The sequence below is a fragment of the Falco rusticolus genome, chromosome 12, assembly GCF_015220075.1.
Source record: "Falco rusticolus isolate bFalRus1 chromosome 12, bFalRus1.pri, whole genome shotgun sequence".
Taxonomy (NCBI): domain Eukaryota; kingdom Metazoa; phylum Chordata; class Aves; order Falconiformes; family Falconidae; genus Falco; species Falco rusticolus.
Genome location: NC_051198.1, coordinates 27,087,034 through 27,159,122, shown reverse-complemented (window position 1 = coordinate 27,159,122; position 72,089 = coordinate 27,087,034). Strand labels below are relative to the sequence as shown.

Sequence of the window (72,089 nt, the reverse complement as noted above, 5' to 3'; positions counted from 1 at the left end):
ATGAAAGTCTTTTAGTGGAAAATATAATATATACATACATGTACATCATGGCCACAGTAGCTGGCCCTTGGATCCTCTTGGCTCCGGTTGCCTCATACACAAACAGGCAAACCGGCCTCAGTCAGCCCGCGACCACATGGTCTCACCATTAGGTGGCTTGAACCAGCTGGTCCCTCCACAGCCACCTTGTGATGCTGATCTCTCCAGCATCAGACCCAGACTTACTTGATACTTGGCTCCCAAAAGCCTCTTGTCCTGCTTGCCACTGGTCCTGTTCAACAGTCACTAATGGTCACACCCTGACACATGCACCCAGACGATGGGCACAGACCCCTGTCCCTCCCATTGTGGACACAAAGACATGTGCCTGTGCTGTGACCCATGGTCCCCGCCTCAGTCGCTGGCACTCACACCTACACACACATACATGCAGAACAGAGTCCCTTCACTCAGGACAACCGTCAGAAATTAAGTTTAGTACGAAAATGGTGCAGACTGCACTGAGGTGGTGCAGGGGGCAGTCAGATGAGTGTACCGACCAGCCCTGCTTACATGTAGCTGTCTCCTTTTATCCCCTTATCCTTCTATTTTCTCATACTTGTCCCTCCTCAAACCACTTCAATGCTTCCCTTTCCCCACCTTTGGTTCCTCTTCTAAACATCCCATCATAGGTCTTGTACAATCCCAAATGCTCTTCCCCCACATTCCCGTAACGTGTCTCAGACCCCCAGCAATAACCCACTGATGGAGTTACTGGGGCTGCCCCCCATCTGCCACAGTGCTTCTATGCTTCTCTGTGCCACAGAGATGAGCCTTTAATCACGTAACCCTAACATAACCTGTTTAAGAAAACCCCCAAACTTAAATTATCATTAATGTATTGAGAAAATTGTTATTAGAGGGTTAATGATTTACAGGTGCTTCCTCTAGAAGGTTCAGTAAGTATATACAGGGGTCACTGCCTGAGATGCAGTTATTTCCATGCAGAAAGCTGATGTATGTGCTCACTAATATTACAGGTATATTGTTAGAGGATTTCACTATTTGAAACCATACAGAGGACAAGGAAAGGGGGGTTTAATAGCAAGAAGTAATCCTTGAATTAGCATGACAGACCAGTTCTGCATAAAATTACACAGTGAGAGTGTGATCAGGGACTCACTTTTCTCATCTCACAGGAATACTGAGTGTTTATTTAATTTCTTTTGCTGAGAATTTTTTAGTTAAATCATGTCTGGGTCATCTCTTTTCCATTCTTAATAATTACTATGGGCATTTCTAATATAAATTGCATCCTGCGTTGTTGAATGCAATTTCAAATTGTTAGTCTAATTAAGGAGTCTCAGACTCACAAAACATTAATTAATCATGAAGTATCTAGGCAGCACATGTGTATATACTTGCTCAAAATAAACCAGCTAGAACATTTTTCCTTGGTAGTTGTGCTTCTTAGGCAATTCAGGATACCAAATACTAGCTTATCAGTGCAAAAGTCATTGCTTTCCTGTCAAATTTTCCAAACAGACAAAAAAACATACACCCAAGTACTCTGCAGCATCATCTTCCCAACAGTCAGCTGGAGAGCAGCTTCATTAGGTGGAATTGCTTTGTTTCTCACCTACTGACTGTTTTCACTGCATGGCTTCAAATACCTGATGTCAACACAGTGGGAAGTGCTGTACCTGCCCTTTACCTCTTACACAGCTTGCTCTGACATGCTGTAAGTTATTCTCATACTTTGGAAACAAACCACGAGGTACTCTATCTCAAGATGCAAGGAAACCATTGCTGATGTGCTACAGAATTCCTTGCTCCTGTGCAGTGGTTGTTTGTCTGGAATTGCCATACCAGTGGTCTGCCCCAGCCCCCCCCCGTTATTCAGACTGTATCTGGACAGCAAAAAGGAAATGCTCTGCTTAATTTCGAGATACTATGGGGCTAGTTCCATGCAAAGTTAGCCCTCATTTTGCCTCAGTAATTAAATTCCTTCCATTTTAATTTATTAAGGTCACCTGACTTGTGTAACTGCTATATAGCTATTTTTCAGCTGTTGCTATCTTGAATTATTAATAGCTGACAGTTTAGCAGAATAACAATGTTCATCTCCCTACAACTGTATGTGAATTCTTAGCTCTGCATTACATGCACCTGCAATAAAAATTTCGCTGGTGTCTGAGACTATTACTTAAGCCTCCAATAACAAATCAGAAAGAGCAAAGTTTACATGAAAGGTCATGAACTGTAATGCTGGAAAGAAAAAAGAAAAAAAAGATTGAAAAAAATGCTTCTAAGCTAGGCTAAGCAAAAAAGGATAGGTGTCTTACTGGCATTAGAAACAGAAGAGTAAGTTTTCTAGACTTGACCAGGACAAATTTTAGCAAAGCCACAACGCCAATTCAATAAGAATATAGAATATAGGTCTCCCATCCAAAATCTCATCCGTTTTTGAATTCAGTTATTTAATAAATATATTTAAGTCCCTCTATCTGTTTTATTCACCTCTTTAAAGAAGGACCTTTGTGCTCACAAAGAGAACATTGTATTACTACAGCCATGCAACTGAACTTCATCAAAGAAGGTTAAAGTGGTGCAGTATCATACTTTTCTTTAAAACCAAATGCAAGACAGAACAAATTATTTCTTTTAGGAAGGCTAGGTATGTTAATATCACAATTAATTAAAATAGTGCAGATTTTTGACCTAACATCTCATATATAAATTGGTTTTAGTCAACTGTAATTGATATTTCAGTGCCAATTAAAATAAGAACATGAACATGCAGAGAAGTAGCAGAAGTATGTAATGCTCTTCAGAGCTACTGCATTGTCATCTATCAATGAATGCTAAGACTAAAGGTCATTTCTGCATTAAGGAGCCTTTGTATTTAAGATCAGAATGTATCATATGAAATCCATAAAATATGCTAGGCCACGGTGAACCTGCTATGTTTCTCACAGACCATCAAAAATTCTTATCAGCTCTCTTCTCATTAAACTGCCTTTGATAGAAAACAGCACCAAATGCAGAGTAAGGAATTGCAGAGCTGGTCTTAGTATCAGGAAACAGTTTTTACAACACATGACCCATATACGAAACCAATACTCAATTAGTTGGTGTGTCAGGATATATTTTTATGGTAAAGGAGAAAAAGTTGAGTTTTATTAAGCCATATAAAAAACATAAACTGTTCATTTGCATTTTGTATTAGGAATAAAGGAACCACAACTATAAGAAGAATAAAACTCCAAGTCAATCCAGGGAAAGAAAAAATAATACGCAAAAAGTACATGAATTCTTCTGAAGAAAAAAATGTTGGCTCAACACTAGCACTAAGAACATAATTCAGGATTTTTAACAAAAGGGAAATCTGGGATGTTAAGGCTTCTCCTCAAGAAACTAAGAAATGGTAGCATCAAATAACCACAGCTGCATAGAAGCACAAAACCCCCATAGAGGTGGTCACTTCCACTGCTCAATCCCTTCAATTCTCTAAGTAAAATTCAGGCTAGGTTGAAGTTAATGGCAAAAAAAGTATTGAGGTGGGGGAAGAAAAAAAGATCTGTGCAGATTAGTGGCAAAACTAAGCCTCATTTGATTTTCTGAAATGTTCTTTTGTCCAAAGTTTCCACCTACATATTTTTCCATAGCAGGGAAAGAACCTGTGAGATGCTTGTACACACATATTTTCTGTATAGCCTCTGAGCTGTTAAATCTGAAATCAGAAATAAAGCCCCCAAAGGCAGGAAAACTTGTGTGGTAATTTTTGTACTATTGCAGGTATTCAGATGCTATGCAACAGCAGCCGTATGATTAAATCCGTAAATAGCTAATCAGACCTGTTAAGCTTAATAAAAACAAGTCAAAGTTTAACTCACCATGAAATACTCAGCCCTTTGCTTCAGTGCATGAATGAGTTTGAAAGGTGCAGGCTGTTAAAATAAAAATAACAGATTAAAGTACTGGCTGCTTTTCAGGGAAGAAAGCACAATGGAGCAGATCGGGCTTAGAAACTTCAATGGATTAAAAGGTGAAAAGAAACCAAAAGAACAATAATTTTGGATCTTATCTTTAATGTCACATAATGTGGAATTTATAAGCAAGTTTCATTAAATAACAGATACAGAATGATCAGACTTCAATCGTGACAGCAACAAGCTCCTGCAGTGCTTATAGTTATCATTTGTTCTGTGCCATGAGACAGGTCTGATCAGAAATTGAAATCAGCAAGCTCAAGTTCAGGTTTGTACTCATCATGATTATTTCACTCCTGTGCTCTAATTGCAAGCTTCCCAGTCTCCACACTTACTTTGTGGAACTCAGATGACCAGCACGAAACATATATGCAAAGAGAGAACAAATTTATTTAGCATTTAAAATTTCCCTTCCTACTCATCTGCTCTCCCTTGTTAAGTGGACTTTCGCCTCTATTCCATCATTTAATTTAGCTTGATTACCTGTCTGCTTCTCTTGCCACTTTTATTCTTTTCTCCTCCTTGCAGAGCACAGGCCCTGAATTTATACCTTTATCACCAGGTCCTTCTAGTTCAGTGGGACAATATGAAAACCCAACAAATATTTATGAGTTATGCTCATATATTGTGTTAATACACAAGTATGACAGCAGCTCTTGGAACCAGTAACTGCTGACCCTTGCCAGGCAACTCTAAAATCCACTTACGCAATTTTACATGCCAAGAAATAAATCACAGTCTGTTGCACATTTTAGTTTGCGTACGGATTTTGCCATCACACAACTGCTCAATCTAGCTCCTCTTTATGCAACAGTTAACTCACTCTCTGTATACATCACATTTACAGAAACTGTACAGTTGCATTTAGACATATAGTATTAATATAGACCATAAACTACAATTACATTTCCTATGTAGCATTTCCTAACTAATTAAAAAAAACAAAACACGTAATGAACTCAAGTTGCATTGAACATGTTTCCTTTGATTTGATTTATACTGTAATAAAGCTGTCAATGTTCACGCAGCACTTAAAAGGTTTTCTGATTCTTCCTTCTACTGGAAGTCTCATCACTCAGGCCAGAATATGAAGCACAGCATTTGCATTAGTATTCACTGCGTGCATGGCAACATTGACCTTGTGTCTCAAGTGGTTTTAATATTTTAGAGACATTGGAATTAAACTCCATGGGAACACAGAACGTAATAGTGGCAGGGCAGTAAGTGATGAAATAAAGAATATTAAAAAAATACCACATCCTATGTGACCACACATCTACATTAAAAATAAATTACTGTAAAAGCAAGCAGTTAACTATGCAACAAGTAATTAGGCAAAGATCATTATTATTCTTTAAGCCTCTTGGAGAACGTTTGCTACGCTTAGTGGATAGCTGAGAGTGATAGCAATAGAAATAGTGATAACTTAGACAACAGCTGTTGACTTTGCTTAGTTCCTCCATTACCTGCTGTTTAATCCATGGAATGTCAAGTGTTATCACTTCATGGGATGAATGACCTGGATGGCAAGTATCCACAGTCCTTGAGCAGACAGTAAATATCTAATCAGTAAGACGGAATTTTTAAAATAGTTAGAGAGACCTATCTTAAAGTTTAGACTGTTTGATGTTCACCTCCCTGTCTTCTTGAATCTTCAGCTGTGAAACTGGGCTAACAGCTGATGTAAGATAGCTGCTGGAGAAAGCTACAGGGATGCAGCATTTCCTGGGCCAGTTCATCTGGTGTAGCAGAGGCCAGCACTCCTCCTGTGTCACATCTTCATTATAACACTAAGAGAAGTTGAAAGTCCCCTAGATTCTTAGATGTATAGTGTATGAACAAAATGTTATTAGTAAAAGGTATCTATGTTAACTGCTCTAGCCCATAAAAATAAAAAAGTGGCTCTAGTACAGAGAAATGGGTATTACTCATGAAATAATCTTCCAGACTGATGAATGATTTAGATGTTTCAGAGTAGGGACTAAATTGTCCCTTCAAACTCATTTCTTGTATCTTTAGCTTACTTGCGTTTTTAGCATTTTTTAACTCTTAGGAATTTTGCAGTTTTACCATTTTCTCCTCTAACTTTAGCATTTGTGTGGTTCTTATGGTTTTTTTTCCTATTTTGGTGGGTTTTGTGCGATTTTCATGCTTTATATGATTTAGCATGTTGTAACATGTCATACAGTTTTCTGTATTTTTTGCTTTTGAGTGTGTGGCATTTTTTGTGGGTTTATTGTGGGTCTGTATTTTGTGTTTTGTGTGCTTTAGCAGGCTTAGCGTGTTTTAAGCCATTTCTGTATGTTTTAGCATGTTTTGTCAGATTTATCAGAGCATCTATAGGTTTTTTGTGGATTTCATAGGGTTTTTTTAATCATTTTGCCGTTTTCCAAGCCACAGGGTACTTCTTAGCAGCAATAAAAACAGCAGGGAAGCAAGTCAGGCCCCTGGCTACATCAGCCTAATCATCAATTAACTCATTTCTGAAGATGAACCAGCAGATCTTCCCCAAGTTACTATGAAAGAAACGGAGAAAAGTAGAGAAAACATTTTCAAGAACAGTACGTTTGTAAAATTTGTAAACAGAAATTAACATTTTTTTCTTATTTCTCACCTCTTGACTCTAGCAAGTATTTATTAGCCTTTCCCTCTTCAAATGACTGGAAGGAATTTAGAAACCAGAAAGCCAAATCAGGGTTTAAGCAGAATATTCTCAAATTACAAATAACCCAGTGAGGAGTTCAGTCTCATTCTGAAACCAAAACTGTTTTCTGAGAACATAAATATGAGATTGAATTGTTTGGTAACTATCACAGCTTAGGCTCAGATGGTAAATTTAATGCATAAAATTAACAGCAATTCTACTCTTACCATAATGTCATATCACAACATAAGTAATATTAAAAGCTTTTGCTTTTAATATGTTTTCTGGTATGGAGATAGGAAAGGACTTGCAATTCCTACAACAAATGACAGGCTTTTACAACAACCAAATCCAAACCAAATCAACTGTAAATCAGTTGTGTTCTTTAGCCAGGATTTTAAAGAGCCCTAGAAATTCTGGCTTTGGCACATGCACAGGTGTGAATGGCCCAGTCCCACCTTGGGAGCCACAGTTCAGAATTTGAAGAACAGAACCGTAACATCTCCTTAAGGACTTGATAAGATTTCAGCCAAACTTTCTGGTAGCATAATAAATAGCTAGCATGTCATGTGATTTGCTTTTAACTGCCATTTTTTGAGCTGGAAATGTAACGGACTTGCTATACCACTGTGCGACCCCAACTTGCCTAATAAATTAAATATTCCAAATAAAAACGAATGCATTTTTTATCCACTATTAAAAATTATTTCTATAAGTCAGAACTGAACCTGCTGTGCTGCTGAGAGCAAAAATTGCTCTTCAGTAACTGAAATGTGTAATCTGTTGTCAGGCACCAACATTAGTTATGTAAGTTTTCATTCTCAAACAAATTCTCAAGTGAATTAATTTCACTGTCCTTAATCAGAGGATTACAGGAGCACTATTTTACAGACTACCTTAACCATTCACTTGCTGAATGTAAATAAAACCAGGTAATTCTAACAACTGTTAGTCAACTAGTATACTCCTGAGAGCTATCATGCAGTCAGACCTGAAAAACTTCCGTGCCACATGTCACAACCCACAGGCCTATAAACTCCTAAGAGCGCTAACAAAACACATCAGATTTACAAACAGGAGCTGAGCTGATGAACTTGTTGGGCTATTATACAAATAAGGACTTACAATTTCTTAAAAATAAAGTCATTGAACAATATCATTTTAAAGGCTTCTGCTGCCAAGGCAGCTTTCATAACAGGACATTCAATTCATTAACAATTCAAAATCCCTTGATTTCAAGGTACACAGCATTTGTGAGCTGTGATATCAGCAATGTTCTTTCTGATATTTTCCATCTGGAAATTTCCTTATTCATTACAAAAGCGGGTATTTCAACATTCACCCAATTTTAGAGAGAGGGGAAAATCAATGTTCTTGAAAATGAAGTGATGCCTCATTGACAATAAGTCATTAGAATAATCAGAAATAAACCTAGGCTTCCCTGTCAAGTATTTAAAATATTAAAATATGCTGTCTCTCTTCATTAGCAAACTATTTCTTTTGTTAGTGAAACGTGTCACACTCGATGTATGCAAATTTCTTTCCAAGCTATAGATAAACCTTACAATGCAGTGTTGAGACACAATATCTTAATCTCTATTGTAAGAATGAAATAACAGAAGTGTACAAATGTTAGGCCATTTGGCCATGATCACACACTGAACCTATGTCAGAGTACAATAGTTCATCTGCCTCTCAAGTTTGCAGCAACGACACAGAAAATCTACATAAAAATGGTCTGGTGGGCCTGTTCAGATGACCATCTACCCATACCATTGCTTTTTAAAACAAACCAGCCTCCTCAGGTTGGAGGAAGAGAATTGGCTGTTTGGGAAGTACAGATTTTTGCTTTTTTTTTTTTTTTCCTGAGTTTTATCTTCCAGTCCCAGCAATAAGAGAATAAAGAAATTATCCAAATTCTCTGACTCTCAAAAAAAAAAAAAAAAAAAAAAATCAGTCCAGATTTTAAGGCCAGGGCAGTTTTGATTTTATCTGAATGTCTTTTCTCACATCCACCTAGTACGTAATGCCCTGAATGACAGAAAAACAAGTCACTGCTTTCTATGTAGGGTCTTTAATGACTCCAGTGGGAGTTCCAGCAACGACACCTGCCATGGTTTCAGATGTTTCTGTTTGTGACCACCCACCCTGCACCTCGCCAGAAGTAGGGGAGGCAGCAGATGTGTGCAGGCTCCCCAGATGATACAGTTTTCAATATTGTCATACGAGTTCGAAGGGCTGGTAAATGTGAGCTGATAATTTTCCCTGATGCAAATTAGGCAACACTCATATAAAACCACCTTGTCTGCAGAGCCACAGGGGCTGTAGGTTCAAGAGGGGAAAGTGTGATAAACAGCTAGTCAAGCTGCTTGGGTTAGTGGGTTTTAACTGCTGCAATGAGACCTGTAAAAGGCCACCCAGTCGTGGGCAGACACCTTTGCGCGGGTAAATGGCTGAGCCACTGAATACTCCAGTTTATCTGCCACAAGTGTCAGATGGGTTCAGAACTTACACACTCTTCTGCTTCCCTCCGAAGTCAATTTGCTTCATCCACTTGTGTTCCCTCCCTCCTCTCCCTCTTACAAGGCCATACCTCTCAGCTTGAGAAATCAGGATGAGCAATACTTCTGTTTTGGGTGTACGCACCACCTTTTAGGTGTCTTGTCAGAGGTAATGGTGCTGCTGCAGAATCACAGGCTAGAGCAAGGAAGTTGCCCTACAGCTCTGTTTGGTCAACAGATTGTATGTTGCAAGGGCTAGCACACAGCTTTAATTCAGTTTTAAAAGTAGCTGTTTTGGACTCCAAATCAAATAAGGAATTGGTCCAAATGGGTATCTCAGTCCAATCTGCCCAGCTGGATATCTGCCCAACTGGCTATCACAGTTGGAGAGCTCAGGAAAGATTTCTGCTTCATGGCAGCTGTAATTGAAACACAGAAAAATAAACACGCACAGTTGCATGTGAAGCAGAACAACGAATAACAGAGAATACAAAAATGTTGTTCAGATCACCCAAATTAAAAGTATACGCAGTTATGGTATCACAAAAATGGAGAAAAGCTGAGTGAAGCACAGAAAAATAGATGCAGAAACACTCAGAATTCTGGTATTGACCACCAAAAAAAGATAGAATTTGATAATGAATACTGTAAAGGTGATACATCAGGAACTGCCGTCTTGCCAATCTCATAACCAAAGAGAATGGCAGCTTTCAATGTAACTAGGATTAAGTTCCAAAGCAGTAAAAGAACTTTGTGTTCCCAAACAACACCTAATAAAATTCTAGAGCCTATGGCAACATAAACCCAAAAATTCAGATGGAATAAAAAAGTTTGAATATTTGCATACATAAAGAAAATTAGTTATAATTAATGTTTCAGGCATGTTTACTCCAGGCTTCAGGAGTTTGCACAAATCTTTGGCTATAAGAGATGAGGATGAGACTTGACATGAAGGACAGATTGTACCACACCTATTAATGCACTGTCACTGTTCTTGTAAGACTCTGGCCACTGTAGGAAATGGGTTACTGAGCTAGACACTCAGTATGAACAGTTAGGTATGAACATTCAGTGATATGATAATTCCAGGCACTTCATAGGGCTTAGGTACCACAGGTTGGTATCAATTACACAATGAGGTCAGTCTGCTTTGTCTGCAGCCATCTCATCCATACTCTGGTTTCCTGGGATTCTGCTGTCTGAGCTATGCACAGACACCTCATACAAATACACACACTTCCCAATTTTTGTGAAAAGTTGTAGCTCCAGACATTACCTGGCAGAAACTGAGAAGACAGGCAATGGAGGAAGCTTTCCAAGAAGGAACAAAGTTAGAGACAGTTAGAAGTTCAGCCACTATGACTGATCATAGGTGGATCAAGAATCCAACCAGTTAGTTGGATCCTCACGTGAAGAGGCATCAAATCAATGTCACAGTCAAATGAATTACACAGACCAATACTATGAGAGTTTTGTGAGCATAATGGAGAAACCACAGACTCAAAAGTCAGGCTTAAAAGAGAACACATCACTTAGGATATAATTTGGTAACATCTTCCACCCACTATTGATGAAGAAGCTCACCTGATAAATTCACCTCTGCACATATGGCCTGCAGGTTAAGACATCAGTGATTGAAACCGAAATTTTCATAGTTGGATAGAATTGATAAATACCTGTCTGCCCTGAGAGGATATAAGGAGTCTGTAGCCTCACTACCAATTGGCAGGAAACCATTAAACAACTTGTGTATTTTTGCTCCACCTCTCCAGGGTTACTGTATCACTTTAACGTATTGCTGAACTGAAACACTAGGGAAACAAAGCTGGAACTGGCAGAGTAGCCCATCATTTAACATAGTAAGAAAGCCGATCTCAGCATGGGCCAGCTAACATCAGTTTCCAAGGATGGAGTCCTACCCAGAGCCCATCGTTACCGATCATTGGCAAGGACATGGCAAAGCAGCTCTGATCAATTTGGCTTTTGGGAAGTGTCAAGAATCTTTTGTAGGTCAATTGCTCTGTCTTTATGAGAGACTTGAAATAAGGCAGCCATGCAGATATACCTTAATCCAGGTGAGAAACTATATCCAGAGTTTCTGCAAGTTATAAAGTTCCAGGGTAAACTTTTAAAAGGGCAGATTATTTTCATAGCCAACAATACTGGTGACTGCAAAGGTTGTGTTAACAGTAAACAAATTTCCAGTCTTTGAGTTCTCAGTGCTCGCATGCAGTAGTTCAGACTCTAGCCTCTAGCAGGGTGAGGCAGAAAACCAAGATGACAAAACAAGAAATGACAAAATTAACATCCTCATTTGAGAACACACTATTTGTCTTTGATAAAATTTGCACCAAGCTCTGGGAACAAAATATCTGCTAGAGACAGAAGTGTGTTTCACGGAAGTTGAAACATGTTGCAGAGAGAAAACAGAGCCCTATGATTGCATGAAAAAAGTGTCACCAATTCCTAATAACTCCCAGTGCTCTGGGATAAGAGATTGTTTCTAGATACTGTCAATGGATTCATTACACTTACAACAAAAATATATATAAAAAAAAAATCTTTAAAAGGAAACCTGAAGTCTAGCAGCTTTTATCAGGATTTTTGCTGGAAAATTTCCTTATAAAGTTTGCTACATAGGTTTTCATTTACTCTAGAAACACAGGGACAAGACTTTGTAATCTGGCGATGTATCAGTGCTCAGCACCACGTTGAGCGCTCACAGAGAAAACTAGATACAGTCGTAACAAATTGTTTCTGAACTTCTCTGAAGCTTATAAAACTACTAGTACTATCTGAAAGAAGCTTGACAAGGTTCATCAAAGATTCATCACTTGTTGTTGTAGACTTCCAATGATGAATGAGAGAGGGTACATTAAAATTCTGCTGCTGCTGCTACCACTTCAAGAAGCATTTGGAGGATAAATACTGCTTCTACTGAAAGGCAACAGGTTTTGAAAGAATGATTCACATTTTCTAATACAATTTAGCAATCTTATTTAATAATTAAGGGACATCACCTGCTCTTGAAAGGCAAACCCATGACAGAAAATGCAACAGATTCCTTCACAGATACTCAAAGCCAAAGCCCAGGCTGCTGCTGTAAGAATGACGGTGCTCTGGATGACAGACAGGACTGATCCGCTTTAATTTTTCTCCTGCAGACCTTGCTAACTGCATTTAGGTTTTCAAGGCCAAAGAGTCAAGGACATTCAGGGAGTGTCTTCAACATGCCTTGGAAAAAGGTTCTCAAATGACCTGAGGTGGTGTGGCTTACAATGACTACACAGCAGCTCCTCCAAACTCACCAGTAGTGCTCATCAAAAATGAATTTTAAATGAACCTGTTAGAAAAGCTACTGAAGTCCAGAAGTATGTCTTCCTCTTCTTGCTCAGTATAAATCCGTAAGTAATATTACTGTTTGGACCTGCTATAAGCGGTATATACATAGAGATAATGGAAAAGGACTTCCCTTTGTTCATTATATTAACAGACAAGAATTTATTTAGTTTCTAGATAGCTTGTGTGCATATGTGCATATCAAGAAGCATGAAGTTAGATACCAAAGTATTTAAAGGCTTATAAACGGACAATAAATGGATATAGAAAAACCTTAGATTCCTCCACAGTTCATCTCATGCAATCTCTTAGAAAAAGATATACATACACATAAAAAACACCAGTCTACTTAAGTGTTGAACTCAAGGATCTAGAACTGAAATACTAAGTGACCAGATTCAAGGGTGATATAAACTGTGGTGGAAGAAACAAGGGTTAAACACTTTGCAGAAGTTTGGCACTGTTTAATATACTAACTTCCCAGGTGGTTTTACTTTCATTCTGATATAAACACTAGTCCCACAGTGGAGTTAACCTGTGAATACTCCTCATCTACTGCAGTGCAAGATCAAGTGCAGTGGCTCGAAGGGCAGATGCCCACCAATAACCTGCATGACTCCACACCATGAAAGGTTACAGAAGGCTTACACCAGTGCTTGCAACTGGAACACACTCCTGTGTGTGAACACAGCTCTGCTGTTTTGCAGCTAGGTTAAGTCTATGAAAATCTAACATCCTTTGCCAAATGGAGGCAACTTCTGATCTAGTCTAACAAAAAAGCCAACTGTGCTAATGCAGATAAAAAACATATTCCTGTACACATGTGGCTTTATCCACATTCCAGAATAGAAAGATTTTCTATCAAAATAGCTCATTTCCATTTGTACCTAGTTAAAACCAAAACAGGATAATTTTATTCTCAAATAAATGTCCGCAAGTAGATAGAAGATCAGCATTAGACCCAATGCCACCATTTTATTCTACGCTTGCACTGGGTATGCTTTCAATGCCAACAGTGAAAGATGAGTAAACCAGGATACCATTGTGTGATAAAGGAAGAGGATAAAAGGGTAGAGAGCAAAGAGGTATTAGAAGGCTGCAAAATACTGAAATGAGGAGCTGTTTGGATTTTTTTATTCTTTACATTTTAGTGCTTTTTGGCAGCATCAAATGACAGCATTACATGCATTCAGAGGCTGAAGCACACACAGTAGGCCCTAAGGCACAGCATCATACCAGGTAAGGTACTGATCTTGGTGACAGTGGAACAAACACATTTTGACTAATTCCAGTGAATTCAGTTCCTTCCTTCCATGAGAAAAAGTATTAATTAGTTATGATTATAATACCACCTAGACATGTAGTTCCCAGTTTCAGCTATGCAGTGCCAGGCATTACTCAGAGAAAGAACAGTTCCATCTCACTAGAGTTCATAATCTAAACTGACAAGACAGACAAAATGAGGGAGAAAGTAAGCACTATCACCTCCAGTTAGGAGATGGTGAGCTGAGAGATTAAGTGCCTAAGTGCCTGCCCAAAGTGACAAAGGAAGGCTGCATAATGGGCAAGAACTGAACTCTTATTTTCTCAATCTGATAACTCAACTACAAGAACTTCATTTCTTGAAGAGGGATTATCTGGCTTCACATTATTTTTATATCCTTTCTGATTACCTGATTAGAGGATACCCTGCAGTTAACAGGAGTGAGCAGACCTCACTCAAATAAAAGTGTCTAAAAGTATTTAGAAGTCTAAGGGTTCACCTGTGAGGAAAGTGAATCTAAAGAGCAATGAAGGACTGAAGAATACATTAGCTACTTTGAATTAACTTCCTCTATGGGCATATCAAGTGCAAACTACCTGTGAAACCGCACTTTGTTTTACAAGGCTGTAGTGCAAATACAAGGAGCCGGTGGGGAAATAGCTACCATGTGGCAAAGTCTTACCGCTTTCCCCTGCATACTGAAGGCTTGGTATGTGGTCAAGTGTTCTGTCTCACTTTCAAGAGGTTCTTAAGATCCTTGGGTCTATTAAGTAAATATCCAAGTATTTGTGAAAATTAGACTTACGGTCCGAAGTCATTTAGGAGCCTTTGAAAGGTATATCCTCAGTGTAGAGAAGTTAATAATTTGAAACACAGTTTCAAATTCAGTAGATGTCCTGGATCTATGGTCATTTGAGAACAGAATCTGAGTTCTTGAATGAACACAGCCGTGGTCCATCTAGCTTCAGCTGCTATGTCTGATAGCAGCCACCTCTAGACATTTCAGAACAAAGTGGAAAAAACTTAGTAATAGGTAAGCTAGTCACAGGGTAAATAGTCTGCTGAACTCAAACCATTGGCAACTGGATGGCTCCTGAAAGCTGTGGGTTTCTACTCTTCTATGGTTTTATTCTTTCAAATGGAATTATCAAAATGTTTATCTATATAAGGGTATAGGTTCACATGGAACGATACTGAGTATTTGGTGTCCTGATAATTGTATCCTTCGTAATGAACAATGTGTTCATTAATTAAAATGGGGCATATATTTCTTTTCACGTTTCACATCTCGACCTCTCAATTTTCTTTCAGTGCTCCTATTGTTTTTATGTTTTAAGAAAGCATAAATAAGAGCCCTCCTCCACCAGTTATTTTATACAACTTTACAATTCATTTATATACCTCTTTTTGGCTAGATGACTACTCAGCACTGGAAGAGCAGGAATGCTGAAAATCAGACCTGAGAAGAAACACATTTCAAAGACATGGATTTAGTACACTTTGATACGTACTAAAATGCACCCAACGAAAAGGTTGGTGGGAGGAAGGCTTCCAAAACCAGCACAGTGATGCTGGTCATATTTATAGGAAATTAATCTTCCTTTCAGACAAAAAAGCCCCACAACCAATCCAAAACAGTAAAAGCTGAAGCTCAAGAATAGGTCTGTGAAAATTGCTCTTGCCTGATGGTATTTTTCAAGCCGGAAACCAGTGTGTGCTTGTAAAGGCAGCTCAGATCAACATAGCGGGCTGGAAACGGCTAAGAAGTTTTGCACTGTGATGTTCTTACCTTCTGAAAGGGCAAGCGATTCAAACTGTCAAAGTGGATGTCATCCGCTCTGTAGTAAACATGGCTACAGGACAAGATGTTTCTGGGCAGCTGGGAAGACATAAACAAGCTTGTATTTGCTTGTATTCTTGCAGAACTACTGCTTACAACTGCAACATCCAAGTGGGCTTCAACTGTCCAGGGAGTCGCAATAAATGACATCAGACCTAGAAATTACCTTTGAATAACAACGCTCTCCAGAAATTTGTTAAAGGATCTGCCATGTTTGCTGTATGTTGTATTTGCATTTCATTTGGAGGTTTTCATAATACATTTAAATTTGCTATATATTGAGAACCAGGCAAGGTCTGAAAACGCGTTAAATATGTTTTAGAAAGAAACATGGATTCTTATTCCAAAATAAGTAAATGTATGTATTGTTAAAGCTACTATTAACATCACAGTTTGCATGTCCAGCAACTCAAGAGTTGTTAATAACTGTCAGAAACAGTAATTACTTGAAATATTTAGAAATAACTATGGTTGATCTTTGCATTCCTCTTAAGTGCCACAGTCTGTATATCTTCTGTCTTGTACTTTACCTTGCTCTTTACACCAAGCAAAATACCGTATAAAAAAAAAGTTACAGATGGAGCAGAAATTCCAGTTTGCTTGTACTATATTACTTCCACTATTATTTGCTTGGTACTATACATTACTATGCCCAGGTGAGAGCTATTCCGTAAGACTGGATCACTGTTGCGTTACTTTGTGATATACTGTGTGATATTTCCATAAATCTCAGCATGGTTTGTAGGAGCTATACCTTCCAGTCAGTGTTTCATGCTACTGATCAGTGGTTCCAAATCTGTTTAACAAGACTGAAACTGTCAGAACAGCGGGACAGTCAGATTTCTTCAGATCTGTCAGGAGACTGGTGATATTCGGGATGCTTCTTCACAGGAGAAAAGGAGCAACATCAAGGTTTGGACAAGTAAGAGATTTTGTCTTTTCAATTCTTCAGTCCATTTCTGTAATATATGACCTAAACATGGGGTCTCATTATTAGGAAAAAATAAAATATGAAAAGTGCTTTACTTATTGAGTTTGGCTACCCAGAAAGTCATGGAACTGGGCCACTGAAGTACATTTTCTCTTATACGAGATGTGGCCAGCAATTTAAAGGTAAGAAAATGACTACTTAAATTGTTTAAGCACTTACAAATATGTCTAGAGCTGTGACTGATTAAATTGCAACATAACATTATCTGCACCGGGCAGCATAATCCTTAGGTTGAGGTGTACCACTGAAATACATTATCAGAATTTTGATACAGCATGCTCATAGGTTACTGGGAGAAAAAAAAGGAAATGCTGTATTTTAGAGCAGAATTTTCCCTCCTTCCCACCTACAACTGCATTACTGTGTAGAACAAAAATAAATCAGAACAATGTGTTCATGAGCAATGAATGATCAAAAAACTCACCAGAGCAGGAATATGGATTGAAATCACTGATACAAAGTTCTGAGCAGCATGTATGGCAGTCTAATATTTGTTGCTTCTCAAAAAAAAAAAAATAAAAAAAATCTTACTTTTTTTCAACTTCTTTATTATTCATATTCAAATAAATATTCAACTTGATTTTGATCTCCTGTTCTATTCGTAGCAACCCAACCTTTATCTAACATCCAGTAACATTCTTTTATTAACTAAACTTACTGGGTTTGGTTTCCATTGACCTCTTGGTAGAAATTGTAGATGCTAAGTGGGGCTCACATGAAATAAGAGGTAAAATTTCCATTACCTTCCATGAAGTCAAGATTTTTACCAAGTTAATATAACTTTCTGTGACAGTCTGGTATGAGCACTGAAATGTTACACTTATGCCTCTGAAATGCATGCTCCTCTTCCATTAACATAATTCAGTTAAATGGATGGCATATCAAAATCTAAAGGATGGAATCCCTACTGGCAAAACTCTCAAGATTTTCCACTGTGAGCCTATTTCCCATGTAGCTCTTGAGTAATGGGCATTAAATGAAGTCTACTGGAAACAATGGAAAATACCCAGTAAATTCAAGAGTTTTGGATCATGCCGTGTAAAAATTTTTTTTACAAAAATATCTGTGTGGAGACAGAACGGAGAAAGGAAAAGCAACAGACTGCTAACATCATACTAACATATGAGTAATCATGACCCCCCCCAACAGCAGTGTCAGATCGTAACAACCTTACTTAGTACGGTTTCTGTAAGAAGGTGTAGGTTGAAGAACTTTATATTCCACTTTCAGTGGCTTAGTACAAAAGGAAGAGTATGGCCCAAGGAAACAGATGGAAAAACATTTCTGACAGCTTAAGTGCAGTTAATTATTTGTAGGCGAAGCATTCTGCTATCAGCATTGATTTGCTGTATTTGAAACTGAAAAGTCATAGCAGCAACAATTTTATTCAACATTGCTGCAATTACCTAATATAAATAGGATGGGCAGAAGCACAGAGCAACACCTTGCCAACAGGGCTGCCTTCTCATCCCTTCCAGGCAGCTACAGGTCAGCACACTGTGTAGCTGCTCTTTGGTAAGCAGCTCATTCAGCTCTCATCCTCCCACAGTTTTTTCTATCTCCTACCTTTTTCCTTTAAGCAGATTATTCTTTTTCTTTTTTTTTTTTTTTAATATTATATGTCTGGAAACATTTCACAAGCTAGGTATCACCATTCTGACTTTACAGAAGGTGCAAATGAGGAAAATAAATACTCATTTAAGCATGTGCTCATTGCACACCTGTTCAGAGGAGAAAAGGGAGATGAAATTTTTCTTATGATTTTTGTGGGATCTATCTGTGTCACTAAAGCATGTAAACCAAGCAAACTGCTGCTCCTCGGTAATGACATTTACTCTTTCCAGGAAAAGAAACAGGAAGTAGCAGGCTTGGGGAGGAACTCTCTAGCTTCCACCAACCCAAAAGGAGAAACGGGAGACAAAAGAAAGAGCACAGATTATTTCTCCCTTATAAGTGCGTCAAGGGGAAGAGACTGACTTTTGACCAAAGCTCACAGTATTTTTTCTGTTCTTCATCAACAGCTATGCAGTTCTTTACCTGCCTTGCTTTGGTCAATGTGTTCTTACCTTGTGTTTAGCCAGATACATGGTGAGAGATTGAGGGCAGCAGGTATCTTGTATCCCTCATACTCCCTTCCTCTATTTGGGCTTCTTCTCTTACAATAAATACAACTGGCAAGTCTAACAGAGAAAATGACAGATCTGGTCTTGATAACATCCACTACACATGAGTACAATTCTTCAGAGGACAGACCACACAGCCACATCAGAGAGAAACTCAGGATAAGTTTCTGGACTTTTTACAGTAATCATACGCTTCTTGTTATATAACAACAGAGCTATTTGACTTTGGAAAAAAAAAAAAGTTGGTTTTTATTGCACCCTTTGGCAAATCCAGGGAGACAATTCTGTCATTGTAAGAAAATTACTAATTTGAACACCAGTACGAACATGGTATCGAAATCCTCCTGCCTCTGCAGCAGCACCACCACATAATGATTTAGCGCTGGACTGCAGCCAAGTGGTGTCATTCTGTTGGAGTAACCCAGCAAAATACTGCAACCCATCTGGGTAACACCACAGAGCAAGGAACATGCTGAGGGCTGTATCTTGTTCTGCTGTCTGTGAGGTCCACAGCTTCTTGATACTGCTGGACATTTTAAAAGGTCTCATTACTCTTGAGTTCTGGGTTGGAGATACCTGCCTTATATTAAACTTCCTCCAATTAATGCTTTGGCCAGTTTCATAAATTATTTCTGCTCAGGAGAAGCTTCACCAAATTCAATGAAAGGGGAAGTATCCTCACATTAAACAATTTTTCCATTGACTTTAATATTTTTCTTGAAGAGAAACAAAATGCTATTAAGAGAGGTGGGATTGCTTTTTTTGAATAAGGCTTATTGGAAAGAACTAAGAACATCAGCTTTCATTGTCCATTCATAGTAAGGACTAGTTAGGGTAAGATAACTCTCCGGAATACTCTGAACACCTGTGATCATCCACTCTTATTAATTTGACCAGAAAAACAACAGAGAAATCCTTTAAAGAAGATATGGAGAACGGAGGGAGAGCTTTTCAATGGGAACATGGAAGAAGAGGCAGCTCACTCTTAACAGAATGGAGGCCGAAAAGGTCTGCTCTCTCTATATATCAGTCTCTTCAACAGCATGACAGAAAGTGCATTCAGGCTAGTGGTGGCTCAAAAGCAGGTAGAATAAATTACCCAAGAATAAATTTATGCTGGAAATACAGAAAAACTTTCTAGTACCAGAGCAGTCAGATCCTGGAAATGCTTGCTCATAGCAGTAGTGGGCTCAAACAAACTGTTCTGCTTTCAAGTGGAGTTTGGTAAGTATATTGATGACGTTGCCTGAAATAGAGAACCTGTTTTAAATGACCTCACATGTCCATTCAAGCATTATGTCCTTTGAAGTCACCTGAAGCTACATTCAGAAGTACGTAAGTGCCTCTTGTGCAAAGTCAAGAATTCAATGCCAACGCCAGTTAAAAAAAACTCACAGAGCTTCTACACAGCCTTGTAGGCAAACAATTGACCTGCTAGCAGTCTAGCTCACGCCTGAATCTCGGGATTTGAAAAGTCTGTGTTTTCAGGCAAGACGCTATCATGTTTTCACCACTCCAACCTCACAAAAAATATCCAGGCCTTTTGATGAAACAGACTTTAAAGCACATATCTGGAACACGGTAAGTCTGAATTAATTTATTTCCACCTCCTATGCATCCTGGGAGATATATGGAAAGATTCAGTCAGCTAGTCAGAGTTGAGAATTTTATGAGGTAGCAAGATATCTAGAAGTTACTCACTGTGACTTGTTCTTGTGATTCTAGTTCCTATACTTTGGTAGAACTAGATGCTTTAGTTAGGATGTAAAGAAGGAATTCATCTGACAATCATCAGCTTTTTATGGGTTGTGCATTAATTATACCATGGCAGCAGAGCTTTATCAGTTCTGTAATGACCCAGTGAAGTTTCTTAGCTCAAGCACATTCCAAATGAATACATCTATACTGCTTGCAGGGTCAGTGGGATTTCAAGAGCAATTTAGCCACTTCCATAGTCTGGGCAATACAAAGTAATGAACCATCGGAGTTCAAATTAGCTTCTGAAGTAACCTGATTTGGCAGTCTTGTTGTGTGCTTCCGGAACCAGGAATGCTACCCTGTAAGGAGTTAAAACTACATCTGGTAAGACGCATTAGCTATGTCTGTACTTGCAAAATAAAGAATGTCAGGACTTCGGATAACTTCATCATCTACATATTGTTAGAATGACCCCAGTGTAGATTTCATGCGGGCCAGCTAGCACTCTTCCAAGCCACAACCAGGCACGATTTGGGAGTTGGCATAGTCCAAGAGCAGACAGCTTGCATGCAGCAACTGTGCTTTGCAGGCTAAAAGGATTTATTTTTGTTAATGTAGCCAGATTAAACCAGAAAGAGTCTTGGCAGTACACATTCAGTAACTCCAGCTCAGTTTGGACCTTGCAGACATGAGATGGCTCCATTCAGCCATTGCTTCTGCACCATACTCTGAAGCAGGGTATTTTAGCATAGAGTCAGTGCTGAATGTGAGACTGCATCTCTCCTGCTGAAGTCCTGTGCCCAAAATAAAAAGTCCTCCGAGTCTGGTACAGGAACAATCTATTGGCTCTCAACAGCTAGATCAAATTTGGCAAGGTCAGTAACGAGCTAGTGCTAACAAAGCCAGCTGTAACCAAGCTGGGGTACAGAGAGGCCTATCTACACTGTTCTGTGCAACATCTCTGGTAGCAACATACCTTATTAGCTCATTCACAATGCAAGATCCAAGTGGTCTCTGTGCATTGCACTGGTGTTAAGTCTTGATCTTACAGGCTACCCAGAGCACCAGTGGCTGCACCGCAATAGCTTAGTGACTTTGAGGGAACCAACCCCGGTCCACCAGGTTCAGCACTGAAATACATTTAGCAGCAGTTCTGGACACTTAATGCCTTTGACCTGTCAATCAAAGAGATTAACCTAAAATATAAATAGATTGTGAGTATTTATGTAATGTGTATTTCTATATACATATAAAGATATACAGCCCATATATATGAATTTCAATGAGAATTATATGATAAAATTTAAAAACTTGTAAATTATAAAACCCCAAACATTTTTCAATACAAACTTCATACATGACAAAAACATTTTGTATATTTGTTTCAAATTAAATTTGACAGCAGAAATAAAGCTGCAACACAGAATAACAGACCATGATTAGTTGGTCCAGTACTTTGTTATCCAGCATTGTGATGAATATAATACCTATGTTACAATCCTCCTTAATATATGTAAGCTTTTACCTTTTATTTTTTTCTTTTCCTCTTTTTCAGTCAGAGTAACCCTATTCTGTTATGTGCTTGGCATGATTAGGTCAAACCCAATGCATTTATACACATCACTATGTTATTGGTGCATCACAGCTGAAGTACAGAAATATACTGGATGTTCACCTACAGGAACAGCATATCACTAGAACAGAACACTGCAACTGCAAACGCTCTTGTTATTGTTGTTATGGGTGGAAAAAAAAAACACCACTGAAGCAATTTTCAGAATATGTTGTATAGCTGTTCTTTCTAAGATGATCTTGCCGTCCAGAACAGTCATTAAGAAAGGAAATTTTGCTCCCTGGAAGACAGTACGGACTATAGTTTATAATGAATCCACTAAACCAAGCAGCATTATTCCTGGAGAGGTGAATAGTTGTGTTACCTGGCCCACCTTGTTGCATGGGAGTTTTTTGTGTGTGTGTGTTGAAAGTCATTTACTGCAACAGATTGAGAAACAGGAGATAAACACAGTTAACGCAGCTGTTCTCCCATGGTATTCTGCTTCTTCTTGCCGAGTCTCTTTCATGTACTCTACTTCTTGGGTTCAAAGTTTTCCTCTTTGCTTTTTTTTTTTTTTTTTTTTTTTTTAAAACTCATGCATCACTTGGCTCACTCATCCTCACACCTCCAGCCTTTGTTGTTTTCGGCCTTTAACGATGATCTTTCAGTTAAGAGCTCACCAAAGTGTAGATCATGCTGAATGTAAAAGAAAGACATAATATGAAAGTATCCTTTTGAAGCATACAGAGCACTTTGATTTTTATAAACCTTTACTGTCTGTTCCTCAGGTCTGACTGTAATGGCCTGTGCTTTCCTTTGCGTTCTTTCTCTCTAAAGCATCTTAATTATGGTGTATTCAAGATGGGTATCAAAAAGCACTCAAGAAATAACAAATTCATTATCGACATCCTACTGCACCACAAGCTGTGTTTGAGCTTATTAAAGTGCAGTCTGATATCTGAATTTGAACAGCGTAGAAACAAAACCATTTTGCTTTAGTGCATTTGATTTTTAAAACTTCAACCAGCAACTCTCAGCAGGGCAGGCAAGGTTTCCCCGTGAAACTGCATTATTTTGTTTCCTCTGGAAAAAACTCCAGCAGTAGAAGAAACATAAAATACAGACACCAGCTGGAATGAATCCATACATATTAAATGCAGTTCTGAACAGCAAAGAAATCTTAGTACATTGCCATGGCTGCATTTTACTGCATTTCTAATTCTGACAATACCCAGGAAAGCATAGCAAAATTGAATGTAATTAATACTATTTTATTTAGCACCAGGCAGTGGATTTGGATTATGGCCACATTTTAGAATGAAGCAAGCAGGGCTCAGAGGAAGCTGCACAAAGCAGAGTCCCAGCAGAAAAGACCACACTACATAGCTGACTTTGACAGAGTCTTTTACCCAACACAAAAACACGGGGTCAAAAATGCTTCTCTCTTCAGCCATGCCTTGCCATCTCTCCTTGCGCTACTAACAGAGCTTATCTAGCTTAACTGCCGTTCTTTCCACTCCCAGTCCCATGAAGAGGACTGGTGGGCAAAGGCACTCAGCCCAAACCCACAAAGCTACTGGATGTTGAACTCCTCCTCAGGTTCTCATGCCCCATCCATCTTAACATGAGCTAGCCACCTACCAGCTTCTGTTTCTTCTACCCTTCTACTTTCTCCTGCTTATGTATGCAGACACAGGTACATATGCATGCACATGTGGACAGAAAACTTTGTTCTCAATAGTATTTACAAGTAATACTGAGAAACAACAACCTGCAGCAAAAGCTCCTCAAGATATGGGGAACAACAGAACAGATAACGGGCCAGTAATCAAAGGAGAAATAAGATTTATTTTCTTCCATCATCATACAAACCTGCCTTATAGAGGGATTACTGCATGCAAGACTGGCTTGAAGAGGCACTCTATGCAAATACATTATGGAAGAAGTAGAAGGAAGGCATCATAAAACAACACCTCTGTTTGAAGTGCAGTAACCCTTGTTGTCAAGTAGTTTTATGGTGTGATTACAGGGATGACTAAAAGCACAGGGATCCTGCCAAGGCATGATCCTCACATATTCTTGCTCTGGGCATTTGTGACTGAGCACTAAGGACATCTGACAGGGGCAGGTGGGACGACACACAACTGGGGTGCACATCTTCAAGAATGTACTTAAATTAGGAGTCTGGACCACACACAGGCTTACCCTGTCATGAAAGGCAGTCTGTAGGAATGACTACAGGCATAGTGCACCCCATATTTCTACCCACCATTTACCTACCCATTTACTTATCTTGAGCATCACTACACCAGCAGATGTATTTTTCTTATGATTCTCTTGAATCATAAGACCATTATAATTTTTATTTGATGTAATGCCATTATTATAACATTTGTTATTTCACCCATCCTAAGAGACTATGCAGAGGAGCAAAATTTTTTTCCTTTGGTTGGCTCTGGGGTTTGGCTCAGATCTTAGGTAAATGCTTAGTATTTTGTACTGAGGTGTCAGCAGATATAAGCATATGCTGTGGTAAGTGGGCATGCTTCCCTGAATCAAGATCCGAAGCAAGTTTTATAAAAACTAAGGAAAAAGGCAAACTGGTTCCAGTCATTCCTAAATAAATTTCACATGTCAAATGAAAAGCAGCTACTATTTCCTTAGTGAAACGACCAGACTTACCAGTACAGATAGTAGAAGAATGAAAGGAGATAGAAAGCTAGCTTACACCAGGCCTCTTTTTGACAGTAACTCAAGGTATCTGCATTCATGACTGCAGGTGGATCATATGCTAGCTCTGAACTATCTGCTGGGCAACGAAAATACCTGAAAGAGCAGGAGAAGACACCTGGAATGACTCTCTAATATTTTGTATTAAATATGTGCAGATACACATCTTCCTGATCACCAGCTCAGAAGACAACCATCTTCCATGATACAGGAGGAATTTTCCTCTCTTTTTCAAGCCTCTATTTCTGGACACTGTTAAAATCAGGATGCTAGTCTAAGACCATTCTTCTAGAACAAAGCAATTAATTAATGCAGACTTTCTGTGTTCTATTTATTCTTTAGATTAAAATGTTCCCTCTTCTTATATAGTTATTTCTGGCTCTCTAATAACTTACATATTGTGCGTGACAATATGCAGTGGTTTGTGATTACAGAATGAAGGAGGGATTACTGGGCTCGAACTGCATCTACACAACTGATTTCAGACATTTTGAAAGGTGACTGTCTCAACCAACTGATAGTTAAGTTCCTCCAACTCTGAAAAGGTAAAAAGTCAATATGAAGTAATATAAGAGCTGGCTGACCAATGTTTTCTACATGTAGCACTGCTCAGAAAATTACCATCCAAATAATTATAATTGGAAAATCTTTTTTCTTCTTACATAGGAGAAGTTTCTAATTATTCTCAGCAGTGACTGGAGGTATGAGAAAATCCTGACAAAAGAACTTTTTTGGCAAAGAAGCTTCTGCCTCAGTTACTTTGCAATAAAAACAAAAGCAAAGCAAAAAAGAAATCCTCAACAAAATTAATGAACTGCTTTAAGATCAGCACAAATCAGGTAAAATACTTATTTCTGTTGCTTTGAAATAGTAATGTAAACACTGAAGATTGCTGGGATTGCTTATAGATAGATAAATAGATAGACATATATATAACATAGATATAAAACCCTCAAACACATAACCAGCAGCAAACCTTGAAAGTATATGTTCTCATAGTAACTTTTCCTTCCTCCCTTCCAATATTAGTCACATCCACTTAGTCTCTAATAACATTACAAGTTCTTTTACAGGGACCACAGGTGAAACCTTGCTTTATTATCTTCATTGGCATGAAGATATTACAGTATCTTCCCATGGTTTTGTACAGAACTTCACACAACGAACCCAAACCTGTCTGTGGTTAAGCAGAAATTATGGAGAGCATGTGGAAAATAATTGAAAAAAAGACAATCAAAAGTTCTCTCCAAAGGTTGATATCATTATTTAGAGTTTGATCATTTCCACCTTGGACATAAAATACAATTTTTTAAATTTGTTTTTTAAAAACCTCTTAAGTCAGTACTATTGTCACACTTTTGTTGTTAACTCTTAGTAAAACAGCACCATAAAATATTATTATTTTTATTACACCCAACCAACAGGGAGAAAAGCATCTGTAGCTTTATTTAGCTTTCTAGCAACTATACTGGCACTAACTTCTGAATAATACACTTTATCGTATGACTGCATTACTACCAAGCTTTTGCAGAAAATAGTGCAAAAACCCTACTACTTTTTAGTTCCTGGTGCAGATAATGGTTTTGCCTTCTTTACAGATTTTTTCTTTAAGCTATTTTGCACAGGAGATTTCTGCTACCATATGGATCTTTGTAACAAAAAGAGACCCTGACAGACAAAAATAATCTGTGCTTTTACAAACATTGTGGAAATGCAAAACTAGTGAGGACTCCAGACTGACAGCCACAAAACCTGATGTCTCTTGGTTATCTTCAGAAGCAACAGAAGGATGATCTTCCACTAGAATGCAGAGGAAGATGCAGCAGCAGCAGCTGCTGCACTGCCTGTCCAGAAAACATTAATGCTGCTCAACAGCAGGTCTTTCATTATCAACTCTGAAAGCACCTTAGTGAATATAAACACATAGCAGAGATCCAGAGTGGAAACACTCCCCACTTTTTCATATGGGCAGGGTGAAGACAACAGCTCTTCTTCTACTGCAATTCCTACTCCAAGAGTTTCTAAGAGAGACTCCGCTTGCAGAAAGAAATTCTCCACTGTACAGGAAGAAAAACTTATTTTATATTGAAAACAAACAAACGAAAAAAAAAGAGCATAAAGCTGACAAAGAAGATGAGAAGCAAAATTCTGTCAGCCTGCCCAGTCTCTATTTCACAGCTCCAATGGAAAGGTTTCCTGGCTAGGGCTGAATGAATAGGTCCAAGATCTTTCAGATATGAACTGCCTTACAACTCCCTATCTGTGAAGTACTTAGAGCCTCACCAAGTTCCAATTTCAGTCCAGCCTATTTAATTCTCAAGTTTTCATTCAGTTGTGGTGAGTGCATCCTGACATCCTTCAGGATATTTAAGTTAGTAACTGAAAGCCAAGTTTATATTATTATGTGTTTACCCATCCTAAATGTTCATGAAATATATTTACTTTTCCTCTGGAAACATAAGTTTCAGCTGCTTCTAGGTAAAAGATACTAGGCAAAAGATATTCAGTCATACTCCTGTCACTGCACTTCATAATTCATCCAACCTGCATGTGTGCTCAGTTGGCAAATAAGGCTAACAAGCAGTCAGTATATAAAAGATAGGCTTACCTCCAGAAGTGATAAAAAAGCAAAGGAACATTTAATCCCAGTGTTAGCCACTCCTGAGCACACAAAAACATTATGCAGAAAAGACTATGGATAGAGTACTCTGGCAACACCAGCTGAAAAGAAAGGAACAGAAATAATATATGTCAGTAAAACACCCCTTTGATTTTCGTCACCTAAACAGTTTTTCAGAAAACAAACCATCTCTGCAAGCCTCTTGTGTGTTTATGTCTGTCCCTAGACATACCTCGTTGATAGAAGGCTTGGCTATGACCAGTGAACACAGAACGCAGTGCCAGGTTTGTTCAGGTTCTAACCATGGCTGTAGTCCAGGGGCTTGTTGAGAGGCATGGGACAAATCACTTACTGTCTTACTGCTGCTCCAGATTTCTGTCTACAAAACAAAACTGTCTCCCTCACAGAAGCACTGAGATTAAACAAATGTCTGTAAAAGACTTCTTAAAGAACTGTTTCGTTACTCATGCATTCAGAAAGGAAATAAAACTATACCTAAAGCTTCACCTCTATACTGGAGGAGCATCCTTGGAAAAATAAAAGGCTGCTTCTCTCATTTTGATATGTTATGTACACCCTAAAGAGATAAAAATCCATTATTAAGTCAGTGTTGCACGCTAAAACCCACCAAGACAGGAAACTCACTTCCTCAGTAAATCTATGGCTCCCCACACTACTTGTTTCAGACCCAAGATGATTCTATTAAAAAAGAAAGTGAGTGGGCAGCTGGCAGAAGCAGAAATTTATGTGATGTTGATTCAGAGAAGTTATTTCTAAAGGCATTTTGCTTTTTTCACTGTTTCCCCATTTCTTAGCTGGTTTTCTTTTCTTGTTTCCTTCCAGTTTTTCCAATGACTTCTTGGAAATCTCTCTTTCTAAAGTCAGTCATAGAAGAGACTAATTTCCAGTAGTACATATTTCTCAAAGCTAGACAATCCCATACATGGTTCTTCTGCATCCCTTGCTGCATCTTGGAGCTACATCAACCAAAGTTAAATCACAAAAAGCATTTGAAAGGCTTCTTTTGATATAAGTTCATTTTCATCTGTCAAATAAATTAAGTGAACCCTATTTTTTCAAAACAATGTAGAATCTACTATACAGCTACTCCCAACGCCTACCTACTCCCATACAGCTGTGCTGCAATCAATTCTGTCTTCTTAGTTCTAGAGGTCTTTCCACCTAATGCACACCGTATTTTTTAACTTTCATTTAACTGTTTCAGGTGGTGAAGTTAACACATTTGGATATCTTTGTCTACGCCTTCAACTTAAACATTCTCAAAAGCTTATCTTATGTGGATTACAAATCATAATACAATTACATAGTTCAGATTCCAGATGGTAGTTATTTATCATTGCTGGTTTGGTGGGGTTTTTTTTCATTTTTAGAATGTGATTTACAACATGACTATAACCTTTCCCCAAAGAATGATTCATCTTCATCAAAAATTGCAGAGAAGAAAGGTCTTCCTGATGTACATCTACCCACAAAACACTACCACACTTAAAAGCATATTACATTCATTATCACATATTTGATTTCTGATTCCAACACAATCCACGGACTTAGCAAGAACACAACCCTAGTGCCTCATCAGTAGGCTGGCTGGTAATAACGGGGAAGGAACGTCATAGTGAAAATTTATGCAAAGCTTAAAAACCAAACAAGAAAATCTGCTGTGAAGCTAGAAAGGAAACAAAGGAAGCAGTGGACTCTTGGAAACAGTCACTCTCAGTCACAGTTTCTGGTGTAAATTAAATCTAACTATGCTTTTGATAGAACAACAGATGTGTCATTTATGTCTCTTCACCCTTTTCTTGGAGTGACATTTTCCTGTGGACATAAAAAAAAGGATCAGTGCTGATCACAGTTTCTAAAGAGAATTCAAGCAAAGAAGCAAACAAAGCCCAGCCTGCAAAGACAATTATAGTTTATATTCAGGCGATTTACTTAAGAGACCAAATCTAAAAGGAGGTGAGAGAATTGAAAGCATAAAGTGTAGAAAGGCACTAACAGCAAGGCTTGTGAGGAAAAGTAAACTCAATAACTAAATAACTAAAAGACAACACTGCTTCAGCTCTTGGGTGCAAGAATCATCCTGCAGTTTGACACAATGTCCTCTGAAACCAATGGAAACTTTCCATCAATTTTAGCAAACATGGGATCTAGCTCCTGGAGAGAAGGAAGGTGGCTGTGAAACAAGCAATTCTTCTTGTTCCTGCTGAGGTAGTCAACTGCAATAGTAACTTCTGCCATACAGAAGGCTGTGCAATAGGAATTAAACTAGCATCTTTAATTCATTCCCAGGAGAGCATACGAAGCTGTCAGATGGTAGACACATTAGGATACAAACAGTATACTTCTATTTTGAGCCAGGAACACCCTGATTCAGGTACAACCTCTGCTTTCTGACACAGCTCAACATGAAGTCTTGAGATGGTTACAGAACACAGAGTTGAAGGACAAAATCAGCAAAAAATGAAGGACAGTTCTTTAGAGCTGCAACTTGGTCACTTTGAGAGCCAAGCTAATTAATGGCACTACAAATTTATCACCAGAAATACTACTGGCTGACATTTACCTGTGGAAAACCACAGGAAAGCCTGAAAAATAAGTCAGCTTCTACACCAAAATGCTGCAAGTCAGAAATACCTTCTGCTATTAACATAAACCAGGGAAAGAAACTACTATACCTTTCTAGCTTTTGCTCTAATATGTATAGTTACAGTAAATATCTGTATCAGTAAATATTCAAACCCCTTATTTACAATCCATCATTTGCATTTAAAATGTAAAATCTTAGGTAGATATCATACTCCTATTGTTACCATCTCACCACAAATATACAATACATCCTCATAGAAAGTATTACAAACACACATGCACATGTAGATATATTCTTCCCCTTTAATTCCAAAGAAAATACGGCAGGCTTTGCTGTGTATAGATATCTAGGTTTGGCTGAACTAAAGCATGGGAAAACAAGCACTGAAGCTAAGCACCTGTCAGCAGCTTCTTTCTGTTTATTGGAATGCAAAGACCTCTGCAGACTGCAACTGCAGAAGGGCATCTCTTGGGAAGCTCAGTCCTAAATAATTTTATTCAGTATCCAGTTTCCTAGATATATGCTGCTGCTGTTATATAAAAGATAAGCCCACCTTTTTCTGTCCGTCATTTTCTGGCTTATTCCGTTTATTATATGGAACTCCTTCTCAAATGTAATTTTGTTTTTACAGAACATTATATAATTTTTACATAGAATGGCTCTTACAGTGTGTCTTGCCAGCGAACAGGGTACAAAATACCTCACAGAAACCAAAACTGGGAAGATAATATAGCAGGAATAGTAATCTCCCAATGCTATTAAATTCTCATGCTTAGAAAATCAACTGCAACAAGTGAATCAAACTGTTCTCCCTGTCACTGAAATGTCAAAACCTTATGCTTCTTTCCAGCACTTCGCTTAGGACCAATACTCCTGAGTGCTACACAATAATAGTAATTCTCACGGAACTGTTGTTTTTTCCCCCCAAAAGACACTGAGTCTACACCAGTCTCCATCTGTGCACGCCAGCCTCCCGACTGTAACCATAGATTTTACACAGTACCCAGAAATTGCCAGTCATTAAATACTCTACCTTTCCCAGGGTTTCTGAGAGCCTTCATTATACTGTTAGAGGCTGAGACAACTTCCCTTCTTAATGCCTGCCTTCTCCTCCCACAGATGGCAGGAAAAAAAAAAACCTGAAGTGGAGGCTGAATCTCTTCCACATAAGATAAAAGCTCTGGTGAGTGGAAGTTTTCAAGTGGAAACAAGTTTTTCACCTTACAAACACACAAGCCCTTTTTATCCACCTAAAAGCAACAAGAAACCGAAAACACCATGCACGCATGGTATCACTCCAGGGCCCCAAATCAGGCCTGATCTAAGCATATGCTTGCTTTACAGCAACGGTTAAATGCTACTGCACCTACTTTCACTAAAGGATGGCTGCAGCTTGCCATTATGGTGCTCTCTGCTGCGTTTTTCCACCATACCCCTTGCACCATGCAAGCTGACCAATGTAGAATTGGTCCCCATCATAGCAGGCAAAGAAGGGATGGAGACATACCCAAGGTTCTCAGAACACAAGAGTTACTTCAATTACACTTTAGACCACCCTGAAAGAGCCTGCCAGAGCTAACCTGGTTTACTGGGCAGTATCAGCTGCTGAATCGTGAGACATCATGAGACCAAACAGAGATGATTACTTAATGACTCAAATTCTTCTAACTGCACGACACAGACCACAGAAGTCAGAAGTGTAGTGCAAGCAAGTGAAAAAAGCAGAAACACACAGAAAAATAGTAGTGCCATCTGCATTAACCCATTATGTGCATGAATCTGGAATGCTTGTACACCAAAGCAAATGGTGTATTTGCACCTGCTGTTGCACAAACCGAAGTAGGGTCAACTGTGCATAATTTAAATACAGAGAACATCTTAAAATTTGCAACAGTTTTAAACATACTGCTTACATTGACCAAATTGATGAAACACACTAAATTTACTGCTGAAATACACAAAGGTTTCCCACTTACATTTTCTAGTGTATCTTTCTAATTTACTTTAAAAGATTTGAGTTACTTGACTTCCAAAGCTTCCTCTGAAAGGCTGCCCTAGAGCCCAATGCAATAATGTCACAGTAAATACACTGAGATTTTCAATCCAAATTTTCAAGTTCAATTTCCTTCAGTTCTCCTGTTAAAATTCACACTTGCTTGTGTCTCTGCAAGCTCTGTTCTCTAGTTGCTTATAGCAATCACTTAGAAACTCAGCTGCACAGTTAATTGTTATAACACAAACCTATAGCCAAAGCATTTTAAGTAATTCAAAACCATGGGATGCAAACCTCTAAAAGTATTCAGCAGTTTGCTATGCAGATGTATCAAACTAGATGAAAAGAAAACGTCTGAAAATGGATTCCAGATCATCAAAAGAACAACCCTCTGTTGACCCTACTAAGTTCACATATACAGCTTTACATTTTATCTGTGGGAGAGCAATGGTGCATGCATGCAAGGCTCCATATTACAAACCAAGTACAGAGCACAACTAAAAGAAAGGATGTAACATCTCCGTTTTCACCCCTCCACCTTTCTGGATCACGATGAAGCAAAGCAGCACAAAGCCACTGCTTTGTGAAGGTAATTTCATTATTCTAATGAACTATTGGAATGTCTTTAAACAGTATTAAGTGGTTGTGAACGTAAGTCACTCCACAGCACAAATATCAGACGATGAAATGAACACAAAGAACCTTATTATCATTCTCACCAAGTATTCCGTATCCATCTGTAACACAGTACCAGATCTAGTATTATAACACAGAATTTCTGGATGCTCTTTCAATCTCAACTACTAAACACGTCTATATTTAGGCCTATCGTTTCAGTTCTCATTGTCTCATTTTTGTCTTCTGCAACATGGGGGCAATTATATTCACAATCTATAGATTCCACTGGAACTAGTTTATGATTAGAACATTTCAGCTTTGTCATAATACAAATAATAACTTTAACAAGAGTGACAGAGGAAGATCAGATCTTTATGGGACATTCATCAAGAGTATCTATAAATATTTCTGTATTACAGAGCCTATGGGAGGTCATAACAGCCACCAGGTAAAGAGGTTATGAAACAGACCTACAAAAAGACCTCTCCACTGTAAGGCCTGCAGGGCACCAGCACAATCCAAAAAGCACCCCGTTCTTGGAAGGCACTTCAATAAGGCAGATGTGCTGTGCTCTTACAAGTATATCTCCTCTGCGAACTGTTCCTTTCCACTCAGCAGGGATCAGGAGATATCTTCACAACGTTTCTTTTTTTAACATTAATTCAGAACCACTAAGAGAGGCTAGGTTAGCAGCCCTGGAGTGCGGACTTCTCTAGCTTTCACAACACTGACACGGAACTGGGTAAGAAATGCTTTCTTGCCCTACTTCACTGTTGTATTTCAGACACAACCAGCCAGGACGCCCCATAGCTGGGTTATTCCAATAGCTCATGGCATCTTTGTGCACTCACCCCAAACCGGTGAGAATGACAACTAGTACCACAGCTGTTCGTTAGGATCTAGAAAACCAGCCCCCCATTTCACAGGCAGGTCTATGAATGCAGAAATCTCAATAATCATTAAAATGAAGTTCAGCCATCTGCACAGGACAGGAAGGGCCCTCAGGCCTTCTCCCGGGGGTCTGTCTAAGACTGACAGTTCCACAAATGCTGAAAACTAAGTGTTCACTACAGGGTTGTTTCTGTGTCTGGTGCGTAAAGACTCAGTCTGATGAAGCAGATTTGGTACAGTGCAGACATGGTAAAGACAATCCCTGCCCTGCTATTCTAACAGCTTTATTGAAAACATCAGCATCTAAATGCAAGGTAGGACACTGAACTTCCAGCAGAAGCAATTTTGATCCATATAACAGGTATGATGTAAAATCACTGCAGTATTTTTAGGTATTATATTGCTTTTTGTAATTGCATAGTGGCTTTGTAAGTCTGATCCTGACTTACATCTACAATGAACATTCTGCTAAACATAACAGTGACATTTGATTTAACCCCTATTTCTTTAGTTTTATTAAAATGCAAATATTTACTTTATTGCGTACCAAATTAAAGCAAATACAGTCCATTAGCAAGTCAAATTTTGCCAATATCTTCAACACAGCTCTGAGGAACAGATGCATAAATTACATTACCCCAAGCAGCTGAGAAGTACACTGCTCTCAAGAGTACATTACAGGCAACAGTTACTCATTTACATTTTTGCTGCATCTTCACTTCAGCCTTATTCTGCTGTTACTTGTGATATTCTGATACCGAAAGGACATATGCTAACGTATCCTCCACAACAGTACTGGAAGAAGTTGAACTGTAAAGCAAAGCAATAGGTCATCTATTATAGGGTGATACTTTTTTGCCTCTTTGATTATTGACATATAAACATTTAGAAGATGAGATTAACAGCAAAAAACAGTCAGTTAACCTGAAATAGTTTTGGATGTAAATATTTCCATGAGTAATAATATTATGAGTAACCATATGTACCTTCCTTCAAAGGATATTACAATTTCCATCAGGCATCACACTGGCAAATCTTACTTCCTCCCTGAAGTAGAAGGGGGGTAAGGACCAAACTGTGACCAAGTCACAAGTTTGAACTCTTCACTCTTGCACTAGTTTTGTAACTTTTCCTCTTACAAGCGCCCCCTGCCTTGAACACCTGTGCAGGCACAGCAGGATATATCTTTTCATTATCCTTAAGTAAGCACCCAGACAGCCTTAGGTAACGACTGCTAAAAATAACAATTGTTATGTTCTAACTTTTGAAAAGTGCTGAATTCAGGAACTTGTAAATTTGACTAAAAATAGTGCTGGAACAATGCACACAATAAATGAGCGTCAGTAGTGAATGAATTGCCTGCCAGAAATACTATACTTCCCCTAAGTTCTTAAGTCCTCTGTTAAGATCATATTTCCAGATATGGTACTGTATACAAGGAAAGGACAAACGGGATTATGTTCAGTATTTTGATTGCAATAGTAATAACTTTCTATTAAATATGAAGCAAATATATTTACAATAAAATAAAAAGTGTGAAGAAGAGATGCACTTCCTCTAGTTAAGCAACATCTATGGGATTATTTGTGCAGAAAGTATAAATACTGCCAGATCTTTGGTCCTAATTCTACTGTCAGTTCCACAAAATATCTGCACTGCCAAGTTCCAATCTTTCTGATGACATTAAAATTATGTGGGTGCCCAAGAGACTACTGGAATAAGGCACAACCCAATTTCATCCCATTCCACACTTCATAGATAATAAATGTAACAAAAGAGTAGGCAGAAAAGACTTAACAGAAGGAAAGAAAGAAGCTTTTAGATGGTCTGTAGAATATTTCCTATCATAGTGCAAAAGAGGAAAAGGCAGCTCAGCAACAAAGGTACTGAAGGCCTAGATTTTGTCTACACTACAAATTCATTACAAGATTCAGGAAAAATCATTACGTCCCTCATGTTTCCAGATGCAAACAAAATCTCTGCCAAGTGTGAATCACTGTCAGTATGTTAACTTCATCCTCTTTTTAGGGAATCTGTAGAAAACAATTAAGCCAACACAGAGCTAGTGAAAGTGTGTAACACTTCAGTTAAAAATACTTTACTTGCTTTTTCCATATCCCCACTTCCCCTGTAAAACTGCATTCTTCTTTCTTTCACTCGTACAACCTAGGGACAGCTCCGCTGTTTACATGAACAGCAGATTTAAAATTTATCTCATGCCTCTCAACTCACAAGAGATGCTGTACCAAAATTCTCTAAAAAGAACTAATCCATAAGTAACGATTTCCATAAACTAAAAACTGTGTACCAATACATTTTTAGCTAACTTCAAATTTTATCCTTAGAGAGTAAAGTTATTCATTCCTAATATAAAGATACCTTGTCAGAGCCACTCTGAAGGCCAGGAGAAAGTTGTCTTTATCATCTAATAGCAGTTTAGCAGTATCTTTCAAGTATGCACTGAAATGCACAATTACAGTTTTACATCTCTCACACATGCTCAGAATCTCATGTAGTTTTAAAAGTCCTAGGTCACTTTAAACAAAGAAAACTAATTTAGTTTTATGAAAGATATTGTAATTACAGTCCAAGTCCTACCTGACAGAATGCATACAGCATGTCAAGCTTACATCCTACAAAATCTGCAGACCTAGTTAATGCTTTAGAAAAATCAGTATCCTTTATTCCAATGCCTGCATGCAAACTCTAGAATTTCTTCTGAGGCAGCTTAGGAGCTAATTATATGTCCATACATACAGCAGGAGGTGTAGCTCATATTCACTCTGATGTTGACAGAGATCTCTCTCATCATATTGTCTACGGTTATTAGTATTTCTGTAGAGCAAGCATCACAAGTCTCTATGCACATGACACAAGAATTCTACTCCCAACAGTCTACAGTACTACAGACTACAATAGTCTGACTCCAAACTGGGCTAGATTTGAACATCTGCTGTAGAGATTAAAGACTACATGCAATTATTAACCCAATGAACCATCACAGCCCTCAAAAACACAAACAAATTTTTAGCTTCAATTAAAAATGAAAGATGCAAACTATACCTGCTAATAAGAAAACTAAATAGGTCTCTGAAAACAAGGTTTCTATCATCAAATCAGCTGCACAAGCCTTCCTCTCCTGTTGGGTACATGTCTTGTAAGCATAAACAAATGCTCTTCATATTTATTACCATGTGGTTTTTGTAGCGCCTGGCACAATAAGGTTTTATACATTACCTGAGTCTGAACATATTGCTGTACCACAAACTTTAATGAAAACATAACAGAAAAGGAGAGCCAAGTCTTGCTGAAAGGAATCTCTGGCTAAACCACAACAGGGCCTTTAAAAGATTAAATTATAGAACTAAGGAAGTAAAAAAAGAACGCAAAATTCAAAGACTGGCAAAACATAAGACAGCAGAATATCCACCTCAAGACAACAAAAGCAGATTTGTATTGTATTTTCTTCCAGAAAGAAGACAAACAGAACAGCCTGAAATCACCCTTTTGAATTTATTTAAGACACCTTTAAAATGCGAAGTTTTCATATGATAGTGTTAATTCAGAATATCACTGTAGTCCAAATAACAGATCATATATTTAAACCTTTAAAAAAAGGATTACTGAACAACTTTTTCATATTCATATTATCAGGCTAGTAAACAGAAAGTTCAGATCTTGATAAAACTATCCAATGCGATCTAATCAAAAGGCACTCTACTTTGTGGAAGTTTGTACCAGCCACCCTCCTTCACAGCACAGTCCTCTCCCAGTAATAGCTAAATTCAAAGGGAAGAAAATGATGATTTTCCAAGGGGTAAAGCATTAGTAGCTCAAGTGAAGTGCTGAATTGTCTAATCAAAAACTCATGTTTCTTCCCCTCATTCTACCCAGAGTTTGACCTTTATTGTTTCTCTTGAGTTTCCCTGGGAATTTCTGCACGAATTCAGACACATCTGGCCATAACTACCAATGATGCACTACACAGTTTTTATCTAAATGGTGTCTAAAATATAAGAACTTCAAATACAAATCTAAGTCCAGGCCTATTCCACATGGGTTTATGCTTGAAGATCAACACATTTCTCATCTCAGAGCAATAAACAGAGATTGCTCCAAGTTGTCCATGTCAAGGAGATTCTGAGAGTGCCCACAGAGGGCTATCACAGCTGCTTTTGTTGTTGTTTGATCTTAGAGATGAATGATAAGCATCAATGTCAAACTTGAAGTCAAACCCTTCCTAAATCCAGGGATGTTCAGAAAGCTTTTTGATATAAACCAGTTGTGTTGAACCACTGAATTGAAGCGCAAAGATTTTTTTAAAGAAAAATATATACCTGAGATTACGAAAATAATTTTTAAAATGCATAGTATTTACTGAAATTGTACAAGCTTCTGTATTGCATTGAGTCACACATAGGGAGACTGAATAACTATCTGGGTACCTGCAGTATGTTTTCTATATTTTATATTCTCTTTCTATAGAATCCTATATTCATTCTTCAGAAATAATCCACAGTCTCCTGATTAGCGTTTACGCTCCCAGTCACTCAGTAGGAAGGGTCTCCTGACAGTTTTACTGCTGCCCAGATGATTAGTCAAAACTCAGCAGTTGATGAAGCGTGAATGAGAGAGCATTAGATACATCAAGAAATATAACATGTACTGAGAAACCAGTAACAATGATGAACTCTTTGGTCTCTAATAAGTGTGGACAAAGTTCAGGTGCTCCATCATCGTAACAATAGCTGTTAACAGGAAAAATATCACATGGTGCCATTTTTTGTTCCCTTTGAGATCTTTGTTACAGCAGCGGTTTCTCAGAACTCTGGAAACGTCAGCCTCTTTGTCCTGCAAGGCAGAACACCACTGCTGTTTCTAGAGTCCAAAAATACCTTATGACTAGACTAAAAATCCTGTTTTCCTCTCAGATAACACAAGCACCTAAACTTCAAAGACAATGTTGACTACCAGTTAGGAGGTGCTGAATATAATGCATACCACAAAGCTGGCACCTGATTACCTTGCAGACTTATCCCTCTAGTATGGCTACGCTGTTGCTTTTTCTATAAAGTAACTAAATGAGGAATTAAAATGTCTTTACTGAGGTTGTAAATAAATCACAGCACTACAAAAGGTAAAACTGTTGCTGCTATTCCCAGTTCCACAACAAATAATGGCCTTATTGCTGTAGTTTCCGCCTGTAAGATTTTTCAATCCCAGGAAGAAAGTATGATTCCTTCTTACATATGGATAGATACACACAACTTTAAAAATTCCTTGTGATTATACGTCGCATTTGCTAAATTTGCTAAGCATTTTAATGAACCATATTATAGGCTTACAGAAGTACTCTGTTAATGACTATTAGCCTGCAGACTGTTACACATCTATAAATCCCTAAATACATGATGAAGTAATCAAATGACATATCCCAAAACACACACTTAAAATTCATCACTCAAGCTTGCCAGTGACTATGAGGCAGAACAACAGAAGAAGTGATCATTGTAATAACCAGCAAATTTATCAGGAAGAAAAGAATACGATCAATCTAAATCAGCTACTGTGACACCTGACATTCTCCAGAAGGGTTTGTCCACTGTAGCTGCTGCATGCAGAGAATGGTAGGAGCTACTGATAGGTGAAGGTCTGGAACCTAAGGTCCAAGTACAAAAATTATTTCCTATGACAATCACTCTAGTGTACATTGTTTAATCTCCTTCATCCAAAATATGCAGGGAAAAAACATGTCTGCTGAATAAGGATAAACAAGGAAAGACAAGGCTATTTAAAAATGCTGATTTTCTATAATATTTGTCTACATGTAAAGTAGAAAAACCTCCAACACTCAGAAAATACCGTTTTCATCTGCTATTAAGGAAATGGCTAAAAAGTTAACTCGTTCTGTATTAGCTGATCCAATGAGCTCAGTAATGTTTCACTGGACATATTGTGATTTTTTTTCAAGCTTTGAGTATGTGCGTTCAACACTGACAAACAGGCATGACAGACACAAAAATCAAACCTTATCTTCTTCCTTGGAATAGTCTGTCTACAGTTGGACCTGTAGTGTTAACCCACAAGACTTCAAGCTTCTGATTACTCATGCCTCTGAATTACAGTTACCTTCATACATGGAAGTAATTTTGACTTTTTTTTAATAGAGTCCTTAAATATGGAAACACACCAAAACAAAATTGTATACAGACACTCACGTGTCTAGAATTATACACTATGGTCACTAGGTTTTACATTTTATTTACAGTATCTCAGTCTGAATGGAATGTCTTCTGTAATTGCTCTTTAAAGTAACATTGGTTTTGGTTATTTACCAAAACATATAAATACAGCAAAACATAACTGTGATGTGTATAAAGGTACACACTATGGAATATAAATTTAAAAGATAGATTTATTTTACCTTTGCAGAGTAGTAAAACCAGTATTAAGTCTGGTAAATACCAGAACTGTTGAGTACAGAATAAATTTCCACCACTACCACCACAGATCCAGCTCCACTGGAAACCACAGTGACGGAAGTACCAGACCAGATCAAGCACTGGCAGCCCCCAACCCTCTAACTAAAATGTTAAAACTTGCTTGAAAAAAGATTAAAAACAAACCAACCAAAACCTCTTCACCTAAACTGCCCAGCTCCTGATTTATAATCTACTGTTGCTGTTGCTACTGCTAGTATCGGAGTGCCTAACTGGCTAAGTTTGGTTATTCAAAAGTTGTACCTGCAGGTTTTTTTGTCTGTGTATTTGTTTGTATTTTTCAAGATAGTTCAAGTTCATCTGGAACATCTTTGAGATTAATGTCACCTTGCCTGTGGTTAGATTTCTTGCTGAATTTGTTCTCTTCCAATCATCCTGTCAGGACTTGGAGAAAAAAAAAAATGACCCACAAACCAAAAAAAACCTACACAACCCCAAAACTCCACAACCAAATAAAATCAAGAAAAAGGACTGAGCTCTGGTACAGTATTTTCTTACACTTGCAGCTTTACAAATTTAGCACCTGACTTAAGTGCTCCACTACAGGAGGAAAATTAGTAGAAGTCTGTCTTTCATCTACCTCAATTCCCTCCCAGGTAAGTTCCAATGCCACTGTTCATAAATCACTCTCACTTTAGCTTAATAGAGTTTGAAAACAAATATTTGCTGATAATTTGAGAAAGGTCACTTATATTGTTCAGCAGTGTTTGGCGTGAGCAAATCGAAGTCTGAATTACGTTTGCTGAGCAGGAAGCAACTTCAATCCACTCTCCTCCTTAGTGAGGATCTATCAAATTAATTCAAAAATTACAATGCATAACCTGATCAAATTTAATTTACATTTCCTCAAAGGTAAAGTAATAATATGACAGTGGTTGATTAATGAAATAGACCATGTTTTAACCTAGGAAATTCCTAACTGTCCTTAGTGCTAAAGATAAGCATATCCAACAGGAATCAATCAGGTAGGTAGGTTTCTCGAAATACAACTGCAATTACAATTATATAATATTCCTGCCACCATCACCACTGAACATATTTTAATAACCTCACCAAAATATTTCATCACAAACCCAATGGTTAGACCTATACGGTACACCTCACCTATCCCGCTCCTCAGCAGGGCTAACCAGCCCAAGACGTCTGTACTGCTTCCACTAGCTGAAGACAGCTCATTCACAACTAGCTCGTGTACCTCTGTCCAGCATTGTAGTGTGTCACATAAACACATCCTTAGAAAAAAAAAGGTAATTTAGCAAAAAAGATAGCACAGTTGCACACTCCACAGCATTCACCAATGGTAGTGTATGTCCAATGTGAGTACCCTAACACTTGTATCGCACACCAGCGTCCACACAATGGAATGTTCAACCATCTACAGCACACACATGAATACAAATCTATACTATAAAACCCCCAAAACACAACACCGAATAAAAAGAAATACCTGCATCCTGACAGAACTTCACGTTGTGCTGGCTTCAGAGAGTAAGTTCTTCCTCTTATTTACTTCAAGATAGAATAGATTTGCCCACAGCTATAGAAAGTTCATAGCTTCTTCATATATAACCGATCATTCTCCAGTAACCAGAAAACTTACGCTTATCTAATTCTATAGCACCATAAAAATACGGACCCACCTGTACATGCATGTGCACATGCCAGCGCCATATATATATATGTAATCTGCTTCACATTACCCCTACTTGGTTTTAATGACACAGAAACATTTTCCCCCAAAACCAAATGGCAGAAAATGCTTGGCTGCAGAACAATTACATTCTCCGTTCTATTTTGGAAAATTTAAGTAAGTTATATAATACATGATGACATATTACATACCAGGTCACTGTTTGTAAATAACCTCCCAACTATTTTGGAGATAAAAACTAAAACTCTTTGTCCACTGGGATCAGATTTATATGACATATTGTATGCCCATTTAATAATTCCCAAGAACCCCTCTAAAAACAGCATATAATGAAACTGAACATATTTTTATAGCCCACCTATATTGTCTCTTCAAAAAACAAATTTACAGCATTAAGTTATAATGTTACACATGACAAGATATCACTGTTTTCAAAGCCCTTTAAAAGAATTATCTGACTTCAAGACATAGGAAAACAGGTATGTTACTCTTTCAGAGAAAGAGAAATGGACCTAAAAACACACAATGCTATAATGAGGGCTATATTTAGTGCTTGCTGAAAGCATCCTAACTGCTGTTTTCCTGTATACATAGCTGGCACTGAATTCTTTACTCTTTTCCTGAATTTTCCCTAACAGTGAATCCTTTATACTATGTAAACTAGAGCTATTTTTAGTGATTGTCAGATCTGAAGACTACACATATCCATAGTCATTACACCTTCTTCTTGCATGTAATCTCTCAATTAAAATAAATGTGTCCCCAAAGAACTCTGAAGAAGAGGCTAAATTAACAAACTGTTCAAGTGAACCAGAAGCAAGCCAATCCTTTATGAATACGGAGTCTGTAATTCGCCAAAATGCTCCATTTTGCTGTTCACAGTGAGGCTGAGGCTCAATAAAAATAAATACTGATGTAGGCAAGGCATTCCCATGGGGTTCATATATTGCAACTCACCAGTTGCTTTATATCAAAGAAACTGGGACACAGCTTGAAACTGGCGGGCTGCCTATTTGATAAAATGGAAAGCTATTGATGATAAGTATTTTCTCTTATTTTCATGCCCCCGGTGTCATAAACAGGCTAAGTACTTAGAAGTGGCTCCTAGCAGTCACATGCTCATAATGGTACCAGATACAACTTAGGTTCTGACTGATCAGAAAATGACACTTCATGGATTCTGCACAGTCACAGTTACGCCTTTGGATCACCCCAAACCAATAATCCCTAGCATCGGCTTTCCCAAAACCTCTAAGGATGATGCCATCAGCTTCTTACAAACATATCTGAATTTAATTCTTAGCTTAATTAAGATGCAGTCAGCAGTCCACACTTCAGCGATGACCTTTTAAGCAAAAATGCAGAATAATTCAGGTAGCTGCATTACTACTCTGCAATGCAAAAGGAATTTATAGAAAGTTGAATATACAGAATAAAATAGTTTGGAACGATGGTTATTTTGACTTTAATGGGGTCAGGAGAACAATGTTTATGAAAACCTTCTTTCAACCTAGAGGTGAGTAACCCATAAATGTATCAATCCTACAATTTATCAGCTCCTTCAAATATCTCAGAAACTGTTTAAAAGAGGCCGAGTGCTTCAAACATCTTTTCAACATCAGCCAATTTAAAAAACTTAAACATTAAATATGTAGCTAATAAAACGTTTAATTCATCAAACAGTAAGCCACTGTTAAAAAAAAAGGTATTTCTAAAGCCTGTACTACATTATCATCAGCTGATAGTGCTATAAAAGCACCTCAAGCCACAATTGCAAAATGTTTCACTGCCTTTGAAAAGCGTGTTTCAAAATGAATGCGCTGATGTTCTGAACTTTCATCCAAGAGGATCCAGAAATCCTCTATTATGTTAACCTTTTATAATTTGTCTTACTTTGTCCTTAGAAGGTCATCATGACTTCCACTTCTGCAGTAGAATCCAGCCTTTCATCAATGGAGTGTGAGGATCAAAGAGAAAATTAATGCGCATTGCCACTGGGTGGCTTTATTTCCCATAAACATCACAAATCCTAGGCTAGTTTATACTTACCTTTCGCAGAAGGAAACAAATACGCTCAATATTTCTCAGCCGCTCTCTCTGTCAAGAGAAAGTGGGAAAAAGGTAGGAGATTAGCTGTTGGTGTTATAAATCAAAGACAATATATTACAATTAGAATGGGTCAAGATCATAATTAACGGCTGCAGGAAAGCAACACACATCATGAATCTGAAACAATAGCATTCACTTCTTACCTACTGCTTGCAAGCCAAATGATTTGCCCATTTCAAAGTCCAAATAAGTCATTTTTCATCTGTTACTGGGTGTTTTAACAAGTACACAGAGTCAAGTCTGTGTTAGCTTTGAGCCAGAGGTTGCAACTTCTTTTTAGTCAGCATTTGTGGCTCTGCCCAATGGTGCCAATCTATATCACAAAGACTTGGTCTCACATTTTCAGGTGCCCAGCCTCTGGCGTCAAGATCATTCTGAATGGGAAAAAACAACTACGAAGTTTGTATGACAGCCCTTCCTCTATCACCAAGAGGGTGCCTGAGCAACATGTGATATTAGGATGTAACCCATTAGTGAAGAATATCTAAAATGGCCTAAAAATGCCACTTTAAACAGCAGATGCATTCATAAATACTGAAAGTGACTGTAATTAAACAGCGTGACTCAAAAGATTCTCTAATCATGATTCACAGGAAGATGACAAGTCAAAGACAGGTTTCCTTTTAAATGGTTCATAACGAGAAATTCACTAGTAAAATCAGATTTCACTCTGCATAACCCTATCACTGGAGTTACTGTGAAAGATTCTACTGTTGGTTGCACTGCAGAAGGCAGAGTGGTTTTGTTGTCCTTAGAACACTATCTGGTAATATTTTCATTTAGACATGGGAAAAAAATATTCTGAACTATGACCTTTTTTAAACAGGTAATGTAATATACTGAGAAGCCAACTCTCCCTAAGCTTTTTGCTTTTCAAATGTTTTAGATTTGCTCCAAGTTTGAGTTTTATTTCTATTCTCCAGAGAAATGTCCCTTTTCCTTTCCTGTCACCATGTTTAGGCCATTTCTAAAAAGAAAATATAATTTGGAAAGACAATGAGACAGTGGCAGCTTGATAGGCACCAGACAAATATTGTGCCTCTCTCTGATGTTTGTGATCTAAAAGAGATTCAGAAATTTTAGACTCACAATTGAAAACATGGGAATGGACATATAAGGATGAGCTTGTGAAGCTGCAGAAAGCTTTCTTGCCTCTGGTAGGAGGTAAATGGAGAGGGAAAGATAACCCTCTCAATTCCCTTTAGAGAACAGGTGCCTAACTGCAGCTCGCCTTGCAGAAGTAGGAAGTCTATATTTGAGATGTAGGTAATAGAGTGTGAATGAGGAAATTTGAATTGAGTTCTCCATACTGCCATTGGTTTTGCCTCTGATCTCTCCTTAATTCAGCCCTCTCTTGTCAAAAAGGCTCTACACTCTGTCGTGAAAACATTGTGGAAGATAATGACATAATAATGACTACACATCAGACAACCTTATAGCGCAATAAAGAAAACTACCCCACCAAATAAACGGAATATGAGCACAAACAACTATGTATAGGGAAAAAGCAAATCACATCTGATCAAAGATACAAGAACTACCTGCTAAAAATATTCCTTTTATGTCATTATAAAAGGCATCAACATTACTGTGCAGAAGAAAGCCATCAGATTACTGATTGAATTATCACAGGAAGTTTCATAGAGGAAAGTCAAATATGTCAACTGATCACAGAATACAGTGCTGTGTTTTACTGGAAGCTCCATGATTAACTTTTTGATTACACCACTAACATGACTGAAACAGGGACTTACTAAAATTTTTTTATCCTGGAGACCAATTCCATCACCATTTTAAAACAAGAGGAAATTACCTCCATGGAGCATCTTACAAGTTTTAGGAAGAGAACCAGTTACTGGAATTTGGTACATACAAATACACATTCCTTGTGTGCAATTCTCAAGATGGCAAATAAAACCAGATAAAGTGAATTCAAAATCAGATTTCTTCCAGTAAATTCAAAACCAGATTACTTTCATTGAAGTCCTCTATAGGATTTCTTCATGTAATTTCTTTCTTCTGTTCTTTGCTTATGTTAGAGAACAGTAAACAAGACTTCTTATTCCAAGATTCACTTAAAGATTATGCTTAACATCATCAGTGGTCTAAGTACCACCACAAATCCTCTGCTGAGTTATGAAACAAGGTTAAATGGCACAGTACTAGCTAATGAATCTGGTTACCATGTGTAGGCAATTCAGTAACTTGATACTCTGTAGAGATCAAATTCAGCACCTGTCATAATCATTGTAATTCCCAGTGAGATGATGGCGAGCCAGGTTCTGCTTTCAGTCCTGGTGGTACAAACCTGATGCATGTTTAACTGTAGTCAGGTAAATCACCCTAAATCACATCTGCAATTAACAGAGGAATTTTCACATGCTTAAATCTGGGTTGCATTTTGGTTTATTAGGTAAAACCGAGTTTACAGTCCCAGAGTGATATTAAACCTTATCCATAGCAGATGCAACAGAATGTGTTATTTGCATTTAAAACACAGGAGAATTTAGAGCCCTGTCATGGGACAGAGAGGTCTAGGAATGTACCTCTTATCAAATCCCTGCAAGCTTTTGGCTCATTGATACAGACAGTACGGGAGAAGGTGGTCATCCCATGCTTGAGCACAGAGAAAGCAAATTATTTCAAAAAGGAAAACTTGTGCCACAGAATAAAAAGGCAAAAAGAAAGCATTAGCATCACATTAACTGTCCTTCAGTTTTTGAACTTCCGAATAATTTTCCTACCTCCTCCAACAAAAAGGAAAGCTATAGCCATAAAGAGTCACCATCTGGCTTCCTAAGACTGGCCCAATAAATCAATTTTCCAAACTACAGTTGACTTTGCAACAGACACCATATTCGTTTCCACACTCATACTTTCACTGGCAGTCAATATATTTCCCTTTCTTTAGTAATTGTTGCTTAGCAAGCCACTGTGATACTCACTGCGTGGACTGGGTTGCACTGATCTATTGGGCTTTTGAAGTCTGTCCGAAGTTCATCAAAGGCAATTATCTGAAAAACAATTTTTTCAAATATTGTAGTGAATGCTCAATTCAAACATTTATTTTTCCTTTAGGGACTAGTTAGATGCATCATCTCCCTTCCTCCCTTTCCTGTATGAGAAAATACAGGAAACTAGGTTCCCTGGCATGCTCCTTTGAGAATTAACTAGTTAAAACAAAACATGGGATACTCCTACCTATGACACCTAGAATCCATTAATCTGCCACTCTGTAAAATCATATCTATAGCCTTTTCAGCATCATTGCTTTCCAAATTTCTTCCCTCATATCAGGTAGAAATCTTTTCTCATACTTCTAAATGACATAAAACTACTTCACAAACAAATACTTCTCCAGACCTGATGGAAAAAGTCATTAGCTACCTAAAACACAGAGATGCATCAGATGTGTATATATTAAACCTGAAATAGCATAACAGCCCTTTGTATTAGTTGCTAAACCTTCAGATATTAATTCTGAATTAGTATCAGCCCAATTATTATTAAGGCACTATTCATTATCAAGCAAACTCCTAAAAAGGTGAACCACTCTAGAGCAAAATATGTCCTTCCTAAATTCCAGCAGGTTTTAGAACTTCACTTCAGACCTCATTAATAGAGAGATGTCTTTTGCTCACATCCTTTAGTTTTGTCCATTAACGGATGGAATGAGACACACTGGTAAACACCGCCTGCTTTTAAAGTACAGCAGATAAAAGTGCCCATAAAAATAATGTTTGATAATGTTGTCTTGGAAAGAAAACAGCTGTAACAACCCTTAGCATATTTCATTCAAAGGACTCAAAGCATGTTCTTTATTTTATGTTTGTATTCCAGTAATACCCTTTCTTCTGCTTGCTTCACCCAAGGAATGAAAGATCACTATGACAGGCACCACAAACAGATGTTAAAACAATGATTCCTTTTTAGACAATTTACAAGCCAGGAAAGTATTCGTTCTCAATAAAAAGATGATGGAAGCACACGGTAGCTGACAGCTAATTAGCATAGGAGTGCAACAAGCATTCTATGACACATTACAGCATGCTTGCTGCCTAGCTGTTCAAAAAAATAACCAACTACATGTCAACACAGACCTGCTGTATAGATAAAACACATTCTTTTTACAGATATGGAATGCAGAAGCAGAAATCCTGAAAATGGCCTATCCATGATTCATATAATAATCTGGTGAGAGGCTTCAGAATAAAACCTAGAGCTACAATCCACAAATCTAAGCACTACTCCGCATCCCACTCTAATGCTGCATTCATCACACTGAAGCATATTTAAAATCAAAACTGTGGCATTTTACAGGAGCACTCTACAGAATTCAATTTATTCAACTATGACAAGTAAAAGTGCCAGAATAAACCACAAAGGGAACTACAAAATGTGATAAGTGAAGCATTTCTCCTCATGGATGAAGTATCTGTACAAGTTAGGTATTAAATCTGCAATGCATGTTTACACCAAGGTAAAAGAGCAAGCAGCAGAAACTGAGAGAGGGTTGGAATACAATTATGAAGAAGAAGGCTCGTGACACCTCTATATTTAATACTTCTTGAACAGATTTTCATGTTCTCAAGCTGGACCAACTGTTAAGAGGATAACAACCATGCGAGTCTGATGCACACACTTCTGTTTGTAATTAGGTACCAACATCAGCACTGACAGCATTGACAGAAAGGGGAAAGGACAGCCCTGTAACAGGTTAAGAAAGCTGCCTCAGTTCATAGGTGTGCCACCAATTTACTTCGGCATCCTGTGCATTTCCCTTAAATTCTCTTTGCCTCACTGTACTGGTACTCACAGATATAACTAAGATAGAAAACTTATGAGCTTAGAGTGACAACTGTTTTTAATAATGTACAGTAGTAACAGCTTTTTTCTTGTTGTAAATATAGAGAAGAGCTGAAATTTCTTCGGAGGAGGAAAAAAAGAAAAAAAAATAAGAGTGAATGTGCTGTGCTCTTCCTTTTGGTAGTCAGTAACAGCAACCAGGAGTTTGCGATAGTAAAGAAATGACAGCCAATACAAGATCCAGCTCACACTGTGAGGAAAGACTGGTCTGAGAAAACAATATGGGGAATCCAAATACTGGAATCATAGGAAGGACCCCCCTCAAGAAGTCCAGGAAAGCCTCTAAAGATTCACTGAACACAGAGATAGCATGATAACCCTGAAGCATGTTTAGATGAAGAACAAGGTTGCTCTGAATGACAGAACCATTAAGGCAGGGCTCTGTTGAGCTAGCTTTAACTAATGCAGCTAAGTCTTGAAGAAATCCTAAACGACAGTTTGGAAAAGAGATTAGCCTCAAATATACTACACATTTAGATTTCCTCATTTTTTGCTTTCTCTTTTTTTTTTTCCTTTACCACCATTCCCAACTGTAGTCAAAATCTACTCTTTATTTGCTAGCACACAATTTATTTACACTATACTTGCTTTATATCTAGATTTATAAGTGCACTGAAACAAATCTGACAGTATTAAGCACGTTGTTTTCATGGAACCAGTAAGTGTATATACAATAGTCTCACAGACAAACCTTCTGGGATGCCTGCAAATTATGACAATATTAAGAGACATTCCTGCTACACCTGCAAGAAACAGATTGAGGTCTGGTATCAAGCCCACAGGATTAGAAGAAAGTTTCTTCATTAAAAGTTTCAGTGTCTCTCTGGAAGGAGGCTGACAGAAATCAATCCTCCTCAATTCTTAATATGTTCTTTTACAAAAGGTCCATAACAGTTTATATTTTGTAAAATCTCCAGGAATAGAAATCCAGTGATGACATGAAGATATCAATTTTAATTTATTAAAAAGCACATTCCTATTTCTCAGACCCAGTGAAAAGCTTGAAAGCATAACATTAGGCAGGCCCACAATTAGAAAGAATCTAAAGAAACTCCAAAAGTTTTTTTGGAGGTATGGGGATTTTGCGTGTGAAGGGTTTTTTTAATCTCATAATGCTGTCTGTCCTAATTCTAAAACTGCAACTAAGAAAAAGAGAGAAAGAGAGCTGTAGCTTTTAAGATTGGCACTTGCTCACAACATACTATGTAACTGTGCAACAAATTATATTGTATTGCTGAAAACCAGGCTGGGTTGTGCTTCAGCATGGTTTACATAATTAATTTGGAAACATCTTCCTCTTTCAATTATAACTAGCCCTCTGTAACATTTAATACCCTAGGGCATTGTATGGCCAGAGTTGCCATTTTTCCCTACAAAAATCAAATAACTAACTACTTGCCTCCATTAAGTATTTCACAATGCTTTCACAGGAGGTGCAGTGTTTTGGCCAAATTCTAGAGAAACAACCTTGCACTTGTTTACATTTCAGATGGATGCAGTACAGCTACCTGCTTCCCACACACCAGGCAATCAGAGCTGCTGAATGCTCTGGGACAGCATCTGGGTGTGCTCAAGGTCCGTTTCACCTCTGAAATTGCCAAACTTGTCAGCATCTTGACAGAGTAGTTCATTTGGAGGCAAACAATGTAATAGATCCCAGTCAGGACTCTTCACCATATGAACTGCCATCATTTCACCTTTAAATTAATGTATTTTATAAACCATTCGATATCTTTTAGTTACCCAATCTAATTTGATCCAGAGCAGCAATTAAGACTACAAAGCATACATAGAAATGGACATCAGCAACCCCATCTCTCCAAAGGCCACTCAATAAACAGGCTTCCAAAGAAAAATTACTAGCCTCTAGTCACAAACCTAAACAGATAGCTAAGTAGATAGCTTTTTGGAAACATGTGCCAGGGACTGATCTTACATAGAGGAGAAATTTATTTCTATTAGTAAACATTAATGTTGCACGCAGCTTCATAGAAAGAGAATGAAGACTGTTTGGTATTTATTTAGCAACTCCAAGAAAAAAAATAAAATCAACAAAAGTTATCTATTTGCAAAGCTGTATCAGGAAAAAAAGGTATCATGTTTACCAATATTTTTTATCATTACTGCAGAAAGAGGCCAGGGATTGAATGGGCAATGGATATTAAACCACCTTCTGATGGGGAATTTTCCCTGTGATTCCACATTGCAGAACACTGCAGGAAGTTTGTTCTGTCATTGCCCTAGCCGTATTTTTTCTGTTGACAGAAGTGTACTTGTGGGTGTTAATCACCTAATAAAACTAAAGGTTTATAAAAATACTGGTTGCATTCTCTGGTAATTCACACCATCTGTAAGTCTCAAAACTCAAAGTGTAAGTCAGCAAAGAGTTTGCCCCAGTTTAAACATGTACTGAACAGACGAAATTGTGATGACAATGTATGTTTCAGTACAGCTACCACTGCAATGATACTTAGAAAATTTTTCATTACCTGCACACTTTGTGCTTATCTCTCTAGACAATAACAGCTTTGAATAATGAAGTATTCACATAAGTTTGAACCCAAATTTTAGTTTTTGCCATGCTTATGTACCCATCAAACTGAAATTTTCACCTATTAACAGTAGGAATGAATTATCATCTCTCATTTCTAGAGAAGATGCTTTTTTATCACTGAGCTCTTACAGAAATATATTTCAATTGAGAATGTGATGTTTTAGGGTGGCAGTGGAGTTGGCGTGGGTGTGAATTCAGTGACAGTAAAGTAGTTGGATATATTGCTTATTGGCATCTCGGAAAAGTTAAGATAAAACAGAACTTGATGACAACCACAGAACAGAACAGTAACACTTAACATATGTTTTCTTGCCACCATCCTGTCAATGCACCACAATCCCATCCTGAAGAAACTATCTTTAATGGTTCATTTAAACAATTTGTCTACCCCTCCACTCTCATACACAGCCTTCACAGCACCCACACCAGCAGTTCGTAGGCTATCTGCATGTCAGTACACGCACAGAAGACAGACAGGTTTAAGAGCATGGCTCCTTGGCTTCATGGCTGCATGTCAGCTGCTGTACAGACGTATTTACTGTGTTTGGAAATAGCGCTGAACACATATCATATTTGAACCATGTTGATGCAAGCTGGATGAGTTACTTTGTTGGCTTTTGTTGAGCAGAAGCAGCAACTGACAAAACATGTGACAGAGAGTCAAGTAAGAACACAAGATGACCTGAAAGGGAAGCTAAGTCTCTGTCTTGAGGTGACGGAGTAAGGGAAGCCCATAGTGAGATGCAGAGAACGGTGACATTGTCAAAGTGACAGACTGAGAGAATAATTTTTGCTACCCAATTCTCGTAATGCTACGAAAACAGTCCCAACAAGAAATCTAGCTATGTGGCTGGTGAACTTTTGTTCAAGATGCTTGTTCCTCTTCCCTCTTTCTCTTCTGGTTGAGCCAATCTGGTTCATGCTACCAAATATGAAAGTTTATTCAAAACTGCATGAATGGGTGGGCAACCTGCCTCATAAACCAGAGAATTTTATCCTTATAATAATATTTTAGTCCTTGACTACATCCTTTTGTTAAACACCTATTAAAAAAAAAGAAAAAAGTTTCACATCTCTTTCATCAAATGTTTTCATCATACCTGTCCATGCAACTTGGCAGTTTCCCAGACCACAGTATCTGAAATGCTGGTTCTGATGAGAATCTTAACACTACAGCCAAATAAAGTGCAGAGAGGAAAGTGAGATTAAATATATTCCTTTCTTCTCTTATCTCTCCCCAATGTATTTACTTTTCTGAATATTACACTTATTAATTCATCACATATTAATAGAAGTAAACAATAACAACTAACAATGCCTTGCAGTTATAAATCTTCCTTCAAGGTAACAAAGGCCTTAAATGCAAGGAAAATATAATTTCAATCTTTTATACAAGGGGGAAAACAAAGCTCACAGAAATTAAATTATTTACAGAATCAATGGCAGAACTACCAAAGCCTCTGGATTGCTGCACCACACAAAATATTAGTGAAAAAAAATACTGTCAGTATACTAAAAGCACATGAGAAGTGAAACTATGCATTTCTGTCCAATTATTGTACCGCTGTTCATCTCCAAAGCAGAGCATTTGTTTAAGCAGTGCCTTTTTGGATTAAGATTGCAAATGGTTTTAAACCACTCAAGGGCAGAAAATTGCTCTATTTGTCAGATTTCACACTAACAATTGTATGGCATTTTCTTGCTCAACTTGCATTTCACATGCTGCCACTATTAACAACTCTCCACACAAAAATCCAGACACATTGCTAATGCAAACAGATTTCTTGTGGCTCCATCCAGGGCTGTTCATACACCTGAGCACCTAGTCTTCACTTTTTTATAGAAGTTCTTTTGTCTGTAAAAGGATGTTACATTTAGGCCAACAAAATTTAAAATTTTTAGGTTCTAACTAGAAGCTTAAGCTAACTTAACAGTCATGAAAATCTTATTTTAATTTCTCAAGTATTCAAGCCAGATCCTAAGTATTTTAATAGAAACATAGAATGGCTCAGGGTTCAAAGGGACCTTAAAGATCATTTAGCTCCAACCCCCCTGCCATGGCCAGGGACATCTTACATGAGACCAGGTTGCTCTAAGCCCTCTCCAGCCTGGCCTTGAACACCTCCAGGGATGGGGCATCCACAGCTGCTCTGGGCAACCTGTTACAGCACCCCACCACCCTCACAGTAGAGAATTTCTCCCTAATCGCTGATCTAAATCTACTCTCTTTCAGTTTAAAGCCACTCCCCCTTGTCCTATCGATACAGACCCTCATCAGAAGTCCCTCTCCAGCTTTCTTGTAGGGACCCTTTAGGTCCTGGAAGGCCGCTATAAGGTCTCCAAGGACCCTTCTCTTCTCCAGGCTGAAGAATCCCAGCTCTCTCAGGCTGTCTTCATAGGAGAGGCACTCCTGCCCTCTGATCATCTTCATGGCCCTCCTTCAGGTTCTTCCAATAGAAACTCCAACATGCAAAATTAAAAATCCATAATCTCCATTCTGCAAACATGATTCAAAAGGTTTTCTATCTACCTATGGAAATGCAGAGGCATAATTATACTATACTCTAGTTAAATATTGATGCAAATCCATAGAGGAAGGCTCCCTTGCTGAGAGCAGGCATGCACAAACATACCAGTCTGCATTGGTATAGTTACATCACTGTATTCCCTTGCATAAATAAAAACTATAGGGAAAAAAAACCAAAAACCAACCCACAACCAAAACCTATACACAGACAAAGCAGTATTATTGCTTCAGCTATGCCAAAACAGATATTCAAGCCTCTAGAAAGGTACAGGAGAACCCACTAAGAATAATTATTGGCAGTCACCTGAAACAGTTCACCTATTAGTACAAGAATTAAAAACTCCGCCCACACTGTAAAGATGACAGAAATTTATCATCAGGAACACAACCATACTGTACAGAGCTTTGAGTGCTTTGAATATAAAGTTAGTATCTCCATGAGTTACTCGTTATTACTGCAACATTGTAGACAACAATTTGAAAAAGCAACCTGATTTCTGAATGTAAATAATTCACTTGTTGCTATTAGTTTTGACAAAACCACTAAAAAAACCTCAGCAGCTGCAAAATGCTGTGGCAAACACAATGCTCCCAGAAGGATGATTTGACAAGCATCTATTGACAGATTTCTACAACTGCTATGAAACAGGCTTTTAAAAATAATTTCATCCAACTGCAAGGAGAAACAGTTTTACTGGCTAACAACAGGATTCTGGACACAGATTTCACTTGCTCACCACAGACACTGCAGTGTGTTCCCCAGTTTTCCTGAAACGGAGAGATGTCAACCCCCTCCTTCAGGAAGGAGGCAAATGTTCCGCCTATTCCCTAAATACAGAGTTCAGAGATTACCTCTGCTTGTACTACAACTTTATACCCACTCACTGTCTTCCAGCCTAGACCAGCTGAGCTGTAGCCAGGCAAAAATCAGCTGTGCACATGTAAACTATAGTTCATTAGGAGAAAGAAGACAAGCAAGCAAGCTGTGCAGGAGGGACGATGCTAATACAGCTGCACAGAGCCTGTTTCTAAATAGGCTAATAATTTTGCTCCCTGCAGCTAGAACACATTTCAAAACAGACCTCAAGCGGAGGAGGAATTTTTAAGGTAAGTCCAGACTGCCATGCTTCCCTCCCTCCCCACAGGATTTCATCATTTTGTTGTCTTTTTTTTTTTTTTTATTTTAAGCCTTACATTACTGCATTCAGTACAGGGAAACAGTTCAGAAAGTAGAAGTATTCTGTGAAACAAACACACTCTTCAACTTTTCTTTTTAAAAGGTACACAAACTGTTGCTACCAATATTAAGAAAACCCCCCACATTTTCAAGTAGAAACAAAACTGATTAATACACCACATTGTTCTTAACAGAAAAAAGTGTGCATGTACATGGAGATGCATAACAAGTTTAATTACATTCACTGTGGTAGAAAATTCTTCTGCCTCAGTTGACTTAAAAAATCATGTCTTCGATCTCTCACAAGAGAATCTGGACCATCAGGCTACTCATTTTTTTGAAACATAGGTAACAGTGTCAGTTCTTGGTATCATGCTACCATGCATAAATATACATTTCCCTGAAGGGATTACAGCAGCAAGAGACCCACTGTTGTAAGAATTTTATACAATGAGAGACCACATTCCATTTAGCAGGATACCGGTGTCTAGAGGCTCTGAGTCAGTGGTGAAGGCAGTATCTGGGTCTGAACCAAAGGCAGCAGATACGAAGTGGGCACTCCCAAGCGGTTACGCGCATGCTCTTCTCCTTCTACCAATAAAATCTTACAGATTATTTGACAATGTTTTCCACCAGCCCGAAAGGCTCTGAATCTATGCAGTTTTGTAGGCTACAGGAAACACAGGTTGAATCTCTGCAGCACTAGGGAACTGAGTATAAGTCTCCCACACTCCTTGCAGTTTTGACACAAGCATGCCACCAGTATTCTGCCCTGCATATGGTCTCCTTCTCCTCCTACATGCAATGGAGTATTTTATGTGGATTCTTTCTAGAACAAGCAGGTTTTCCCATTCAGATAACGAGATCAAAACCTTTTAAACATTTCACTATCTAACCACTTCTGATTTCTTCAGTTCAGCACCAAAACTGCAAGATCAATTACTCACAGAACACTGGTGACAACAAATTGATATGTCACATCAGGAATGCTGTCACTTGTTAGCTAGGTACTGACTTGATCTGATAGTCAGGACTGTCTCGAAAAGCAAACAAACTGTTACAGCACGGATTCCCACTTACAGCCACACATTCAGCAAGCTAAGAAAGGGCAACCTAGGCAAAGGTCTTACAGACTCTTGCACCAGCTTTTTCTTCTGTCCTGAAAAGGATGCAAACAAAGACCACATCTGCAGATAAACTGAACAAGCAGATGTATGAAATTAGGCCAAAGCTTCACCTCTAGTCTTGATCTCTTCAATGGCCAAGAGCAAATTATGGGAGCTTGAATCTAAGCTTTACATCTGAGGTGTTGACCTCAGATTTGTGCCTCTGATTCAGGTAATGGCTAGTGCAGATGAACTGGTTTGCAGACCTCTCAACCAACCAGGGTGAGTTAAAAAGATCACCAGCACTATTTTCTACCCAAACCCAGGAGAGGCTGGGGAGCTCTGCTTTCAGCAGAAGAAAGAGCACTGTTTTGGCCTTGCTTCTCTTTATACTAAACTCCATACCAATTAAGAAAGCACAATAAGAAATGAGACCCCTAGGATGTACATCTTCTACTTGTATAGGCCAAATTCTTTTTTTACTACCCAGCTTTTTCCACACTGAGCTGGGTACACGCTAGACATGAGCTGGTGAAAGACCTAACACAAAAGACTGGCCAGATGATGAAGGTAGGAGGAAAAGTCTTAGTCTGGTCACATTGGACCAATAGCCTGCTATTTTCTGTCCCTATTATTCCTCAAAATTACAAATAATTTCTAATTTACCCCACCTTAAATGCAACGTGCTCCCATGCAACATTTCTACTTGTCTTTTTCTTCTCATCAAAACTACAGTATGGGAGATAGGTGAGCAGAAAGACACAGATACACTGAAGCCACAAAGCTCCATCTTCACAAATTATTCTCAAAACTAACTGAAGCACTGTTTCTATTAGTTAACAGCACAAAACTGATAATTCCAAAGCTAGGAATAAACAGGATATTTCTGCAGAATAAATTCATGGAAAGGGTAGTAAACAGATGGGATAATGTACTGGAATAGATAAAACTAGAAAAAAAATACTTGCTCCAAAGAAGGAGGTGAGAGAATGAGATCAACAGAGAAGATTATTTTTCAGTAACAGTAAGGTAAGTCATGGATGAGAGATTTGCTAATTGGCTAGTGCTGTCTCTAGTTTCCAGTCTTAACACCACACCACAATTTATTCTAATTGTGAGCTTTCAAAGATTCCTACGTATTGTTACAAGTTATTATTTTGACATTTTTAGTTTCCGTTACACTGATACATGCCTGGGAGCAGTATTACCTCCCCATACCCCCACACGCTCTTTACATTGAGTTCTCTTCCATTTCCTCACAGGTTTCATGTTGCTGCTGCTAATTCTTATCCCCCCCTCCTGCATTCTCTATTCCTACTAGCAGTGATGTATACACAGTCACCAAAATCCAGGAAACACATAAGGGCATCTGGGTTCTGTCACTAAAAAAATCTGTTCAAGCATGTCACATATTACACCATACCCACACAGAAGACTCATTACACAAGCTGTCTAAAAACGTCCACCACCTGAATTCAACCATACCTTCTAGAATCAAGCAGCCTTCTCAAATAATTGTCTTCCAAATAAGAATTCTGTGCTCTAAATCTTCTCTCTTGTTAGTCCCTTGTATTTTCTTCCTCTCATTTGCTCTTTCCTTCGTATCTTTCTCCCCGAACTCCTCTTTCCCACAGTCCCATTTTCCCCCTTCCCACGCTGTTTTTACCCCCCACTATCCACTCAACAGTGGGGCCCTATCAACACAGTCTCAGAAAGGAGCCTGCTGTGGGTTGGCAGGCAGAAATGCTGCCAGATCTGTGCTTCCTGCCTCCCAGGGCCACAGCAGGACCCCACTAGACCAGCAAGAGGCAGAACAAGGAAACAGGAACTCTTCTGTTGCAGGCGGCATCAGGCAGGGATGATGAGATTTGAGACCTTCCCAGGTTATCTTTCTTTCCCAAAAGGAGGCCAGGCAGAACTTGGAGGAAATAACTCCAAGGCAAAGACACACACACATGAAAAGACCACCAGCCACAGAGCTGTGGTTGCAGAGATAAGGGAAGGTGAAGGAATACAACAGTAATGCAGCTGTGGTTGCAGAAATAGGGCAAGGGGAAGGAATACAGCAACCAGTAAAAATGGTCAAACGTTGAGAGTAAAGTAAGAGCAGCCCAAAAAGCATCCTCATCTGTTCAATTATGTTCTTATGAAACTCCTTAGTCTAATTACAGGAGCATGATTAAGGCTAAGGATTTCAGCACAGCTCCAAACAGGCCTGCCATTTAAATGATCAGCAAATCAATTTTCTAAAGGATCTGCTAATAGTGTTTATATAATACTGAGAGAAGAAAAACTGAAGTACACACAATCAAATTGATCTCAGTGAAGCTTTCATTATGCTTGCTTATCAATGTCCACTCTGTGAATGTACAAGGCAGTTTATACTTAATGGTGATACAATCTGAACTATTTAGCCAGAACTCATAACACAATAAAATAATAATGCAACAGAAGATTGACTAAACAATCAAACACTTCAAACACTGAGTTATGGCATGAAGATGGCTGGCATTTAAAAGCGTTCAAAAATCTAATGTCATTCTATTAAAAAAAAATGGCACTGGTATCAACAATGCCTGGCGCTTGCACAGTATTTGTTATCAGAGAATTGCAAAGACTATAACTTTCTAATTCTCACAATTTTACTGTAGATCGCCTTAATTTTTTAACCTTTGGTTCATCCAGTGATGTGCTTAGCTTACACACTTCCAGCTGTGTTTAAAAAAAATAAAAATCCACCTGATAGTTATAATATGACATGACCTGCAAAAGCACAGAAATACAAAAGGACCCAAAACCAACCCAAAGGTTTTTCACGACCTAACATGTTGGTAAGGAGTAGCAAGCAGTGTACTATGGGACAACTCAACATAGGCACTATTTCTTCATCTCCCTTACCTTCTGCTTCATGTGCTCACATTATCAAAACTGGAGCTGCAAGTTCAGCACTCCTGCAGTATCTTGCTGAGAAAACCTACTTCCATTGTAAATGTTTTGTCATTTTTCAGTGCCTTCTAATGCAACTTCTTACAATGACATTCCTAAAATAAATCCTTGCTTTATATAGTAATATTTTTTCAATGAGAAGTGGAAAAAAGTATAAAGACTCTTGTCCTGCCTTCACAAAGTGCATTCATGTTCCTCTGAATTTTTCTGGGCACACAATGAAACACTAAGCAAGAGGAAGATGCTGTGTCTCGGCAGAGAAGTTTTGTACTCAAACTGGGAGGACAGGATGGGCAGACTACAAGGTGAAAAACTGGCTGTACCATCAGACTAAAAGGGTAATGGTCACTGGTTTCAAGTCTGATTGATGCCCAGTTAAGAGTGGAGTTCCTCAGGTATCAATACTGGAACAAGCCTTATTTGGTATCGCCATCAATGAGTTGGAAGATGTGACAGATGGGGCAAGTTTGCAGATAACACCAGATTGGGGAGATCAGCTGACATACTAGAGGGTACGGCTGCCATTAGAAGCAGATTTGAAAAGCTGGAGGAACTGGCCAGCAACATCCTCATGATGGTCAACCAAGACAAGGGCAAAGTCCTGCACCTGGGATAGACTATCCACATTCAACACTACAGCCCAGGAGCAACCCAGCAGAACAGAACCTGGCCACTCCAGTGAGCAAAAGAAGTTTGGAGCACATAATATACAAAGAGAGACTGAAGGAAGCAGGTTTGGCTGTGGCGGGATCTAATCACAGAATGGTTCAGGGTTCAAAGGGACCTTAAAGATCATTTAGCTCCAACCCCCCTGCCATGGCCAGGGACATCTTACATGAGACCAGGTTGCTCTAAGCCCTCTCCAGCCTGGCCTTGAACACCCCCAGGGATGGGGCATCCACAGCTGCTCTGGGCAACCTGTTACAGCACCCCACCACCCTCACAGTAAAAAATTTCTCCCTAATCGCTGATCTAAATCTACTCTCTTTCAGTTTAAAGCCACTCCCCCTTGTCCTATTGCTACAGACCCTCATTAAAAGTCCCTCTCCAGCTTTCTTGTAGGGACCCTTTAGGTCCTGGAAGGCCGCTATAAGGTCTCCAAGGACCCTTCTCTTCTCCAGGCTGAAGAATCCCAGCTCCCTCAGCCTGTCTTCATAGGAGAGGTGCTCCAGCCCTCACGGCCTTCCTCCAGACTCACTCCAACATGGCCATGTCCTTCTTATATTGGGGGCCCCAAGATCTGAACACAGTACTCCAGGTGAGGTCTTACAAGAGCAGAGTGGAGGGGGAGAACCACCTCCCTTGGCCCGCTGGGCACACTGCTTTTCATAGAACCATTTAGGTTAGAAAAGACCTTTAAGATCACCAGGTCCAACCACTAGCCCAGGACTGCCAAGTACACCACAAAACCATGTCCCTAAGCACCATCACATGTTTTTTAAACACTTCCAAGGATGTTGATTCCACCAGCTCCCTGGGCAGTGTGTTCCAATGCTTGACCACCCTTTCAGTGAAGAAATTTTTCCTAATATCCGATCAAAACCTCCCCTGGCACAACTTCAGGCTGTTTCCTCTTGTCCTATTGCTTGTAATCTGGGAGAACAGACCTAACCCCCACCTGTCTATAACCTCCTTTCAGGTAGTTGTAGAGATCTATAAGGTCCCACCTGAATCTCCTCTTCTCCAGACTAAACAAACCCAGTTCCCTCAGGCACTCCTCATAAGACTTGCTCTCTAAATCCTTCACCAGCTTTGTCGCCTTCCTTTGGATGCACTGCAGCTCCTCAATATCTTTTGATGCAGCCCAGGATACAGTTGGCTTTCTGGGATGCAAGCACACACTGCTGGGTCATGTTGAGCTTCTCATCCATCAGCACCCCCAAGTCCTCCTCGGGGTGCTCTCAATCCATTCTCTGTCCAGCCTGTATTCATGCTTGGGATTGCCCCAACCAGTGTTGGAAGACCTTGCACTTGGCCTTGTTGAACTCCACAGGGTTCACACAGGCCCACCTCTCAAGCCTGTCAAGGTCCCTCTGGATGGCATCCCTTCCCTTCAGCCTGTCAACCTCACCGCACAGCTTGGCGTCATTGGCAAAATTGCTGAGGGTGTACTCAATCTCACTGTCCGTGCTGCCAACAAAGATGTTAAACAGCACCAATACTGACTCCTGAGGAATGCCACTCATCACTGGTTCCAACCTGGACACCAAGCTGCTGACCACACCACTGAGTGTGACCATCCAAGTCCAACCATCAACTCCATGTCTCCCCAATTTAAAGACAAGGTTGTCTTGCAGGACAGTGTCAAATGCTTTGCGCAAGTCCAGGAAGATGACATCAGTTGCTCTTTCCTTATCCACCAATGCTGTAAGTCTGCTGTAGAAGGCCACCAAAATTGTCAAGCACAATTTGTCCTTAGTGAAGTGGTGGCTGTCACCAGTAACCTCCTAATTTTTCACATGCCTTAGCATAGTTTCCAGGAGGATCTGCTCCATGATCTTGCATTCGGTTCCCTGGGGGAGGTTAGACAGAAGTCAGCATAAAGCTTTTCTCTGGGGCACGCACCAAGAAGACAAGAGACAAAAGTCAGAAGTTGCACTCACAGAAACTCCAGCTGCGTGTAAGAAAACAACGTTCACAGTGAGAGAAGTAAAGCACTGGAACAGGTTCCCAGAGAGGCTGTGGACTCTCCATCCATGAAGAGTTCATAAGTCACCCGGATAACAGCCTGAGCAGCCTGGCTCACTTGGAAGAAGAGATTTGACTAGATGATTTCCTAAGTCTCTTCCAACTGAAATTACTCCATGAACCTTTTATTATTCCTTTTAAAAGGAACTGGATATTTCTGAAGTTGTAATTATTACCAAGGAACATAGGAAATATTCTGTGAATAAAATTGTATTTTACTTTCTGCATATCATTATGGTCACAAATTGAGTTTTTAAATGGGAATTTCCAACTGTGAAACACTGGAAGTTGATCTAGTAAACCAAGCGGTATTTGACATTCTTCCACCCTTATCTCATCCGCTGACTGTCCTGTGGCTTTAAGTGACTATCTCTTTGCAGAGTGGAAATAATAATTCTTATTTTTTTCATATGGGAGAGAGGCTTTGTTTCTACAGAAAGTGGAAGCGTTTTCCAAACCACCAACCTCCTGAAAAGTCTCTCAATATTCCCAGCTTATGACTAAAGTGAGACCTAGTTTCACTGCCTGGTAGAGTCACCTCCAGCTGTCAGCAGCAACGCTGGTTATAGATCAACTGCACGTCAGAGGCACTGAGGAAAAGAAACAGGTCACAGAGAAGTCTAGTATCTACAAGGAGAAGATGCTTATTTTCTGCTAAGCTTCTTCCTCTTTCTGAAAAATATTTTGATATAAGGATATTTATGTTGGGGTGGGGGGAATTAACTAAGCCAGATGGCTGAGGGTTGAATTCAATATTTTAAGTGTGATTTAATGTAGTATGCTGTGGCTGAATAAACAAATACATGTAACAAGCTATAACCTCATACCTCAGACTCAGTCTAAGAGTTGTACTCAGAGTCTAATAAAATAAGACAGCTATATTGCCTTGCTTATTAACAAGCATAGCAGTTTTTAAAAAATCACTAGAAATACATTATTTACCAATTTGGATATAAAAACCTTTTAGTAAGTAGATTTTCCAACTAATCTTAAGACCAAAAAAATATCGGATATATGACAACCAAATAGCATTTAAATAATTCTCTGCAAATTTTCTGTGGGAGGCATAAGACTCCACAGAATAATTTATTTTACACAGATAACAGAGTCACTGTGACTTGTGAAGCAGCTGGAATTACAGCCAGTGGCAACCACTCATAGTTTAAAACCCTTCTCCAAACAAATCTCATCATAACTGTTCAAGCATACACAGAGATCCAATTCAATCCTTCCGCAGCATTTAAGTCTGTGGTAAAGCCTAAAGACTTCTATGATTTTTTAATTATTATTTAAGAATGACAAGGTAACTAAACTGAAATACACTTATTCTCAATATATAAAATATAGTTTGCTCCACAGCCTGTGCTGCCTGGCCTAGCATCTGTCTGTCAGCATTAATGGGAAGAATTTCTGAAAGAAAAGTTGTAAGGGAACTGTCAAGGTATGTTATAGCCAGACCAATCTGGTGGTGCCGTGTCTTTAAAAAGAGTGGAAATATCAGACTCATTCCTTAAACTGTCATGACTATGAAACCTCCAGAGACAATGTGCTTAGCTGCTCACAGAAGAAAAAATGTCTTCAAGAAATATGTATAGCATACAGGAACAACATTTGTGCTCCCATTCATCAAGCTTTAATCTGATTTTAGTTTTAGTCATGTAATTATCCAATACTCTCAGAGAACTGAATTAATGACTCATTAAAGGACAGCACTGAACTTCAATACATGAAAGAAAATTCAAGCTTGACCACAAATCTGTAAGGAAATTACTTTCTTTTCAAGACAGGCTCTTAAAGCTTTGTGATGAAGTTAAATTGAGAGGACTGGCAGCCTTTACTGAAGACAAGCACAGGTTCAAGTGAACTCATATATCTCTTTACTGTTTCAGGTGAGACAGCTATCCTCCAAACTAAAATTACAGAAACAATAAGACACTGATACACAGAAAACATTGATAGACTAGCACCTGGTTTGTGACCGAAGTGCTTTACTCAACTGAATCTGCTATCAATCCATGCTTTAAATTATTCTCTTGTGTACTTTTCTTGTATCTTTAAAATTAAGGTTCTACAATTTATCAATAATTAGGCCAGGAATTTTGTGAGGAAGCCTAAGTGAGTCAGATACCAAATATTAACCAAATACATAACTCTTGGAGAGCTTTAGAATTTTTTACCTAAGCTACTGCAACTTGAGTACTAATAAAATCTGGTCCACAGCGACAAATAACAGAAATTGCAACATCTCGTATGTACATAGCACCTTCTGTCAGAAAGCAAAGGCATTTTAGGGATAGATGTTAAATAACATTACATGCAGTACTTGGAGTTTAGTTCTATTACCCACACTTAGTAAATGAGAAAACAAGGCACAGATAGTTCAAGCTGTCTGCTAAACACAATACACAAAGCCAACAGCAGAAACAGCACTGAATAGGAGCATAGGGCTCCTTCCCCTGGTGTTTGCAAAAAAGGATGCTTTAATTTAAAACTAAAAGTCAACCTCAGCCTATATTACTCTGTTCAGTCACTGCCTCCCACTGTTTTAACAGTTACAAGTTCACAGGTATACTTAAAATCAAGCCAAACTCATATTGAGGCAGTTATCAGGATTAATACTAACTGCACACTTCAAAAGGGAGGAAGGTATAACCAAAAACACAAAGAAAAAAAGCAAAAAATTTCCATACTCTGCTGCTTTATTCTTCTTATGCTTAATTCAAGTTAACTGTCACCAATTTCAGTGTACACAACTTTTCTTGTGCCAGAGAGTTGCTCCCAGATTCATATGAATTCACAATTACATCTGAATACTCCAAAGCATTCTATTTGGTACAGCTTCTTAGGCTGGTAGCATTAATTTTTTCATTGGCATGATACTCCTAATACTTTCTGGCAATCCTTAAGTACTACCAGCTATGAAGCAGTCCCACACATTCAAAGATACACTGGCATGAGTTCAAAAAAAGATGACCCACCACTGATGCTTTTTTTTTTTTTTTTTACAGTAATGTTCTTGGTATTTATGAATTGGTTTACTGTGGAACATGTAACAATGGAACACTTTGAAAAGCTCTTTTCTTACAGCTTTCCTTAAAATAACAAATTACAAAGCAGATAATTTAAGCTTAAATTATTTTAAAAGGGAAGGACTCAAATTACCCAAAACCAATGTATTTGAAGAGCATAATAGTGCTGCAGACTTTACACAAACATGTCACATTTTAGGTGATGACAAATAAACCACAATTTGGTCAACTTCAGACACAACTCAGTGGAGCTATATTAGAAATGAAGGTGGTATGTCAAATCTTGTTGGGAGTTCAAACAGACTTGACATAGCTATGTTATATGTTAACAGGAAGCTAAATCTTAGCTCAAGGTAGTTTAGGAATGGAGTAAAACTGACTAGTAAAAAGATGCTAATAGAGAAGAACAAGAGCTGAGGACAGCAAAACAAAACATCTGTGATTATTAGTAGTAAGACCACATACTCTTCTTGAGTTTACATCATGATCAGGTGAGGATATAAAATTATGTAGTTAGTAGACCAAATTCTTCCGTTAGTTGTATCATGCAACTGCACCAAAATACGCTCAGCTGCATTAGTCCAGATGAGACAACACCTTGGCCAAAACACACTGAAAAGATACCTCAGCTAGTAAACCAAACGAAGCACTATTCTAACTGCATTTCTGCAACAGGAGTCACATGCAGTATATATCTAATTGTACTGAGGTGTCTCTCTGTAGTACTTTTTCCCCACAAGTGATATTCATTCCCCAAAGTATCCTCAACATTTTGACGCTCACTAACTTCATTTGAAGACAGTCTCATTTAGCTGATACACATTCAGCTAATATGGCTTCAACTATAACCAACTTGACCAAACTGTATACTTAGGAGAATTCAAACTCAGAGAAAAGTTTTAGGCCCCAGATGGATAAGATTTTCAGAATTTTGAAAGGACTAATACACAGTGTTACATGAAGTTTACTCTGAACACCAAAAGAGCTGGTTTTGAAACTGCCTATATAATGCTATAATGAGAATAAACCCCAGAGCCTGGTTAGAAGAAACCAAACAGAAAGGTCACCATCCTCTACTCAGTTCTCTAGTACTTTTCCACAACAGTGGCATGAAAACATCCACTTCTACGTGATGTTATTAATACTGTGTCATTACAGATAGAGGTTGATGTGGTCACTGAACAACCCAAATGCTTAAAAAATTCCTGTACCACAGAGTAGTATTGGTACTATGTAATACATGGAGAATTCAATTTTTCAGCCCTTTTCTTTCATTTAATAGATATGAGTAAAATTACAGCAAAAATACGTTAAGATAAATCTTGTGTACAGTTTAAACAGAAGTTTCTGTCAGTGTCTAATTTTGGGGGAAGGGAGGGGAGTTATGATAGACACCACTGGCAACGTATATAAGATCTCTCAACGGCAGGAAAAAGAATTATTACATGTTTCAGATGTCTGAAGAAGTTCCTGTATTCTATTTATAATTCCTTTAAAATGTTCTGGCCGACTTCATTCTGCCCGCAAAGAATACAGGGCACAGGAACGTATAGAGAGCCTTTAACTTCTTACAGGAAAGGCATAAGAAAAGCACAGTTTCCAAAAATAAAAATCCTCATTTCACCCTCTTCTTTTGTTTTGGTTTCACAGTTTTTACTGAACCTATTACATCATTAATGAAAACTGTAATTCATCTGACTTCCCAGCAGGAAGAAAATGAGATTTTATTTGATCCACTGTTAATTCATTCCAGATAACTGCCCAAATCTCAGCCAGCTTCAGGTTAGAACAATATCAAGTCCAAATGCCACAGTTTTTTCTTGTCCTTTAAAATAATATACAAAATATAAATTCTCATTCAGTCTTAGAACATCAGAAATCTTTCAAAGTGATGGGACATTCAGATTTATCAACAACTTATTCTTAGTAACCCAATGTGTGTTTAAAAAGAAAAAAAAACAACACAAAAACACTTAAACCCCAGGAAAATATAATTACTAAAATCCTTCACTGCCCTTATGAGGGCCTATTTAAAACATATCTACTGTCCCTCACAAGTACATTACAGTGAAAAAAATCAGGTCATGAGGAAGGAGTAGGAGTTTTGTTTCTTGGGAAGATTTTCACAGTGAGATGTTTAAGGTAAAAGAAACTCCTATGACTCAGTACATAAGCTACATGTTAGACTACATTTTAGAAGAAATAAGATTATAACAATTCTTACGGAAAGGTTAATAAAAACCCTTGTGTTTTGTATATGTTGGTAATGGGTATGCTTAAACGTTTATTCCAGCAGGGTCTTAAATCTGTTGTTCTATGACCTTCACAAACCATGTATTTTAATAGAATTGTTATCCATTTATAAGAAAAGCCAGTACCAATTCTTGCTCTGTTACAATAGAACAGCATTTCCACCCATTTTCAATTTCAACTCCTCAACAATTTATCACCATATATAAGAAACATGCACCATAAACATAAGCCTACTGGCAAAAGGTCTCCTTTCCTAGTTGCCGCTTATGGAGCTCCAGAACTAAGGGATTGCTCTCCATGAGTTTACAAACTGAAAGTTGAAAATATTTCACTAAACTTGCAGTAACTACATTGATTTCACAGGATCACAGAATGCTCACGACTGGAAGGTACCTCTGGAGATCATCTAGCCCAACTCCCTGGTAAAGCAGGTTCACCTAGAGCAGGTAATTTTTATTTGTAGCAAATCCAGCAAATTAATCTTCTATAAGTACTATATGTCTTCAGAGAACAACTTCATTCGAGAAAAGAGACAACACAACAACAGACTTCAAATGCATTTTAAAAAATCATTAAAATTGTGATAGCAATGAAGGAAGTAACTGTTCAATTTATAGCGAGTGATTCAGAGTAGAATACACTTCTAAGTCCAAACCCTTTGAAGAAGCTGAAGAATTCTCATTTTTGGGGACCTAAAGGTTTGGGGAAGAGGAGGCAAGAAAACATGAGTAATGGTCTAAATTTTACTATTCCTTTTTCCAGAGAACAGGAGCACAGCAGTTGACTGCTAGAGGCTCTTTTCAGCCTTGCAGTACTTGATATCACTAAGCACTTGACATTACCATCACACTTTTGTGGTTTCATTAATAAGAAAAAAAATTATAACTGCACCATTAAGAGTTCAAAATGATTTTATTTCAAAATATTCTCACAGCACAGTGATCTGTTTCATATTTCCAATACACTTAGATACAACTGAGCTAGCTGCTTTACTCTTGCTTTAATAAAAATAAAATGCTGTATTTCCCTTACTTGTTAGTCAAAGGAGTGGGTTTTTTTAATCTTACTCCATCAGGTATCTGCAGGAGCATTCGTGAGACTTGCTCTATTTTTCAGCTTATCCTGTTCCACCCTGAACGTTCACAGCATTGTTATGTGTGTAGCATACACACACAGCATAAAGAATTCCAACATATGTAACTGTTTAGAAGAATTGCAAATTATGCACAATAATTGCACTACTGTGGAAATAAAACACCTTCCAAGTTACATGCTTATGCCTACCACAGCAAGGAATGAGCACCACAGCTTTTGAGTGAGATTAGTAAAGGTGGACTCTAATACCCAGTTCATGCATTAGAAGGATGAGGAAGTTTCACATTCAAATCTGACTTTTTAAAAAGTTATTAACACAGTACTTATTGAAGGAAAAACCTACCTGCTTCATCAAGTATGGGGTGGTTTCTCCTTCAAAATGCCCTCTTCTCAGACAAGAAAAACAGTTGTTCTTACCTCGAAGATCTCATGTTTTAGCACAGTCAGTGATGGTCTCACGAGTAGCTTGTACTCATGTACCTTTTTTTACCTCAGCCACAGCGCAGAGTGGTCCCCACAAGCCTGGATGGGCTAGGGCAGCATTCAGGCTGCAAGCGCTTCCCGCAAGAGCGGACGGTCAGGTTTATTTTTATAAGCTATCACAGAAGCCGTTGGTCTTTACGCTTGCTAAATAAAATAAACCGGGCAGAGGTTTCGCGACGCGGTCTGCCCGTCCTGGCGGGGCGGGGCGGCCGGCGGGGGAAGCGCGGGAAGCGCCGTTCCCGCCGCGGGACGCCGGCGGTGGAGGCTTCGCCTCTGCTTCCCGCCCCTCTCCCCGCACTGCCCGACCCCCGACCCCCAAGGGCTGAGGCCGTGTTCAACGGTCCCCGCGGGCGGCGGAGTGGCCCGGGGGGCCAGGGTACTCACATGCCAGATGGCGAAGAAGATGAGGGCCGCGCAGAGGACCAGCGACAGCATGTAGCAGAAGGCGGCGAAGGTGAAGGCCATGGTGGGGAGAGACCTCCGCGCCCCCCGGGAGGTCCCGGCGGGCGACCGGGAGCACAGCGACACCCGAAATCCCAGCGGGGAGAACGGCAAAGCGCCCGCGCTGCCTCACGGCGGAGGGGAGTGTCTCAGGCGGGCAGAGCCGGGACGGGCGGGCAGCGAGGCCGGGCGGCCGCCGCGCCCCTCACAACCGCTCTCCTCACTCCGCCGAGCCCGTCCCGACCCCCGCAGCGTCGGCAGCGCCTCTGCCGCACGGCCCCTCCGCCCTCCCCTCCGCGCTGAGGCTTGGCGGTGGGCGGCCCCCGCAGCCTGGGCTCCCCGAGGGGCGGATCTGCTCCGCGGGGGCGGCCGCGGGTCCCTCAGCGGGGGCGGCGGGTCCTGCCGCCACTCGGGCGGGGGCTGCCGCGTGTGTCTGACTGGAGCCGTATCGCAGCACTGTGACAGGAACGAGCGTAGGCTGGGATCAGTTTAGGCCAAATCCCGAGAAGGTAATCATATGCCTAAACTTGGAATGGTTTCGGTTGGGTGTTTTTTATTTCATTTTTTCCTTTTAGGATCAGGTAGAGTGGTGCGAGGCGCGCCGCGGCCTCGCCGCGGAGGGGAGCGCGGGGGCGGGAGGCGGCATCGGGGCATCGCCGGGCGCCGGGGCCGCCGTCCTCTGAGGGGAGGCGGGACGGAACCCGCCAGGCGCCGGCGGACTGCGCCGGAGTGGCTCGGCAAAGCAGGAGCAGCCCGCCCTTTCCCACCAGATGGGAAAGGTACTTACTGTTGGGGTAAATAAAGACAAACCTTCCTCAAATGCCACAAGCGGGGAGAGTGCTCTCGATGGCTGCCAGGTATATGCCATGTCCCAATTGCTGAAGCACATACTGAAAATAAGGAAGGAGGGATAAGCCCCTGCTTCTTACCTTGGCTTCAACAGCATCCATAGTGTCTCCAGATATGACTTAGCCACTTCTGCAGGGGGTCTGTTTTTACATTTATCGCTGAAAGTTTTTCCACCTCTTTGGAGCACATCAGCTGGCACAATACAGCAGGTGTGTAAGCAAAAAGTTTTCAGGAGAAAATATGACAGAACCACCAGAAGTCCCATTTAAAAATATTCTGAGAACCATGGACAAGAGCTATGTATTTGAAATATCCTTACAAAACAGAAAGAATTTCAGTTCACAGCATTTTTTTCTATCCTTTTACAGATAAGAGGGGGTTCAGTAACAAAATTATTTGGAAATTTGCCAGAGGTCACCTGTGAAAAGTCAGACTTCATGGTACAAGAGATCATAGTTCCAACAAAGACAAGTTCAGTACAAGCTTTCTTTTTAAATGTTTACAACACAGTTTTCTTTAAAATGACGACGTGTTATTTTTAACACAATACACACTTTTATCTGAGGAAAGAGTGCTGATTTGAGTCAGGAGTGAAGGTCAGTAATTAATAAACAAATCAGGAATAAACTGGTGGATGTAAACTTTGGTAGTCGAGCTGCTCCAGACTGTACATGTGATTTGATCTTTTAATTAAGGACAGAACACAGCAAACAGTAATGAGCTTTGCTGTCATACGGGGATGCAGAAACACGTTGTAATTCTCTGACCTTTTAATTCTTTTGTATCTGAAATCCTGCAGAGTGTATGCTTGCAAAAGAAATGGTTTATTCATAACCACACATTTTGAAAAGAGCTACAAATGAGGTACAGAAGAAGTCTTTGGATATTTGTTTTCATTTTATTTTGCCACTGTTACTTTAGTATCTGGATATATATTACCTATGTTAAGATTAAACGCACAAAAAACACTGATGCTTCCAAGAAAAATAAAATTATTTTTTTCTGGAGCACTTATATGTACACACACACACACACACACACACATATATGCATATCTATAAAAATATAAATATACTGTAGGTATCATAAAAGACAGAAGTGGAAACAACTGTTAAATCTCAGTTTAGTACTACACTCCAAGGTAAATAGTCTCCTGTTTTTCACTGTCTCTAATCTTCATTTACATTCCAGCTATGTATTTGGAGCTCTTCAGCGGACACACAGGCTAATATTTGTTTCTCATTTTGCAAGATGACAGGTCGACAGCCAAGCACTTCCAAGATCACACAGTCTTTCCTGATTCTCACTTTGAAATATATATTGCCCATTAGGTGTTTTTCTAGCTATTAATCATTGCTAGTGGCTGACTAATTGCAAAAGTTTCAGATTCACAGTGAAAAGAAAAATCTATCAAGTTGCATTTAGGACACATTTGTCCTACTGACTTCTTACATTATACCATGAGGATACCTGAAGTATCCTGAGATATTTTAGTGACAGAGAGTAACAAAAGATTTACCCTTCACTCAGTAAGTCCCAGAGATTTGTCTCAGTAATCACTAAAAAGTCTTCCTTATCTCCATCTTGTTACAAACTCATCACAGCTATCTGTGGCATGAGGACCTTACTGTAGGGAGCCATTCCTTTGTCATTTCTGGACAAGACTACTGCAAATCATGGTATCTGAGGCAAAAGGTGAAAATAATATCAATATGCCTGACCCTCATCTGCCTGGTTTAAGCCCCTGTGAACACAGCAAGAGCATCAGTCTGTCTGTTAGCTCCCCATCCACTTTAAAGTAAACTGATGGATCTGATCCTAGCTGCATGAGAAATTATGGTCTAGCACCCAACTGTGCTTCTTTGAAATAATACGTATCACAGAGGCCAGGACAGAGGGTGGGGGAGCTAAGGATGCAGCATTATCAGCTGAAGGGATCTGCAACAGGCAAACCAGAAAAATACAGAGTATAACCACCTTTAGAAAAAAACTGTTGCTTCCAAAACTGTTATTTTAGCACTTCTTTTCCCAAAATAAAAAAAATAAAATTACATCCACAGGCTGAGACACACCTGGGTTTCTTTTCTGTTATGGAAATAAAAGGCCCGGAAGTTCTGCAGCAGTTTGTTGGAAAATGCAGTAATCCTTGCTCTCTGGTGTTCAGCAGCCCATTTTAGCAGCCACAGCCTCAGATTTAGCACCCCATCTTTCACTCTTCTGTCTTCAAAATTTCACAAATGCTTGTGCTTCCTTCAGGTAGTGTATTCCCAAACTATTCCCAGAAGGGACTGCTGCTCTCACCCTGGGGCACACACCTGTAACGCAGGAATGCAGCAGCAGAAATTATTCAGGAAACTGAAGCACAGAGATGAATTTCAGACCAAGTAGAAAGTCAGTAAGAAATGGAAAGTAAATTACTGTTCAGATTG

At 38.9% G+C, this 72,089-nt stretch overlaps 1 protein-coding gene across 1 annotated transcript; it reads right to left on the bottom strand.

Moving 5' to 3' along the window:
* Positions 1-22,518: 22,518 nt before the first annotated feature.
* CNIH3 (cornichon family AMPA receptor auxiliary protein 3) lies at positions 22,519-69,046 on the bottom strand. Its single transcript, XM_037404984.1, has 6 exons — positions 68,755-69,046; positions 46,592-46,660; positions 43,587-43,634; positions 27,265-27,377; positions 24,609-24,752; positions 22,519-22,622 (listed from the first exon to the last, which is right to left on the bottom strand). The coding sequence occupies exons 1-6, from the start codon at positions 68,833-68,835 to the stop codon at positions 22,595-22,597; spliced, it is 483 nt and encodes a 160-aa protein (XP_037260881.1). The 5' UTR covers positions 68,836-69,046; the 3' UTR covers positions 22,519-22,594.
* Between the last annotated feature and the right edge of the window lie 3,043 nt (positions 69,047-72,089).

Coding starts and splice junctions, on each gene's coding strand:
- CNIH3 (XM_037404984.1), bottom strand. CDS start 68,835: ATGGCCTTCACCTTCGCCGCCTTCTGCTACATGCTGTCGCTGGTCCTC. Junction 27,378..43,586: donor TTTGTTTCCTTCTGCGAAAG/GTAAGTATAAAC, acceptor CTTTCTTTTCAG/CTGGTGTTGCCAGAGTACTC. Junction 24,753..27,264: donor CTTTTTTATCACTTCTGGAG/GTAAGCCTATCT, acceptor CTGCTCTTTCAG/GTATTTTCGTTGCCCAGCAG.